This window comes from Heloderma suspectum, chromosome 1, assembly GCF_057233095.1.
Source record: "Heloderma suspectum isolate Gila_16-S chromosome 1, 16-S_ref, whole genome shotgun sequence".
Classification (NCBI taxonomy): domain Eukaryota; kingdom Metazoa; phylum Chordata; class Lepidosauria; order Squamata; family Helodermatidae; genus Heloderma; species Heloderma suspectum.
This window is the reverse complement of record NC_139458.1, coordinates 202,920,773-202,992,861: the sequence shown is the minus strand read 5'-3', so window position 1 is coordinate 202,992,861 and position 72,089 is coordinate 202,920,773. Positions and strand designations below refer to the sequence as shown.

At 46.2% G+C, this 72,089-nt stretch overlaps 1 long non-coding RNA gene across 1 annotated transcript; it reads right to left on the bottom strand.

Annotated features, from left to right (window-relative positions):
- Nucleotides 1-13,256: 13,256 nt before the first annotated feature.
- LOC146358637 (uncharacterized) lies at nucleotides 13,257-25,821 on the bottom strand. Its single transcript, XR_014787114.1, has 3 exons — nucleotides 25,713-25,821; nucleotides 15,402-15,575; nucleotides 13,257-14,245 (listed from the first exon to the last, which is right to left on the bottom strand). It is a non-coding gene; the product is annotated as an uncharacterized LOC146358637 (long non-coding RNA).
- Between the last annotated feature and the right edge of the window lie 46,268 nt (nucleotides 25,822-72,089).

Here is a 72,089-nt window from a genome sequence, read left to right as displayed (position 1 = left end):
AGCATCCCCAACGTGGTTTCTTCTGGATGTTTTGGACTACAACTCTCAGCATCCCTGACCATGAGCCATGCTGGTTGGGGCAGACGGGAGTCCAAAACAACTAGAGCGCATGAGGTTGGGGAAGGCTGTTTTGCACCATGTAACCACAAATTGTTAGATCAGTGAAAAAGCCGGGGTTAATATCCCAAAGTATAATTTCCTTAAACAAAATCTCTATGTGATCAATAGGAACACTTAATTAAACTCTCATTTTTCACAGAGGAGAAAGGGTGAAGGGCAGCAAGAGAACTAAGCTCACACATATTCCCTCACTGCATATTCCTCAAACAAGGGGAAAAAATCTATATGCTAAGGAAACTGACAGAGAAGTAAGACGGTATAGTGGAACACTAGTAATAAACTGTGAACTCTTTTACTTATAAATGCATTTTTTTAAAGTCTAATATTGAAGACTGTAATACCTCGCAGTGCATTCCTATATGTGGCTACTCAGAGGTAAGTCCCACTGAGTTAGGGCTTACTCTCAGGTAAATATGTATAGGACTGCAGCCTGAACTACTTTTCTCAGGCTATATCCTAATATGAACAGTGGGTATAAATAATAACCTTAAGCATATTTTAAACACACAACCAACCTCTTCTGGACTTTTACATTGGGGGGGGGAGTTTTAGAGGGTTTTTTCAAAGACACTGATGAGACATACTCATTTCCCATTATGGACTGAAATTACCTCATAAATGGGGAATGAGAAGTGTTTCTGTGGGGATGCTGTCCATGGACTTTTCATCCCAAACGTTCTTGTTGTTGTTTGTCACTTTGTCCAAATGTGCATCCATGACTCCTTTCAAGTGCTACATACAAAAATGCTTCCTTAACATGATACTTCTATCTGGTTCCACACATCTGTGTGCGTGTGTGTGTGTGTGCGTGTGCGTGTGTGTGTGTGTTTTAAATTAGGCATGTTTATGAGACTTATTATTATGTAGGTTACCTTGGGTTGGATCCCGTATTTGCCCCCTGAGGACAGAAAGGCTCCTTCCATCCACACAGAAGGCTTCTGATCAAGCAGAGAAAGCTTTATAGCAGAATGGGGACATGCTGATTTTTGTCCATTTCTCCTCCTCCTGAGGCCCTCTATCCCCCAACCCTGAAAATCTGCTCTGGAAGGTTGAGAATGGTGGGGGAAGTAGCACTGGAGCTGTAGGGTAAGGGGAATGCAGCAAATATCCCCCATTACCACCACTTTCCATGTTCCACTGATTGGATCATACTGAGTGAAACTCTACTCAGGGGATGCTATGCTATTGCTGATGGAAGGAAAGACTGGATCTAACCCTATGTATATTAACTTGGCTTCAGTTCAAACACGTTACATCATGTCATTATGCATTATACAAAGGGTTTACTTCTGATCGACAAATGCATGGAACTCTCTGACCTAAATTCCTTCCTCCTCTACCTCTTAAACTCAAACAAGCAACAGAAATGTAGATTAATGTTTCCTTTAGTATAATTCTGAAGGTGAGGAAGGCTGGGAGTGGGGGACACTCGCGTTAATTTGCGTAGGGCGTTCGCATGGTGAAGCAGGATCAGAGCAGCACTACTGGCCTCACCCCCAACGCCGTATCCCTGGATTAGCCCCATTCTCCAGTACAGATGGCTGCAAAGGAACCCCTATGCATAAGCAGCTGCTCATGCAGACAGGCTCCACATGATCAGGGCAAGTTATTAGGGCCAGGGCCAAGGAGCACGGCCAGCAGCATGGCCATGATCCTACTTCACAACATGAGTGTCCTACACACCAGTAACATGGGCAATAGGCAAAACACCCCTATCTATGCCTTCTGTCTCTCAGAAGACTTCAGGTATATTTTCCCAAGGTGCTGATCAGCAAGAACCATTTAGTTAAAAATGGTGGTGACAATTGACCTATCAGCATAATGAAAGTCGAACGTTGGATGTGTCCCATTTCACTAGTAGTGCAGAAGACTGAGCCAGGCCCAGGCCCAGGGTTCATTTGAGGGTGAAATATATTGAGTTCTTTGTACCAAGCTGCCCTGATTCCAGTCTGCAAGCCATGATGTGGGGCATAACATTTTCTACAGAACATTTTCCTAGGGATGGCGGAGAATTTCTCCACAAATCTCCGGGAGGCAGAATGCCAATGCATTCGCCTCCCCTAAATTGGTGGTGAAATTCTCCACTGGCCCCCCGCCCCCCCCCCGGGATGGGACTTACCTCGTGCGAATGTCCCTCTCGGCGGCAGGTCCCGGCGGCGGTTCGGCGGCGGTTCGGCGGGGGTGGCGGCAGTGGCCGGTCTTCTGACCAGCTGCCGCCGCCGCCATTGCAAAATAAAAAAGGAATGTAAAAAAAAAAACCCCACACCCGTGATAGGCTACGTAACGATTTACGTAGCCTATCACGGCTGACTTTGGAAATCTAGCCATGATAGGCTACGTAAATCGTCACGTAGCCTATCACGGGTGACTTTGAAAAAAAAAAAGCGCGTACACAAATGGCGGCGCCCATGGGGCGCCGCCATTTGCGTTCCTTATTTTGGCACGTCTAGTGTACGTAAAGATTTATATAGACTACGGCGAAAATAAGGGCAATGCAAATAGTGTTCCCTTATTTTCACTGTAGTCTACGTAAATCTTTATGTAGACTAGACGTGCCAAACTAAGGAACGCAAATGGCGGTGCCCCATGGGCGCCGCCATTTGCGTACGCGCTTTTTTTTTCCAAAGTCACCCATGATAGGCTACGTGACGATTTACACAGCTTATCATGGCTGACTTTGGAAATCTAGCCGTGATAGGCTACGTAAATCGTTACGTAGCCTATCACGGGTGTGGGGTTTTTTTTTTACTTTACTTTTTTTTTCGCGGCCGGGTAGACGGGGCGCTCCTCCCTGGCCTGAATTTCGGCGGCGAGGGATGGGGCGCCTCCCCCCCAGCCTGAATTTCAGCCGGGCGAGGCGGGGCGCCTCCCCCCCTCGCCTGAAATTCGGGGGGAGAACCGAAGCGCCTCCCCCCCACCGCGAAGCAAGCTGCGGGACAAGGTAAGTCCCTTTCGTCCATCCCTACATTTTCCTGAACCTCTTCCGGTGTGTAATTTTTTTGCAGAGTTTTTTCCCCCTATTTCATGAGTTCATTAGTAACAATGAATGGATGCTCCCAATTGCAAATGCAATATTAGGCAAGCTTGGCAGTTTCAGTGTTATACATGAGTGACTGTCAGCATATCATGCACAGTTCTTTGGTTGGCTAAAATTTATTTGTGTCAATAGTTTTCATTTCCTTTGTTTTTTCCTTAAATCTAAATGATGCAAAGGAAGTACATGCTATTGTCTGTTATTGTAAGTATTTCAATAAAAAATTCCACATAATGCAACATTTAAATCATATTAAGGGAGCAATCCTATGGCCCCTAGACAGAGGCTAGACGGCCATAGGATATGCTATTTTCTGGGAATCGACCTCCCTCCATTTCCTCACTGCCTCAGAGGCAGTGTGGAACTGCCCCATCCTCCACACTCGCAAGAGGAGGATGGAGTGCCTGGAAAGGGGCAAGGCTGGGGACATTCCAGAGCAGGGAGGGCGGAACTACCTGTACAACACATTCTATGTGTCGTACAGCAGCCTCCTCCCCCGCTCTCCCCTCCCGCAGCTACACAGCAGCAATCGGCTGTCTAGCTGCAAATGCAGGGCAGGAAAAGTGCAGAGGAAACGATCCCCTCCATGCTTCTCCTGCCCTGCTTTGGATAGGCAGTCGCATCCGCGTTCGGAAGCGGACGCCGATTGCTCCCTAAGTGATTAATGTGATTAATCCCCCCCCCTCAGATATTTCAGGTCAAATACTTGTGATGTCTTGAGACAAATAGATTAACATGTTTTGTTCTTTTAGCTTTGTTGTTTCCTAAATAAATATGCTAAATTAGATCACTGTCTAGAGCATCAGAAAATTTTCCAATGCGAACAGAAACTTTTCTGATGCAAATTACCTAGTGCAAATTAGGATAATTTACATAGGAAAATTTTCCAATTTGACATTTTCAAGAAAACCCACATCTCTACCTACAAATCATCTTCTAGGGATACCCTACTTAATATCAAGTTTGAGGAGGGAAGATGAGCAGCAGTGGACTAAAAATACCTGGATGGAATAATGACATCGTGCATCCTTCACATTTCTTCTTTCTCCAGGGAATGAAATCCACAAAATGTTGTCAGAAGAATCAGCCCTGCTAATAGCTGTTGGGAATTGATCATCTTCCTCCTTTGCAATCAACACCACAGAGAGTCAAAGCTTCAGGCTATTACAACTTTATTTCCTAAAGACTAGGCTTTCTACAAATGCAGATTCAAGGAAGCTCTCAGACGGCCTCAGGCCCTAAACAACTACTCTGCAATCTCTAATCAGAGAAGACAAACTAAGGGTAGTGAAGTTGTGACACTTTTTGCCCCATGGATCTCATGGCAAAACTTACTTCGCAGTGATGCCCCTCCCTTACAGCAGTTCCCCCTGACTTCTATGACTGGCTATCCTGGTGGAGCATCTGAGCCCTGTCCTTAACTTTTCCCACTTTGCTTTGCAACATGCCCTAGCATCTCTCAAGTCACACCCCTCTTCCTCCTCCTCCTCCTCCTCCTCCTCCTCCTCCTCCTCCTCAGAAGCTTAGGTTCTCATGATGAAGGGAGGAGGCAGCAACTCAGCCTGGGCCATCTGTTTGTCAAGGCCTTCAGAGGAACCTCTCCCAGCATCTTGGGGCTCTAGGAAAGGTTCCTTCCCCAGGCGTTGATCTAGCTGTTCCAGCAGTGATTCAGAACTGGAGCTGTCAGACATCTCAAGGGGCTTGGACTCATCCCTGACAATAGCAGCTGTTCTGTGAAATGCTACAAAACCCTGGAAGTGCTATAAAATAATAATGGATGATATCTGAAAACAGATGTGACATTGCCATCATACCCTAAAAGTGTGGATGTGCTTGATACTGGTTGAGATAATAATTATTTATATATATGAAAAATAGGTAGACTAACAACAGAGTAGGGATGGCGGAGAATTTCTCCCCAAAACTTCGGGGGGCCGAGCGCCAACGTGTTCGGCCCCCCGAACAAGTTTCGGGGAGAAATCCTCCGCCCCCCCGCCCCCCGCCCCCCCCCGGGACGGGACTTACCTTCCCTGAATGTCCCTCCCGGCAGATTTCTAGATCTGGAAAGTCAGCCGTGATAGGCTACATGAATAGCGTTGCCCTTATTTTCGCCGTAGTCTATGTAAACATTGACGTAGACTACAGCGACCAAATAAGGAAGGGGAATGGCGGCTCCCTATGGGGGCCGCCATAATCCGTACACACTTTTTTTTTTTTTTTAAAGTCACCCGTGATAGGCTACGTGACGATTCACGTAGCCTATCACGGCTGACTTTGCAAATCTTGCCGTGATAGGCTACGTGAATCGTCACGTAGCCTATCAGGGGACTTTTTCTTTTTTTTCTTTCATTGCAATGGCGGGGGTATTTTCTTTTTTTTCTTTCATTGCTCCTGCCCCGCTCGAACACCGGACGAACCGCCAGCCGGACCCGCCGCCGGGAGGGACATTCAGGGAAGGTAAGTCCCGTCCTGGGGGGGGCGGGGGGCAGGGGGGGTGCGGAGGATTTCTCCCCGAAACTTGTTCGGGGGGCCGAACACGTTGGCGCTCAGCCCCCCGAAGTTTCGGGGAGAAATTCTCCGCCATCCCTAGCTAGCAGTCTCCAATCAGAGAGAGTGTTAGAGGGGGTATTTACTTTGGCGAAAGGCTACGTTCGGTCATTGCACTAGCTGTGTCTTTGGTAGGGATGGCGGAGAATTTCTCCCCGAATCTTCGGGGGGCCGAGCGCCAACGCATTCAGCCCCCCAAAATAGGCAGTGAAATTCTCTGCCACCCCCCCGCCCCACCCCCGGGATGGGACTTACCTTTGGCGAATGTCCCTCCCGGCGGCGGGTCCTGGCGGCGTTTCGGTGGCGTTTCATCGCGGGTGGGGGCGGCGGCCGGTCTCCCGACCGGCTGCCGCCTCCGCCATTGCAAACAAAAAACAAAAAACACCCATTTTACGTAGCTTATCATGGCTAGATTTCCAAAGTCAGCCGTGATAGGCTACGTAAATTGTCACGTAGCCTATCACGGGTGACTTTTTTTGGGGAAAAAAAAGCACGTACACAAATGGCGGCGGCACATGGGCGCCGCCATTTGCGTTCCTTATTTTGGCACGTCTAGTCTACGTAAAGATTTACGTAGACTACAGCAAAAATAAGGGAACGCTATTTGCGTTGCCCTTATTTTCGCCGTAGTCTATGTAAATCTTTACGTAGACTATCGGGACCAAATAAGGAACGCAAATGGTGGCGCCCATAGGCCGCCGCCATTTGCATATGCACTTTTTTTTTTCTTTTTCAAAGTCACCCGTGATAGGCTACGTAACGATTTACGTAGACTATCACAGCTGGCTTTGGAAATCTAGCCGTGATAGGCTACGTTAATTGTTACGTAGGGATGGCGGAGAATTTCTCCCCGAAACTTCGGGGGGCCGAGCGCCAACGTGTTTGGCCCCCCGAACAAGTTTCGGGGAGAAATCCTCCCCGCCCCCCGCCCCCCCGCCGGGACGGGACTTACCTTCCCTGAATGTCCCTCCCGGCGGCGGGTCCGGCTGGCGGTTCGTCCGGTGTTCGAGCGGGGCGGGAGCGGCAGCCGGTCTTTCGACCGGCTGCTGCCCCCGCCATTGCAATGAAAGAAAAAAAAGAAAAAGTCCCCTGATAGGCTACGTGACGATTCACGTAGCCTATCACGGCAAGATTTGCAAAGTCAGCCGTGATAGGCTACGTGAATCGTCACGTAGCCTATCACGGGTGACTTAAAAAAAAAAAAAGTGTGTACGGATAATGGCGTAGTGTACGGATAATGGCGTGTGTACGGATAATGGCTATTTGCGTTGCCCTTATTTTCACCGTAGTCTACGTAAACATTTACGTAGACTACAGCAACTAAATAAGGAACGCGAATGGCGGCTCCCTATGGGGGCCGCCATTCGCGTACGCGCTTTTTTTTTTTTTTTTGAAGTCACCCGTGATAGGCTACGTGACGATTCACGTAGCCTATCATGGCTGACTTTCCAGATCTAGCCGTGATAGGCTACGTGAATCATCACGTAGCCTATCAGGGGACTTTTTTTTTTTTTTTTTTACTTTCGTGTTCGCGGCCGGGCGAGGCGGGAAGCATCCTCCCCGGCCTGAATTTCGGCCGGGCGAGGCGGGAAGCCTCCCCCCCCGGCCTGAATTTCGGCCGGGCGAGGCGGGAAGCCTCCCCCCCCGGCCTGAACTTCGCGGGGGGAGCAGCGAAGCGCTCCCCCCCACCGCGAAAAAGCTGCGAGAAAAGGTAAGTGACTTTCGTTCACCCCTATTGTTACGTAGCCTATCACGGGGGGGGGGTTGTTTTTTACACTTTCACAGCCGGGGAGACGGGGCGCTTCTCCCTGGCCTGAAGTTCAGCCGGGCAAGACGGGAAGCCTCCCCCCCGGCCTGAAGTTCGGCTGGGAGAGGCGGGACGGCTCCCCCCCCTCGCCTGAACTTCAGGGGGAGAAGTGAAGCGCCTCCCCCCCACCGTGAAGCACCCCTGCGAAAAGGTAAGTGACTTTCGTACATCCCTACATTGGTGTGATCCTGGGTTGCAAATATCTTGTTTAAGTGCCGCTTTAACTAGTAATTTATGTACATTGGGTGGTTGTCTGAAAATAGGATATACTGTGTAACTACCTTTCATAATCTGGTGGTAGTTAGGGGGCAACAGGATGGTAGTCCACAACAAATGGAATGTGATTGTCTTTCAAAGAGTTAGCCTTTGCTTCATAAAAGAGTGTATCCCTGGCTATTGCAGATGTTCGATTGATATTGTAGTCAATAATGTGAATAGGGTACCGTAGGCTACATCTTATTCAGCCAAAAATCTTTTTTGGGTGTATTGGACTCCACAACGTCTTTTTAATAAGGGTTTGTCTAATTCAAATAATTATTAGAGATTAATACACCTAATGCTTCTTTCAACCATATGTTTTGACAATGCTCAACAGTTCCCTTCTTTTGGGAGGAGAGCATAATATGGATAAACATTGTATTGGAACACTCTTTAATATTTAACGACATACATGTCCTCCTAAATTATTTACCAGTTTCCTGGAAATTAACATATGGTCAGTGCAAGTGGAGTTTCCAAGCCCTTTTGACAGCCAATACTACAACATTGGAAGAATAAATGCTCACCTCCTATAATGCACAACGCTACCAAGATTTGAACAGGTAGCGTATAGGCACTCACAAATGGATAAATACAAGTATATTTGGTCTGCTTTTGTTGGAGCTTATGCATAATCTCCTGTCTTTTGTAGAAACTTGTACTTAATGAAACATTGATATTTTTATGCATGTCATTTTTGTTTGTTTTTCTTCCTTTTTCCTCAGGAATGGTTTAGTTTGGTTTGATTAAAACCATAATTAAAAAAGGATTTAAAACATGTGACTAAGGTATCCAGATGGTTGAAGAAGTTCTAGTAATGTTTAGCACTAAATATATGTTGAAATTATTCTGTTGTGAGTCTATCTGTCTTTCTTATATATTTTAACATAAGCCTGACTGCATCCATAGTGGATCGAGAGCCTCCTTAAGAAATGTTTTGGAGATAAAAAATAGCAGCAGGTATATTTCAAAAATAATTACAGAAGCTTTCTAGCCTAATTTGTGTGTCAAACAGAAAGAGAATCTGATATTCTGCCCACAACTGATAGGAAAGCATAGGCCTGTGTAGCCCACACCTAGAAGACAGATGCTTGTTGTTCAAAAAGTTGAAGGCAGTGTAAAAGAGAGTTTCTTCTAGGGATGTACGAAAGTCACTTACCTTTTCGCAGCTTGGCTTCGCGGTGGGGGGGAGGCGCTTCGCTTCTCCCCCCGAAGTTCAGGTGAGAGGGGGAGGCGCCCCGCCTCACCTGGCCGAAATTCAGGCCGGGGGGGAGGTGCCCTGCCTCGCCTGGCCGAAATTCAGGCCGGGGAGAAGCGCCCCGTCTCCCCAGCCACGAAACAAAAAGTAAAAAAAAAAAAGAGACCCCATGATAGGCTACGTGACGATTTACGTAGCCTATCACAGCTAGATTTCCAAAGTCAGCCGTGATAGGCTACGTAAATCGTAAAGCGTGCCCTTATTTTCGCCGTAGTCTACGTAAATCTTTATGTAGACTAGACGTGCCAAAATAAGGAACGGAAATGGCGGCGCCCCATGGGCGCCGCCATTTGCGTACGCGCTTTTTTTTTTCCAAAGTCACCCGTGATAGGCTATGTGACGATTTACGTAGCCTATCACGGCTGACTTTGGAAATCTAGCCATGATAGGCTACGTAAATCGTTACATAGCCTATCACGGGTGTTGTTGTTTTTTTTACTTTAGGGTTGTTATTTTTGCAATGGCGGCGGCAGCAGCTGGTCGGGAGACCGGCCGCCACCCCTGCCCACGACGAAACGCCGCCAAACCAGCACCAGGACCTGCCGCCGAGAGGGACATTCGCCAAAGGTAAGTCCCGTCTCAGGGTGGGGCGGGGGGCCGGCGGAGAATTTCCCAACCAACTTCAGGGGGCCGAATGTGTCGGCGCTCGGCCTCCCGAAGATTCAGGGAGAAATTCTCCGCCATCCCTAGTTTCTTCCTCATTGTGTGTACACAGGTTCTTTTTACCTTTAGTAAACAGACTTCCCAGGTTTTTGTATTGTTGTTGCAAGACTGTGCACAATGTGTTCAACTAGGGCTGAAAGTAGGGTAAAAGAAAAATGCATATATATCATGGGAATCAATGCCACTCATGATAACCAAACCACTGCCAGGGCTAATGCAGATGCAGTGGAATGGGGACTGATGATGTATTCCCAGTCAGCAGCAGAATCAATAGCTTAACCATCATTTTAGAAACAGAAGGTAATGCAGTGACACAAAGGGACACTCCCAAAGCATCCCTGACAACGCCATTACCACCCACTGATCACAACATTAAATTTTATGGGATTTATTTGTTTAATGGATTTTTAAATCACTTTTCAGGGTAGATGAGTTTACAGGAGTCAACAAAACATCATTTAAAAAAACATACAAAAACAACATTAAAGTATTAAAACATAATAGGATCACACAGAAAAACACACACCAACATAGCATAAGTGTTGGCAGCCTCTGAAGCCAGGGGCTGCTAAGTATCCAATGCAGGGTGCTCGGAGCATGGAGGTAATCCTCTCCTCCATGTTCCAGCCACCCTGCATTTCTGCCTAGAGGGCTGTTTTTGCCCATTTAGGCACAACTACGGGGAGGGTGAGGGAAGGGGCCTAGACACCCAATAGGAAGCTGCATAAAGCAGCTTCCAAAGTCTCCTCTCCTCCTTGCCCCTGGGACTGCTCCCTTTTCCCCATTTCCACACGCTGTTTCTGAGTGGGAGACAAAGCCAGTGCGGACAGAGCTGCACCAGCTATGAGGGGGAGTGGAAGCACAGTTTCTGGGAACTGAGATCAGAGCCCTGGCTCTAGGGATGTACGAAAGTCCCTTACCTTTCACGAAACTTGATTCGCAGTGGGGGAGAGGCGCTGCGTCCCTCCCCCCGAAATTCTGGCCAGGGGGGAGGTGCCCCATCCCTCCCCCCCAAATTCTGGCCGGGGGGGAGATGCCCCGTCCCTCCCGTCGCGAATCCTTGCCGGCCAGGACGCAAATGGTGGCGGCCGTAGCCGCCACCGTTTGTGTTCCTGCAGTCAGCCGTGATAGACTAGGTAAATGTTTACATAGCCTATCATGGCTGAGTGGGGAAAAAAAACGTGCGTACGCAAATGGCGGCGCCCATGGGTGCCGCCATTTGTGTTCCTTATTTTGGCATGTGTAGTTTACGTAAACATCTATGTAGACTATGGCGAAAAAAGGGGAACGCTATTTGCGTTCCCCTTATTTTCGCCGTAGTCTATGTAAATGTTTACATAGACTACACGTGCCAAAATAAGGAACGCAAATGGCGGCGCCCATGGGCACCGCCATTTGCATACGCGTGGGGTTTTTTTTTTTCATTCAGCCATGATAGGCTACGTAAACATTTACGTAGCCTATCATGGTATTTTTTTAAAATCTAGCCATGATAGGCTACATAAATGTTTACGTAGCTTATCACGTTTTTGTTTTTTTTTACTGGAAATGGCGGCGGCGGCAGCCGGTCGGAAGACCAGCCGCCGCACCGCCGCTGCACTGCCGCTGCACCGCAGCCGGAGCCACCGCCGCCAGGGACATTCGCACAAGGTAAGTCCCATCCCGGGGGGGGCGGAGGGGCAGACCATTTCACCATCAATTTCGGGGGGCCAAATGTGCTGGCATTTGGCCTCCCCGAGATTCGTGGAGAAATTCTCTGACATCCCTACGCTGGCTCCAACTGTGGTTCCCAGAAACTGAAAACTCCTATGGCCCTCTAGACATTGTCTAGGGGCCATAGGATTGCATAGCAGCCGCCACTTGCGTTCCTGCCTTTTGCCATGATAGGCTACATAAATATATACGTAGCCTATCACGGCTACTGCAGAGATGCAAATGGCGCCCACTATTTGTGGCCGCAGCCCAGCAGTGGATGGTAGTCCGGCTGTGGGCGGCCCCAGCCAGTGGCTCCGCAGGCTCCCTGCAGAGCGGAGCTGGCCGGGGAAGATTCCGGGGGAGGCAGGGACGGATCACCTCCCCCCCAGCGGATGGGCCCAGTGGAACGGGGTAAGTAATCCGTACACCCCTAGCTGACGAACACCGACTTTAGTTAGTAATTTTGAATTGAAAATAACAGCAACTTCTGAGTAGGGATGGGGGAGAATTTCTCCCCGAAACTTCGGGGGGCCGAGCGCCAACGCATTCGGTCCTCCGAAGGTTGTTCGGGGAGAAATTCTCCGCCCCCCCGCCCCTCGCCTCCCCCCGGGATGGGACTTACCTTTCACGAATGTCCCTCCCGGCGGCGGATCCCGGCGGTGGTTCAGCAGGTTGTCATGGGCGGGGGCGGCCGCTGCCACCATTACAAAAAAAGTAAAAAAAACAAACTCCCCTGTGATAGGCTATGTAACGATTAACGTAGCCTATCACGGCTAGATTTGCAAAGTCAGCCATGATAGGCTACGTTAATCGTCACGTAGCCTATCACGGGTGACTTAAAAAAAACAAAAACGCGTACGGCTAACGGTGGCCCCCATAGGGAGCCGCCATTCGCGTTCCTTATTTGGTTGCTGTAGTCTACGTAAATCTTTACGTAGGGACCTTATTTGGTCCCTGATTTATTTGATCACGTATCAAAAAAAAAAAAAAAGCCCCGTGATAGGCTACGTAACGATTTACGTAGCCTATCATGGCTAGATCTGCAAAGTCAGCTGTGATAGGCTACATTAATCGTCACGTAGCCTATCACGGGTGACTTTAAAAAAAAAAAACCGCGTACGCGAATGGCGGCCCCCATAGGGAGCCGCCATTCGCGTTCCTTATTTGGTTGCTGTAGTCTACGTAAATACGCGCTTTTTTTTTTTTTTTTAAGTCACCCGTGATAAGCTACATGACGATTGACATAGCCTATCACGGCTGACTTTGCAAATCTAGCCGTGATAGGCTACGTTAATCGTCACGTAGCCTATCACGGGGGCATTTTTTTTTTCTTTTATTGCAATGGCGGCGGCGGCGGTGGCAGCCGGTCGAAAGATCGGCTGCCGCCCCCGCCCAGGACGAACACCCGCCGAACCGCTGGCCGGACCCGCCGCTGGGAGGGACATTCAGCAAAGGTAAGTCCCGTCCCGGGGGGGGGGTGCGGGGTGCGGAGAATTTTTCCCCAAAACTTGTTCGGGGGGCTGAACACATTGGCGCTCGGCCCCCCGAAGTTTCGGGGAGAAATTCTCCGCCATCCCTACCCCATGGACCACAGCACGCCAGGCCTTCCTGTCCTGCACCCTCTCCCGGAGCGTGCTCAAGTTGATATTCATTGCATCGGTGATGCTATCTAGCCATCTCATCCTCTGCCGTCCCCTTCTCCTTTTGCCTTCAATCTTTCCCAGCATCAGGGTCTTTTCCAGTGAGTTTTTTGTGGCAATGATATAGGTATAATATTTTAAATAGAATGATACTTGGAAGTCTTGTGTAATGAAGTTTAAATTTAATCCCTTGAAGTAACTTTTATATTTTTTCTTTTCCCCTTTGGCTTTCTTCCCCCTTTGTCTTTTTTTTTTCTTCCTCCCCTTCTTTTTCTTGTTTTTGCTGTGTCCTCTTAAGAATACTGTATTGTTGGAAACTGTAGATAATGTTTGGGTTGTTGCTATTGTTTATTTCATTTATAAAGATTAAAATAGAATAAAAAGTATTTTCAAAAAATAATATACAAAAGTCAGCGAAAGGAACAAAAGTTCTCAAAAGGGAAGGCCTGCCGGAATAATAGCATCTTTAATGCCCACTTAAAAACCTTCAATGAGGTCAGCAGGTGCATTTCAACCAGCAGGTCATTCCACAACGGAGGGGTGGTAAAGGAGAAGGTCCTCTTGCATGTGGCTGCTAATCACACATTAGGCTGCCACAGTGAATGACCCTCAGAGGACCTTAGGTGGTGTACTGGGACATAGGGGAGAAGGCGCTCCCTAAGGTACCTTGGACCTAGACCATGTAAGGCTTTAAAGGTAAGAACCAGCACTTTACATTTTGCTTGGAAACATACTGGCAGCCAGTGTAAAGATTTTAAAACTGGTGGAATATGGTCTCCATGGGATGTCCCAGAGACCAACCTGGCTGCCACATTTTGTACCAGTTGAAGTTTCCAAACTAAATATAAAGGCAGCCCCAAATGCAGCACATTGCAGAAATCAAGCCTAGAGGTTACCAGCGCATGCACCACCATTACCAGGTCCATATGTTCCAGGAATGGGCGTAGCTGGCCTATCAGCCAAAGTTGATAACAGGCACTTCTCATCGTTGCCTCCACCTGGGATGCCAGGAGCAGGGTTGGGTCAAGAAGCACCCCCAAGCTACAAACTTGCTCCTTCAGGGGGACTGAAACCCCATCCAGAACTGGTTGACATACCTCAATACCTGAATTAGGACCCTTCATGATGAGCACCTCTGTCTTGCCTGGATTCAATTTGAGCTTGTTCGCCCTCATCCAGCCCATTACCAACTTCAGGACGTCATTCGGAGGAGTCATACCTTCCTTGGATAAAGATGTTAAGGAGAAATAGATTTGGGTGTCATCAGCATATCGATAACACTCAGCCCCCAAACTCCTGATAATATCTCCCAGTGGTTTCATGTAGATATTGAACAGCATCGGGGGTAGAATGGAGCCCTGAGGGACTCCACATAACAGTTCCTTTTTCAAGGAACAACTATCCCTGAGCAACACCATCTGGAACTGTGCTAAAAGAAAGGAGCAGAACCACGGTAGAGCAGTGCCCCCAACTCCCTCAGGCAATCCAGAAGGATACCATGGTCGATGGTACTGTAAGCCACTGAGAGATCCAAAAGAATCAACAGGGATGCACTCCCCCTATTGATTCCCATGTTTTGGAATGCACCAATCAATGTATGGTGGTGGCCAAATAAACCCCATGCTATCACCCTACCCAGTACACACACATGCTGGAACGCAAGGCAGCATATGTAGGGAGCCCAGGCAGTCTCCCATCCCAATGACCAGATCCAGGCCTGCTTAGCTTCAGCAAGGTGGTTGCATCATATACCCTCAGGTCATTTCCTGGGAGCTGGACCCACCAGAGGCATCCACCAGGAGGAGAACGTTTGAACTCACACTGTGAAACAATGCCTCCAGGCAGACACATTCCACAACACAATGCATTCCCTGTGAGGGAAACCAGCACCATATGGAGCAGTGGGGTGACATGTACAAGGTAGAACAGAAGCTACAGCAGAATGCACTGGGAGCTGCTGGGTAAAGGGAAACTGGAAACTGGGGTTGGATTTTATGTAGGCCATGCAGCACAGGCTAACCATGATATTGCTGAATGTTGCATACACACACATGCCCTCCAGACCTTTGGGGACTCCTGCTAGCAATTAAGTTCAAAGAGGCCGGGATCAAATGGAGAGGAAGTGGAACCAGACACCAGTCCTGTCCACTCCACAGAAGATAGTTCTAACCACACAGCCACATACGGAGGAAGGAAGACACCGGATGTGGCTTTTGTGGCGTCCCAATAGACAAGCCTATAGCATGCTTCCTCCTTGTTCAGTTTCTTAAACATCCACTATAAGCAAGGTCACAAATGGCTTCCTGAGTCTGGTGTGTGTGCGTGTGAATGAAAATGATTTTTGGAGTTTTTTTAGGCTGCTATTCTACATGGACCTACCTGTAAGCAAGCCCCACTGAACACAATGGGATTTACTACTGAGCAGATATGTATAGGATTACACTGTTAGTTATTCAAATGAGTTTTCAAGATCAGTTAAATTCAGTTTTTAGCCATTTGAAGATGGATGGTCTTGTCTTGTTCTTATTGAGAGCTCCCATTATCTTTCAGAACCTGTGATGACAAGACAAAAAAGCAACAATCTTTATTAAGCAACGAGTCAGCCACTTTTTCTTTTCTAATTAAAAGTCATAATTACATTTTTGATTAACTCGGAATTAACAATAATATAGATTTGTTATCAGTTTGTTGCATTCCTTGGTATAAAATTGGAGCATGACAAATTTAACTCTTACTAATAAAGATATTTTTAGTCATTAAGATAAGAGCAGAAGGTACTAAAAACCAATTTATGCTTAACAATCTATGCAGATTTACATATATCTGACAGCTTCTTTGGAGAAGGCACAAACATGCCATAAACAGTTCCCATAAAAGTCTACAGCAAATGAGGGTTATGCTTTTTAAAGAATTCAGCTCATTAAAAAGGGAAATGAAGTCAACATCATCAGAACCTTTATATCAAGATTGTCATGAGTGATGAATCTTTCCCTACCCCAAATTTGTGGGTGTCCTTCTATTTTGAATAAAGCTGACCTTCAATCAAATACCATTCTTTGGTACACAATACACAAAAACAATATAGCATATTTCTGGAACCAGGAGACTGCTTGGAGTATGTATTCCTCAATTGTTGCTGTTCTTTTTTTACACATTCTACAATTGGAGTTGTTTTACCCCTGCTCTTTGCCAATTCTACTGTGAGGTATAGCATGATCATACATTGTTTCTCCCTATTCACCATAGTTTCCTAACAAGTCCTCCCTGGTTTTACTCCTCAACTTATAGTAATTCCCAAGTTACTTCAAACCTATCAATGGGAGTACACGATGCTAGTGGGCAAGTCACCACATAAATTCTTCAGCAGCCTTCCTTGTGAGGGACAGGTAGCATGCCAACCAAAACATGATCATGTTTTTGTGTGGGGTTGGGGGGGTGGGGGGGTAGTTTCCCTTGAAAATATTAGAGATGTTTTACCAGAGGAAATGGCTTCAAATTTCTCTTCGTATCATGAAATATGGTACCAGCCCTGGGAAGAAAGTAAAAGTGTCGCTACCAGGATGCTGGTGGGTGAAGCCAAGAATAGTTCTGCTTTGCTATTTCAGTTCCCATAACTATGTGGACTGGGAATATTGCACAACCAGTCCAGGACTAGGAATATTGCCCAACCAGTCCAGGACTAAGCAGGCTAAATCTCAATTCATCCTCTGTAAAATGGGAATAAGATTGTCCTACTTCAGTTATGAGGAAGAAAAGGGTTGATGTTACCTGCCCAGATGAAATGGTCCAAGATACTCCTGTGGCTGAGCAGTATGCATCCTCTCCCCTGCCCCTGCCCCCTCAAGCTGATAGCATCACATGTGACTTGGGTGCTTCTTATGGATGCCCAGTCATGTAACTGAGAAGTTTGTGTGGATATCCTTCCCCATTCCCACCAGCACTATTTTTTTTTACAGGAAATAATCATAGAAACATGGGGTTGGAATGGGCCTACAAGACCATCAAGGCCAACCCCCTGCTCAGTGCAGGAAGCCTGATTCCCAAGCGGTCTCCCATCCAAGTACTAACCAGGGCTGACCCTGCCTAGCTTACAAGATCAGAGGAGATCAGGCACATCCAGCCCTTTGCTCGCTCTTCATTGTCTGGTACTTCAAACAGCTTCAGAATGGGGTGGTGGGTGGATCATTGCAAGTCAATTGCTTCCAATGCTTCCTAAGCTTGCTCCACTGTTCCCTGAGTGATTCCCACATTGCTGAAGTGCTATGGGAAGAGTTTAGAGTGATTCCAATGTTGCTGGAGGGCTCTGATGCTCCCAAGCACTTGAGGAAGGTGTCCTTAGGGATGGGGGAGAATTTCTTCCCGAAACTTCGGGGGGCCGAGTGCCAACGTATTCGGCCCCCCGAAGTAGTTTCGGGGAGAAATTCTCCACCACCACCCCCGGGATGGGACTTACCTTTCATGAATGTCCCTCCCGGCGGCGGGTCCCGGCGGCGGTTCGGCAGGTCTTCGACAGGGGCAGGGGCGGCAGCTGGTCTTTTGACCGGCTGCCGCCGCCGCCATTCCAAGAAAAGTAAAAAACAAACAAACGCCCCCATGATAGGCTACATGACGATTAACGTAGATTTGCAAAGTCAGCCATGATAGGCTACATAAATCATCATGTAGCCTATCACGGGTGACTTTGAAAAAAAAAAAAAAGCACGTACGGCTAATGGCAGCCCCCATAGGGAGCCACCATTCACGTTCCTTATTTGGTCGCTGTAGTCTACGTAAAGATTCATGTAGACTACAGCGACCAAATAAGGAACGCGAATGGCGGCTCCCTATGGGGGCCGCCATTTGCGTACGCGCTTTTTTTTTTTAAGTCACCCGTGATAGGCTACGTGACGATTAACGTAGCCTATCATGGCTGACTTTGCAGATCTAGCCGTGATATCGTCACGTACGTAAATCGTCACGTAGCCTATCACGGGGGCGTTTTTTTAAAAAAACTTTTTATTTCGCGGCCGGGCAAGGCGAGGCACCTCTTCCCCGGCCTGAATTTCAGCCGGGCGAGGCGGGAAGCCTCCCCCCTGGCCTGAATTTCAGCCAGGTGAGGAGGGAAGTCTCCCCCCCTGGCCTGAACTTCGGGGGGAGCAGCGAAGCGCCTCCCCCCCACTGCGAAGCAAGCTGTGAGACCAGGTAAGTGACTTTCGTGCACCCCTAGGTGTCCTAGAGGGGCAGGGCAGAACAGGCCAGGTCAGCTTTGGTCCACAGGCTGCTGATTTCCTGCTCTTGGGTACAGAGCTGACCCTGCTTAGCTTCTGACATCAGACGAGATCTGATATGAATCAGCTATTTATGCAATCAAACATCTGTGTCGTGTGTCATCAGCATCACATCCGATATAGTGGATGAAAGGGAAGGCATCTGCTGCTTGTCCATCTTTGGAAGGCCTCATTGGGCTGATAATGAGGCTGAACAAAGTCCCAGAGATACATTACACTGTTACTGTCAATAGGTAATAATGAAAATAATGCTACTGTGAAGTTCAGAGAATGAATACTACTGCTGTAGCTTTGGCAGCAAAATGTAAGCATTTATTCTACACTTCTATTTCCTCAGAATTTCAAAATGTGAACATTGGTCTGGTCCTACAAAAGGATTCTACGGAAATGAAAACTCGCCTAGTGGTTGCCAAGTGTGAAGCCTGAAGACTGTAGCATAACATTATCTGCCCCTAGGGATGTCAGAGATTCCTTGATGGATCTCGGTGAGGCCGAATGCCAGTGCATTCGGCCCCCAGAAATCCATCGTGGAACAAAGCCCCCACCACCCCAACCCACGAAAGGCACGTGGGACGAAGTCCCCACCGCCCCCACCCCATGAAAGGCGCGCGAAACAGAGCACTTGCCTGCTCCCGCCCGCGCTGCTTTGCGAATGGCGGCCGTCCTGCAGCTGCCATTCACTTCCTCCTCTTCATAGCCATGATAGGCTACATAAATACTTACGTAGCCTATCACAGCTAACGCAGGGATGCCATTTGCATCCTACGTAAATTTACCCTACGTAAATAAATATTTATTTACTAAGTATTAAGTATTACTAAGTATTTACTAAGTAATAAGTATTTACGTAGCCTATCATGGCAGGGGGGAGGGAAAACCCAGCGTACACAAATGGCGGCAGCTACCGCCATTTGCGTACGCTTGGTTTTTTTTCCCCCTGCCGTGATAGGCTATGTAAATATTTACATAGCCTATCACAGCTCAATACAGGGACGCAAATGGCGGCTACAACAGCCACCATTTGCATCTCTGCAGGGCTGCCCAGTGGCCGGATGTCTGGCTGCGGGCAGCCGGAGTTGGCCGGTGGCTCTGCAGCTTGGCCGCGGAGCGGAGCCAGCAGAGCAGGATTCCAGGGGGAGGGACAGAGCGCCTCCCCCCCACCGCAGATTGCCTGGCACAGAGCCAGGTAGGTGTTTCGTACATCCCTATCTGACCCATAAAGGAATAATAAAACAATACTGTCAATATAGATGTAGGCAGACAGTACAATGAATGAATGCATGTTATTTGGGGGTGAGGCCTGCTGCCATGATCTCACTCTCCCCCCCCCCACACACACACACATGCATCAGGTGGAACATAAGAAGCTTCTTCTACTCAGTCAGACCATTGGCCCATCTAGCCCAGTATTGTCGACACTGACGGGCAGCAGCTCTCAGGGGTTTCAGGCAGGATTCTTTCCTTGCCCTACCTGGAGAAGCCGGGGATCGAACCTGGGACCTTCCGCATGCCAAGCATGTGCTCTATCACACCGAGCTATTCCTCTCTAGTGTATCCACACTGAATGTTTGAAAGCACTACTGTTCTAGTGTCCCCTATATAGAATTGTAGTAATAGACCAACACAGCTACTTAACCTGCTTGTCTACTTTGTGGCAGGGGTGAAGATGGAGGGAGGCAATTAGCTCCTCCAAGGTAGGGTTGTACAAAAAATCCATTTTGCTTTGTTTATTATTTGCATTTGCCCCATTCATACCTCTGAACATGAATGCAAGTGCATTTTTGGAGGAAAAGCTCACATGTTCCCAAACTTGTGTTCACATTAAAACAAAACATGCACTCTTAAATGTGCATTTTTTATTTTTTTATTTTAAAAAAGAAAAAAGAAACACATCTTCACATGTTATTCTATGGGAGGGGGGAGTGCACAGTTGAGTGTGCACTTTAAAAAAAAGTGTTCTGAAATGCACACTTTCCGCATTTGAACTAAAAGAAAAACAAATCATAAGCAAAAATAGGAGTGAGGTGGATGGATCTTTGGGGTGGAACTGGGAGAGCACTGGCAAGCTCAAGCCCCCCTATTCCAATAGACCAGATTCAGTGTTGATTGTCTTCAGAGAAGATGCCATGACATTTAATACTTTCTCAATTTAAATTTAAGACTCCTCTTAAAGCAGGTGTGGGCAACTTGCAGCCCTCCAGATGTTTTGGCCATACCCAACATAGCCAATAGTGAGGGATGGCAGGAGTTCTGGGCCAAAACATTGGGAGGGCCACAAGTTGCCCACCCCTGCTTTAAAAGTTCTGTATGACATGTTCCCCTGGGAGTGATAGTAGGAATATTTTTTGAGCTCTTTTACACCACATAGAGCAATATATACTCAGACGTTTGTCCTCCCCTGAGGAAAATGTTGTGCCTGTTTCTGGTTTCTCATAAGATACTTAATTTGTAAGTATCTTATGTAATTTTCAGATTTGGTGTGTAATTTTCAGATTTGTTTCACACATTCATATTGTTTGAGGGCCGTGCACCCACTTCATCTTCTGCTTTTTTATTACCTTCCTCCCTCTCTGAAAGCCCATGCTTGATACTTTGGCATATAAGTAATGGAATTCATAAGTGTTAAAATTCATAAGCAGGTTCATACATATAGAATGAATGGTTTCTGTGGCATTAAATGACAACCCTTAGGGGGAAGATAGCATTCTTTCTGGCCCTTCCTTCTTCTCCACTTCCCAGTACAAAGAGCATACTGAACTGTCATCCTAGGGATCAGAAGCTCATTCATTTCTATTACTTCTAGTCCACCAAATCTGACAGACTCTCTGGCCTGCTCCCTTCATCTCCTGGAATACCACTCCATGGAAAATTAAACAGAGGCATTTCTTATTCCTTAATGAATACTGAAATCAGATATCAACTCTGTTTTTTCAGGGATGGGGGGCACCACTAAAGGCCTAGTGTGTATGTTGCAAGTTGATACGCCACTGAAGTGAAACATGAAGGCCATCCCCCTTCATAGCTTCATTATGAGGTGTTAATGAAACTTTCCTAAAGATTTTGGAAGCCTCTTTCTGCCACAAGCCAGGTTGGCTTGGAATCTGCTAGGGCACTATGCAAGTTGTTTCCGTGGAAACAGGTCCATCTCCCACTGTGCGAAGAAACCTGCTGGTGGAGACCTGTGGGGGCGAGTGAAAACCAAGGGAAAAACCAAGAGATGCCTTCCTGTTTCTTGTCAACCTACCCCATACAAATTATTATGGGTCTTTATTGGAATGAATTGTTTAAGCTGGTCTCCTCAGAATCAACCTGTATGAGAATTTAGTTTATTCTGTACAAAATTCTTCTAAGGCCAACTCCAGAGTTTGGAGTCCATACATATGGGCCTGCAATAAAGTGTTTCACATAGTGGGAGATGGACCCGTCCCTGGGAGCCTAGAAATTTGGTACCACACAACTGGCATCTTGTGTTAGCTGCTCAAGTTGCACATATATTATAACCAAGGGTTAACCTCCCCCCTACCCACCACACTAGGGTCCTGATCTGGATCAGGCCCTTTTTCCCACTCTAGAATAAAAATGAAAGTAAGATGTATCTGCTTGCTAAATCTTTACAGTAATGTCTGTTTTGGCTACTTGGAACCTGTTCTTCTCCCTCTCCACTGTCTGGAATAAAGACAACAACTTGGGTGAAGAGTCACAACTTCATGGATATTCACAAGGATACGGAAGAGCAATAAACCCAGGTTAGGTGTGGGCACCCCTAAGCTCCAGGAGACTACCGCTAACATCTCCTATTCTGGGGGTGGGCAATCCCACCCTGACTCTAAGCACTAGATAAGCCAGGAAGAAGTTTGAATTTGTCATCACTTTGCCCACCATGAAAGTCTACTGAGGGGGGCACTGGTGACCCCAGCCCATGGTCAACATAAAATGGTATGGAGGCCTGGAGGGCCCAAGAGCTGCACCCCTCCTCCTTCATCTCAAGATGGCCAACAATAAGAGGTACTCAGGATGGGCCAGCAACCTTTCACCATCCAGGTGCCTCAAGGTGCTTACCAGGATGGCCTATTTACTATGCTGGGTGCCTATGCCAAATCCATGGTGTGGCCAAATAAAATAGGCCAATTAGCAAATCTGAACCAGCCCAGGGGTTGAACAGTGTGGACTAGGCAAAAAATGATGTGTCCTTGGCCAAGGCTACACCAAAAATATCTTATTCACCTACCTAATGGGTGAGTAGCTAATCCCATACCGTTGCCTCTGGGATGGGAGCATCAGGGCCATCCTGGGTGGAGAAAAGGCCAATCAGAATGTGTGTGTGGCCACCTTAGAAAGGCATATACCATACATCATGTGTCACTATTCCCTAATGCAGGGTGGGGTAGGGTTGGCGGAGAATTTCTCCCCGAAACTTCGGGGGGCCGAGCGCCAACGTGTTCGGCCCCCCAAACAAGTTTCGGGGAGAAATCCTCCGAACCCCCCCCGCCCCCCGCACCCCCCCCCGGGATGGGACTTACCTTCACCGAATGTCCCTCCCGGTGGCTGGTCCGGCCGGCGGTTCGGCGGGTGTTCGAGCGAGGTGGGAGCGGCAGCCGGTCTTTCAACCGGCTGCTGCCGGCGCCATTGCAATGAAAGAAAGAAAAAATGCCCCCTGATAGGCTACGTGACGATTCACGTAGCCTATCACGGCTAGATTTGCAAAGTCAGCCGTGATAGGCTACGTCAATCGTCACGTAGCCTATCACGGGTGACTTAAAAAAAAAAAAGCACATACGGATAATGGCGGCCCCCTTATTTTCGCTGTAGTCTACGTAAACATTTACGTAGACTACAGCGACTAAATAAGGAACGAGAATGGCGGCTCCCTATGGGGGCCGCCATTAGCGTACGCGCTTTTTTTTTTAAAGTCACTCGTGATAGGCTACGTGACGATTGACGTAGCCTATCACGGCTGACTTTGCAGATCTAGCCGTGATAGGCTACGTGAATCATCACGTAGCCTATCAGGGGGCGTTTTTTGTTTTTTTTTAACTTTCGCGTTCGCGGCCGGGCGAGGCGGGAAGCCTCCTTCCCGGCCTGAATTTCGGCCGGGGCGAGGCGGGAAGCCTCCCCCCCGGCCTGAATTTCAGCCGGGGCGAGGCGGGAAGCCTCCCCCCCGGCCGGAACTTCGCGGGGGGACCAGCGAAGCGCCTCCCCCCCACCGCGAACGTCCTTCGAGGACAGGTAAGTGACTTTCGTCCACCCCTAGGGTGGGGACAAGATGGTCTTGTAGGCCCCTTCCAACCCTACTATTCTATGATCATGCTGAAAATGTAGGAGAGCACCTTTGTAAACCACTATGTGCATAGATCATTTATTAATTGATTTGATTTATAGACCACCTTTCCACACACACAAAAGGCAACTAAGTTGTTCAAGGCACCTGACAGTATTAAAATCAAGATTACAATAAACTTAGTAAAGAAGAGGAGGAGGAGGGAACGTCTGAATCTTGTCGAAGTTTCATCCATGCTTTGGGGCTTACAAGAGCCCCTACAGTTAGACCAGCGGTCCTTTACCCTTTTGGGTTGGTGGGCACATTTAGAATTTGTAGAGAGTGTCTTGGGTTTTCTCATAAAATGACTGCCATGCTGCATGGCCAGTCACAAAACACCCATTTCACAGAAGGCAAATTGATGAGACTCAAAAACAAGTAAAGTGCCAAGAAACTCAGTACGGGGCGGGGGGGGGGGGAGATGGGCTCTGAACCTCAAACACCAAATCACGTATTTGCCACCACAAAGCACAACAAAACACACATTTCACAGAATGCAAACAGGTCTGTAGAAACAAACAAAAGACTCATCTCACTCATCCCTGCTAAGATGCTTCCTACCACCCCCCAATTATTGTTTTTCTTCTGTATGGCTGAGCTTGTTGGATCACATCCACGTACCATTTTTATTTGCAAACAAGGACTCTGGGGCCCACATGGTGCCCAGAGGAATTCTTGGAAATAAAAATGGTGCTGGAAGACGGCACTTTGCTTTGCAATGTGCCAGCCTCCCAGTTATTTTTTAAAATAAAAATAAAAATCAGGAAGGCCAGGGAGCCTGACCAGTGCCAAGATGAGACCCCAGGGTTAAAATCTCTGTAAGTGAGAATAGATTATGTTTCATCCATGTGATTCCAACAATATTGTGGCAATTGCGTTGTGCTTGCACAGCTGAACTTGTGCATTAGGCATCTAAGACTGAAATCCGACTATATTTAAACTCTTTGTTGTTATAGTTGTTATTCTTGCATGCAAAAATACAAAGCAGTAATACTGTACACAGCATCAGAAGACAGAAAAAGAAACACAGAAAAGCATGACCTAAGCAAATGTAATACTAATTAGTACTACCACTGCTAGAAAAAATATAAACACACATTAAAAATTGAAATCAAGTGGCATTTCTCAATGACAAGATTTCAATAATTTTTAAAAGGAATACATGCATGTGTTGCTTGTCAAATTGGACCCCTTCCACATTATTATTTTTTTAAGGGAAACCATTAATGTTCATCTTTTCTGACTTGCCTTGGCCTTTTGAAAGTCCCAGTTGATGTGTCAGTTTAACAGTACTTCCTTGTCTTTTTTATACCAGTTCTTAAATGATAGTAAATGATCACCTTCCCGATGTTCAGCATCCTCTGTACCAGATAAAAGTCAGACTATATTGAAGCTTAACAAAAAATCCATTCCTCTCTATTCTGTATTCATCAACTTCCTCTTCCTTGCAAGATTTAATGTGCCTCTCTCCAAATCTGGATCCCCGCCGCCCCACCGTCCCATGCTTAAATGTCCATTAACAACTCTGAAAGAAACTGATAGAAATGTGAACTGTTTCCTTTCCATTTTATCTAAATCAGTGGTGGGGAACCTCTGACAGCCCATGGTGGTCCCATGTTCAACCAAAGACCTCCCTTCTTCCCCTATTGCCTGTCCATGTGCACAGCAATTAGGGTTTTTTTAAAGCTTCCTTAGGTGCAAATGGAGGCTTTTAAAAGGACAAATTGCTACATGGGGGCATTTAGGTGTTGCTGCGGGGAGGGAAGCATTAACCTCCCTTCCCTGCATACTATGCCCCACACCGAAATCCCACTGTGCAAAAATTAAGCTTAAGAAAGCTTCCATTCATTTCATTTCCTACATCTCTATACTGCCCAATAGCCAAAGCTCTGTCAGTTAGCGATGTCAGAGAATTCCGCCCAAATTCTAAATGGGATCAAATTCTGACAAATCCAGTCCACGGAATCCTCCTTGGAATGGGGCGGCCCAGTCGGAGCTCATGCAGACCCTTTTTTTTTTGTCCACCGAGCAGCGGATTTTACAAAAATAATTACAAAAAATATCTGTAAATCGGAAATGGAGGAAGAAGAACGTGAACGGCTTTACCTTTTTTACGAGGCATTTTCCCTGTGACCTGAGGCTTTCTTTCAGTGGGGCTGAGTCTTTAAGTCCACAGAAATCCTCCATCTTTTCTCTTTATTGTCTGTGGAGGTGAGGTGAGGTCACGTCCGGTGAGGTCATGTGAGGTGAGGTCAGGACAGGTCTGGTGAGGTCAGGTCCGGTGAGGTCAGGTGAGGTGAGGTCAGGACAGGTCTGGTGAGGTCAGGTGACCAGAAGTTACATGGGGAATCCCTGCAAAGGGCTTTACCCTTTTAACGAAAATAAATAGGCTTACGGAGACTGACAGCAGGCACACGAAAAGGATTTTTTGGTGGTACTTATGGAATTATTTACATAAGTTCGGTGAGCCAGAAAAAAAGGGGGGGAATCAGGGGCATGCAGACGGCGGAACGGGGTGGCCCTCGGCGGCCCTCAGCTCTGTGGAATCCTCGCAGAGTGGAGCCACTCCACGAGGATTCCAGGGGGAGGAACGGATCACCTCCCCCCACTGCGGATCCCCCACTGGAATGGACGGTGGGGAATCCGTACATCCCTTACAAAGATGTAAACCACAAAAATGCAATATTATAAAACATAAAAAATAAATTTGAAACAATAAATGTTAAGAATCCCAGGACTCTTTAAAAAACATTATTGTATTCTGTCAAATGCCTGGGAGTAGAGGAGAAGATGACAATGTTGGGGAGAGCATTCCACAATTGAGGGGCCACCATCAAATAGGGATGTACAAAAGCTAGGGGTGTCAGAGAATTTCTCGCCGAAACTTCGGGGGGCCGAGTGCCAACGTATTCAGCTCCCCGAAGTAGTTTTGGGGAGAAATTCTCCCCCCCGCCCCCCCAGGATGGGACTTACCTTTCCCGAATGTCGCTCCTGGTGGCAGGTCGCAGCGGCGGTTTGGCACGGCTTCGACAGGGGCGGAGGCGGCAGCCGGTCTTTCAACCAGCTGTCACCGCCGCCATTCCAAGAAAAGTTTTAAAAAAAAACGCCCCCGTGATAGGCTACGTGACGATTAACGTAGCCTATCATGGCTGACTTTGCAGATCTAGCCGTGATAGGCTACGTAAATCGTTACATAGCCTATCACGGGGCGTTTTTTGTTTTTTGTTTTTTGTTTTACTTTTCTGTTGAAGTTCGCGGCCAGGGAGACGGGGCGCTTCTCCCCGGCCTGAATTTCAGCTGGGGGTGAGGCGGGAAGCCTCCCCCCGGCCTGAATTTCAGCCGGGCGAGGCGGGAAGACAACCCCCGCTCGCATGAACTTCGGGGAGAGAAGCGAAGCGCCTCCCCCCCACCGCGAAAAAAGCTGTGGGACAAGGTAAGTCCCTTTCGTACATCCCTAACGAAAGTCACTTACCGCTTCGCAGATCTGCTTCGTGGTGGGGGGGAGGCACTCCATCCCTCCCCTCGGAATCCTCGACAGGGGGGGAGGTGCCCTGTCCCTTCCCCCAGAGTCCTGCCCGGCCGGCTCTGCCACAGCCAGACCTCTGGTTGCTGGGCAGCAGGGACGCAAATGGCGACGGCCGTAGCCACCACCATTTGCATCCCTGTAATTAACCATGATAGGCTATGTAAATATTTACGTAGCCTATCATGGCAAAGTAAAAAAAAACACATACGCAAATGGCGGCGGCTACAGCAGCCGCCATTTGCGTTCGCTATTTTTCACCATTCTAGCCTACCTAAATATTTACGTAGGCTAGAACGGCAAAAAATATTGAATGCAAATTCTGTAGAATCCAGCCTCACTGGAATCCGTGGCGGAATTCTCCGCCATCCCTGCCATCAAAAAGGTCCTCTCCCTTATTGCCAACCTCTGAACCTTCCTCAGAAGAGGCACTTGGAGAAGAATGAGAGACAGGGAGAATGGGATGTACACAGAGAAAGAACAGAGTGGGTGCAAGGTGGGTCTTGCCTTACCCCTTGTTTTGTATTGACCCCTCCCACTTTTGACTCCATCCCCACCCGCTGCTGGCACGTGATCTCCAGGGAAGTATCCCATGCAGGAATGAAGCCCTTGGACTGAAAAACCTTCCTCACCCCTGGTCTAAATGCATCTTGCACTGTAATTAGTGGAATTCTTCTATTACTAGAAAACCCAATCAGAAATCTTGAGAAAGAGGAAATAAATATGCAGCACTGAGAAGTGAACTTTGGTGATAACTCTTTTGTAATTTTAATAAATTATAATTACCATAGCTAGGTTAGGGTCTTCACATCAATTCAAGTTCTGATGTGAAAGGACAAAAATGTATAACCAAGCCAAAGCATGGGTGGGGTGGGGGTACTGATATATCTGAATGTCACTGCCTCTTAGGTTAGGTTCAAGCAGCAAAACAATAAAAGATATTTATATATACTCCTGAGGTCTAATTAGGCTTTGAATTTCAAATGTGTGTGTATGTTATGGAGCCAGATATTGCAACGCTCATGGAAACTGACACTTGACTTCAAATTGTTTTCCATTTACATGTGCAGATTAGCTAAGCATTTTACAGACAACAGATTTTAGAGACCCTACAAATATTGTTCAATGGCAGTGCATAAGCAAATTGGGAACCAGTCTTGGAAACTCGAAGAGACAATAGCTCAATCTAAGCAATTAGTGGGAAAGGCTCTGGTAATGATGACAACTTCCTTAGGTGTAAATTAAGGGTGCAATCCTATGCATGGTTAAGCAGAAAAAAAGTGCTACAATTCCCAGCATTCCTCAGCCAGCTGCTGACTGGGGGAAGGTGGGAATTGTAGGACTGCTTTCTGCCTAAACATGCATAGGATTGCACCCTAACCCATCCTATGCAATGCCAGTACTTCGGTCATCCTGTTACATCCAGAATGGTCAGCCTATGGCAAGTGTGCAGTGCCACTGACAATGCCACACCACTTCAGTTCTAAAGTGGCACTAGCTCTGCAAGGTTTTGGATCACTGTGCATGGTTCTGTCATGAAGCTGCATCCCTCTCCCCACCCCCACCCCCAGGAGTGGGGTGTCCCTCTGTCTCAGGTGGCAGGAAGTCTTGGGCCAGCTCTGGGGAGTAGGGATATGCGAACTCACCCCGTCTGGGTTCTCTGGATGCCTGCCCAGTCCCTGCCCTGCTTGCTGGTCCCTGGACCACACTTGAGCTCCTCCCACACTCGGCGAGCAGCCCGCACTCACCGCAGTGGCCTTGTCGAACTCTGCGGTCGCCATTTTTTTCAAAAAGTAAAATGGTGATAGCAAAAATGTGCATGTCTTTGTATGCATGAAAATGTGCATTTTGCGAATGTGCATATTCTCATGTGTGAAAATGTACATTTTTGTGAAGGTACATATTTGTGTGTGCACAAAAATGTGTATTTTGGGGGGAAATGCACATTTTCACACATACGCGAATATGCCCATTCACAAAATATGCATTTTCGCACATGTGCAAATATGTACATTTTTGTGATTGCCATTTTATTTCTCAAAAAATGGCAACTGCGAAGCTTGAAGAGGCCACCAGGTAGGGTTGGCGGAGAATTTCTCCCCGAAACTTAGGGGGGCCGAGCGCCAACGTGTTCAGCCCCCCGAACAAGTTTCGGGGAGAAATCCTCCGAACGCCCCCCGCCCCCCGCCCCCCCCCGGGATGGGACTTACCTTCACCGAATGTCCCTCCCAGTGGCGGGTCCGGCTGGCGGTTCGGCGGGTGTTCAAGCGGGGCGGGAGCGGCAGCCGGTCTTTCGACCAGCTGCCGCCGCCGCCATTGCAATCAAAGAAAAAAAAAAAAGCCCCCTGATAGGCTACGTGACGATTAACGTAGCCTATCAAGGCTAGATTTGCAAAGTCAGCCGTGATAGGCTACATCAATCGTCACGTAGCCTATCATGGGTGACTTAAAAAAAAAAAAGCGCGTACGGATAATGGCGGCCCCCATAGGGAGCCACCATTCCCGTTCCTTATTTGGTCGCTGTAGTCTACGTAAATGTTTACGTAGACTACGGCGAAAATAAGGGCAACGCAAATAGCGTTGCCCTTATTTTCGCCGTAGTCTACGTAAACATTTACGTAGACTACAGCGACTAAATAAGGAACGCGAATGGCGGCTCCCTATGGGGGCCGCCATTAGCGTACGCGCTTTTTTTTTTTTAAGTCACCCGTGATAGGCTACGTGACGATTGACGTAGCCTATCACGGCTGACTTTGCAGATCTAGCCGTGATAGGCTACGTTAATCGTCACGTAGCCTGTCAGGGGGCGTTTGTTTGTTTTTTAAACTTTCGCGTTCGCGGCCGGGCGAGGCGGGAAGCCTCCTCCCCAGCCTGAATTTCGGCCGGGCCGAGGCGGGAAGCCTCCCCCCCGGCCTGAATTTCGGCTGGGCCGAGGCGGGAAGCCTCCCCCCCCGGCCTGAACTTCACGGGGGGAGCAGCGAAGCGCCTCTCCCCCAGTGCGAACGTCCTTCGAGGACAGGTAAGGGACTTTCGTCCACCCCTACCACCAGGGTGAGTGCAGGCCATTCGTCGAGTGCAGGCAAGGAGAGAGCAGGGGCAGGGGCACGGTGAGCAGGGCTTGGGGGTGTGGGCAGGGGCAGTTCCACCAGATTCCCAGACTGAATCAGGGGCCCACGCCATCCCTACTGGGGAGAGACTATAGCTCAGTGGTGGTGCACTATAATGGAATAGAACCTCAGTTGTGACACTTGGAGCTGTGGTGCATGGAGCGGTACACCCCCAGAAGAATTCCAAAGTGTTTGTGTGAGTGTGTATCTATATGTGGGAGTAGAGATGAACAAATCTGTTGATTTCAGTTTTGCTCAGTTTCTCATTTTTTCCAATCTTAAATTCAGCTCTTTGGGAATTTTTCCAATCTTACATTGGGTTCATCCTGAACTTTGAGAATTTTATTTTGAATGTTTGCATGAAAATGTGTATGCATTTTTGTGTGCAATTTTGCTTAATATACACATTTTTGCAAGCAATTCTCCTAATATAATTTGAACATTATTTTCACTAATATACAATTTTTTGTAGGCACTTCCCCCAAATATATGCATTTTGTATGCATTTTTTGTATTGGAGAACTCCACTGCAAAATTTGGAGCAGTGCAAATTTTAAAGGATAACTTCCAGTTCACATGTTGTTTCAAAACTGTAAAATGAAGGAAGTTCACATGAAAATGCAAACCTAATTAATTTCTCATCCATCCCTATGTGGAAGAGCGGAATGTGTGAAAGAAACAATTCCTTCAGGTTTTCTGGACCCAAAACATTTAGGGCTTTAAAGGTCAACACCAGCATTCTGAACTTGGGATGCTGGAGAAATCCTGAATGGGATCAAATGGATCAAATGCCAGTGGATGTTGATCACATTGATGTTTGATCAAATGGAAGTTTGATTTGATTTGATTAAATGGATATTCGATCGAATGGATCAAATGCCAATGGATCAAATGCCAATGGATATTGGCTGAACTTGGGATGTTGGAGAAATCTGGAATGGAATCAAATGAGTTCAGATTTCTATGAATCTGACCCATGGATTCCACAGCAGACCAGCTTTTCCCAAAATGCACAGATTCCACAGACTTGCGGACTGGTTTTTCTTTTTTACTTTCTGGAATTTTATGCAAATTTAGTCACAGAAAAATACTTATTTTTTAAAAAAAAATGCTGGCCAAAAATGTGCATTTTCCCCATAGGGTAAAGCATGAAAATGTGCATGGGGGACTTGCACATTGTGCAAATTTGAACAAATTTGGGAAATTGGAAAAAAATCTGATCTCATCAGTGAGCACAATTATAGTCATTTGACAATCCATGAAACTCAGATGGAACAGATTTTACAAAATCTGTACATACCTATTCTGAACTGGGCCTAGGAACAAACAGATAATCAATGCAAAGTTCTACTCACAGGCATACAGGGAGCATGCCAAGCACTGAGATTGGGATATCTGCAGGTTGTAAATGATAAATGTTCTGCGCACCCATTGCATTCATTTGTCTTGCATCTGGTGGGGTGGCATCACCCTCCCTTTTGGGCATGCAGGCAGAACTTGCCACTTTGAGCAGGAGTAGGGGTGCTTTATTGCCATTTGTCCTACCTTCCTCTCATTGTGCCAGTCCAGCACTGTTTTTTCCACAGGTATTCACAGATGGCATGCAACAGCCAGAAGATGAACATATGGGGGATAAGGAGAGGCAAGAGGAAGAACTCAGAAGAAAACAAAACAGCCTGCAACAGAGGAACTCCAATTCAGGCTTCCCCTTGAAATTATGAGCTAGGAAAAACCCCACGTTCTACACAATTTAAATCTAGGATATGTTATAAAAATTAGGAAGATCTTGGGTTAGATCCTGACTTCCCTTTCCCTGAACAGAAGGGGTAAGTTCCATTCACAGAAGGGCCTGAAGACAGAAAGTGATTCTCATCCATTTCCCCTTTCCCCTGAAGCAGGGGCAGGGAACATGAAGCCCGAGGGCCAAATCTGGCCCAACTGGGGTCTCAATCCAGCCCTACTGGGTTCTCCAGAGGGCCATGCCCCCTTCCTCCCAACCACCCATCATGGGTGTTTTCTGACTTCATTGCAGTCCCCCCCCCTTTCTAAAAGACTGAAATGCCTCTTCTACGACTTAGTTACTGGTATTAAGAGCATTAAGCTACAATATCCTGGTATATTCGGGGGGGGGGTTGTGTTTTTGGCCCAGCTCCTTTTGCCTTTGGCCACACCCACCACTGGAATATGGACCCCGAGAGACCCAGGGCACTTCCTATGCTACTATGGAGAATTCCTATCCCCCACCCCACCCCATATGCCCAACCAGATTCCTCTAACATCCCTGTGCTTAGTTCACTGTTTTCGATTGGTTCAACAACACTCATATCTCATACTGGAACCTGGGCAGCACCTAGAGGTGGCGGAGAATTCCGCCACGGACTCCAATGAGGCTGGATTCTTTAAAATCCACCCCCCCCCCCGGAGTCCATGGTGGAACAGACCATTTCCCCCCCCCCCCGCCACCCTGCGAACATCATCCCAGATGGACCCTACCTGATGCTGGCCAGGTCCAGGTCCATCTGCTGAGTCTTCGCATCCGCTGCCGGTGTGCAGATGCAAATGGCGTCTGGCATAGTGGATTCCATTTGTGTCACTGGTCTTTTCGTGATAGGCTATGTAAATATTTATGTAGCCTATCACGAAAAGACCAGGGATGCAAATGGTGTCTGCTATGCCATTTGCGTCCCTGCTCTTTGCCGTGATAGGCTACATAAATATTTACATAGCCTATCATGAAAGGACCAGGGATGCAAATGACGTCCGCTACGCTGGATGCCATTTGCGTCCGCACACCAGCAGGGCAGCGGATGGAAGTCTGGCTATGGATGGGCTTGGCTGGTGGCTCCACAGACTCGCCGTGGAGTGGAGCTGGGGAGGGAGGATTGCGGGGGGAGGAACAGATTGCCTCCCCCCCACAGACCCCCCAGGTGGATCGGTGAGTGGGGTTCATCTTCATACACCCCTAGCAGCACCACTCAGGATTAAATCCAGGGCCGCCTCCCCTCTGTTAGGTCCCATGAATGACTGCTCTAGGGTACAGCCATTTAGGGCATCAAGAAATTTAGGGCTGGGAATGCTGGGAACTGTAAGACTTTTTTCTGTCTAAACCTGCATAGGGTTGTGCCCTTAACCTCTTTGTCATGACTGGAACATGTATTTATGCAGTCAACATGGGGGTAACTGGAGTCCCTCTTTATTACAACACTTCCTCATTTGGATGCCTCCCTGATTTCATTTTCTGTCTCAAGATCACCCAGAGCATTCTGGTCTGGGGGACAATAACATGTTCCTAGTACTAAATTGTTTTTGGAGCCCAGTATTGTCACCCACAGCAGTTCAGTGGAGGAGTCTCCCTTTTTAAAGTTTTCCAATCTGCTTGACTCCATGCCCTCTTTGATGTACAGAGCAACACCTCCAATATGCCCTCCCCTGTCCTTCCTGTAGAACTCATATCCAGAGATAACTGTATCCCACTGCTTCTCTCCATTCCAGCAGGTTTCCATTATGCCTACTATATGTAGGTTCTCCTTTAAAACCAGGCACTCCAACTAGTCTCCTCATACTCTGAGAGCTACTCCCTCGTAGAGATGGGCAGATTCCCTACCTGCTGGTCCAGGTGGGAATCTGCCTGCGGGGGGAGACGATCCCTCCCTCCCCCCAGAAACCGTCCGAGCTAGCTCCGCTCCATGCAGCAATCCTGCAGAGCTGACCGCCGGCTCTGCATCCCTGGTAGGGGTGGACGAAAGTCACTTACCTGTCCTCAAAGCTTGTTCACAGTGGGGGGGAGGCGCTTCGCTGCTCCCCCTGCAAAGTTCAAGCCAGGGGGGAGGCAACCCGCCTCGCCCAGCCGAAATTCAGGCTGGGGAGGAGGCGCCTCGCCCAGCCGCGAACTCAAAAGTGTTTTTAAAAAAAAAAAAAAAATGCCCCCGTGATAGGCTACGTGACGATTAACGTAGCCTATCACGGCTAGATCTGCAAAGTCAGCCGTGATAGGCTACGTTAATCGTCACGTAGCCTATCACGGCTGATTTTTTTTAAAAAAAGCACGTACGCAAATGGCGGCCCCCATAGGGAGCCGCCATTCGCGTTCCTTATTTGGTCACTGTAGTCTACGTAAAGATTTACGTAGACTACGGCGAAAATAAGGGCAACGCAAATAGCGTTGCCCTTATTTTCGCCGTAGTCTACATAATCTTTACATAGACTACAGCGACCAAATAAGGAATGCGACATAAGGAAACCCTAGCTTTCGTACATCCCTATTTGATGGTGGCCCCTCAGTTGTGGAATGCTCTCCCCAACATTGTCATCTTCTCCTCTATTATCCGTACGCGCTTTTTTTTTTTTTTAAATCACCCGTGATAGGCTACGTGATGATTTACGTAGCCTATCACGGCTGACTTTGCAAATCTAGCCGTGATAGGCTACGTTAATCATCACGTAGCCTATCACGGGGGCGTTTTTTTTTTCTTTAATTGGAATGGCGGCGGCGGCAGCTGGTCGAAAGACCGGCTGCCGCTCCCGCCCCGGACTAACATCCGCCGAACCACCGGCCGGACCCGCCGCCGGGAGGAACATTCGCCAAAGCTAAGTCCCGTCCCGGGGGGCGTGCGGGGGGCGGGGGGGCGGAGAATTTCTCCCCGAAACTTGTTCGGGGGGCTGAACACATTGGCGCTCGGCCCCCCGAAGTTTTGAGGAGAAATTCTCCGCCATCCCTAATCCCTGGCGATACTCACCTCCGCCTCCTTCCGGAATCCATGTGTGGCTGGCTCCGCATCGCTGGTGATACGGCCGGCTGCCATTGCCGTGCTGTATCGCTGGCTGAGTGAGGGCTAGCTAACTCCAGCCGCAAATGGCGTAGTGGACGCCATTTGCAGCCGTAAAGCTGTTAGATTAACCTAAATGCAGCCATCTCACAGTTTTACAGCCGCAAATGGCTGGCCTATTGTGCGAAAAAACAGGGACGCAAATGGCGTAGTGGATGCATTTAGGATAATCTGCATTTAGGTTAATCTAACAGCTTTACGGCCACAAATGGCATCCACTACGCCATTTGCAGCCGGGGTTAGCTAGCCCTCACTCAGCCAGAAATGCAGCATGGCAATGGCAGCCGGCCGTATCACCAGCGATGCGGAGCCAGCCACACACGGATTCCGGAGGGAGGCGGAGGTGAGTGCCCCATTCTGCCATGGACTCTGGAGGCTGGATTCTTTGGAATCCAGCCTCATTGGGGTCCGTGGCAGAACTCTCCGCCATCCCTACTCCCTCATAAGCCTGCCTCTTCACACAGCTCTCACTAACTTGCTCCAGCTGCTGCTACTGATGTAAACAAGTGCCTTGTTCAAAAGCAAGGGAGGGTGTGGTTCAACTACTGGTCTGCAGGAGCTTTCAATGAGTGGAAAACTAGGCTACCTGAGCCCTCTGGAAGTAGAGAGTTTCTGTTCAAGGGAGAGGACAACAGTAAATGTATTGTTGGGGAGGGTGAGGATGTGTAGGTTATTTAGGGAGGGATATGGTTTGCACGAGGCTAAAAGCGCAATCCTATGCATGTTTAGACAGAGAAAAGGCCTACAACTCCCAGCATTCCCCAGCCAGCAAGGCTGGGGAATGCTGGGAGTTGTAGGCCTTATCTCTGTCTAAACATGCATAGGATTGCACCCTAAGCCTGTTTTTATTGGGGTTTTGTAAACTAAATGAAATGAAAAGCTGAACTCTCAAACGTGGGATGACTCTCTTTCTGCACTTTAGTTTATGAGCTGCTCCATCAGCCCGAAAACCTGAACCTACAAACTGAAGCTAGCCTACACCTTTTTGGTTATCAACAAACCCTTCCAGTTCTGCACTTGTCAATACAGAGTGACGTATTGCTTTATTGCCCCTTTCCAAACTTGGATTTAGTTTAAGTGTGTGGTTGCGGTTCTCGTCAACCACTTAGGAACCTTAGTTCAAACAGGGCTGCAAGAACTCTTTTAAGTGCCTGCTGGATTTCCCCCTTGGGATTTAGCTGCCAACTGTAAGGTTGTAAAAGGTTACGGTTCTTGGATTTTGCTCCCTTCGCTGTGCCTTTGTTTTGGTTTCAGCTGATACTTTATGGGTTTGAATGAGTTTTGAATGATTACCTGGGATAATTTAATAAAGTTAATGGCGCTTACCTTCTCCTTGGATGAGTGCGTAACTTGCTTGTGTGCTGACTCTTTTGTCACTGGGGCTCCAATTGTCCACATAAAAATACCATTGTAACTAGAGACTTTTCTTTTTAAAAGAAAAGAAAGTAAGATTACATTATTACATTATTAGCAGCTATTAGACTTTGGGTCAGAGATCATAGAGAATCCAGAGGATGTCAGATGTGTCTAAATCCACAGTTAAATTATTCACATTCTGATCCCCAGCATGTTCACTTAAGAGTGAAAGCCACTGATTTCAAATGGGACTTATTTCCTTGTAAGTGTTTTAGGATTGCGGCCATTGTCACATTGATTTCAGTGGGACTGCTGGGTGAATAACTCTCCTTGGAATGCACTCCATATTTTATTGCTAATAACCATATAATCCAAGGAACTTCCTTTTATTGAGAATGCAATGCAGTTATTGCCAAAGATGACTAGACCCCACAGGTAAAAATTGACACATGGAAATGATATTAGGGGGTATCTTCGGCAGTGCTGTACCGAACTGCAACTGAATTAAATGTGAGCAAATTGATTTGCCGTATGCTTTCTAGACTGCGTAAAACAAGCAATCTCAAGTTCACATTTTCATAAGTTACCATAATGCAGCATAAATCACAATTTGACAAATATGTAGTGAGCAGTGTTCTTTCTTCTTCTTCTTCTTCTTCTTCTTCTTCTTCTTCTTCTTTTTCTTCTTCTTCTTCTTCTTCTTCTTCTTCTTCTTCTTCTTCTTCTTCTTTTTTTGGTCTCCTTTGTGAAATCAGTTAATGAGAATAAACGGCTCTAATTTGTGCCTGTACATTCCATTGCCATTGTTCTCTCTATAACAAAGGAAGAAGAAAAGAAATAAAAGAAGCAGAAATGGCAATGCATAAATTTGAACGTGCTTCGGAGAGAGATTATTTCACTGAGGCAGTAAAATGTTCAAATAGAGATTGTGATAATTATACATGAGTCATGAATGAAGACAAAAGCAACGTTTTCTCCTCTTGGCAACTGGAGTAAATTTAAGAGATGCAATTTCAATGTGAAACATATAAATACTCTATTAGCATAGGTGTGCTTGTGTGCCTGCTTTGAGGATATAAAATTCATCCCTACCTTCCATATGGGATGCAGCTGTAGTGCACTCCTTGAGTTTCTCAGAATGTTCTGCCCCTCTAGTATGAGGGCTGATTCACTTGCACAGCAGGTACATTGCTCCACAAACATTTGCTAATATGTCTTTTGATTTCTCAACCACTATTATCGTTGAGTCAAAGCGACATGGAAACTTGCTGCCGTGTTTGCACTGTGGGGCTAGTTTACGCATATATTGCATTGCTCATCGTTGCAAGCCAAACTATCCCTTTCACCAGGGCTGGGCAACACACGGCCTGTGGGCCTCATGTGATCCTTACCCCACTGTACAGTCCCCACCTTCCCCCACAGCTCCCCTGAATTATTCTTTTTTTTATATAAATTTAGCATTCCTACAGAGCACATAAAAGGCTTAATTTAGCTTGCAAACAAACTAAATGTAGCCCTTTTCGCCCTTCTGAGTACTACAGAGCAGTTTGCCATCAAATGGGGGGGGGATGTGGGGGGCAAAAATGGCCCCTGGATCTCCTTCAGTTGCCCACCCCTAGAGATGCTGGAGAAATCTGAGATGGACTAAAATGAGCTCAGATTTCTAAGAATCCACCCTGCGGAATCCGCTGCGGAGCGACCCCCACAGGCTGCATGGAGTCCGTGGACTTTTGGATGATCTTTTTACTTTCCCAAAATTTATACAAATAAATTCGTAGGAAAATATGTAAGTTTCTTCTGAGGAAATGTTGAATGGAATGGGGGACAATATGCTAAATGTTATGTACTGAGGTAAATTATGTAAATACTTACGTAATTATTTATGTATTTTTCCACATGAGGAAAAAGAAATGTTTTGCATCCATCTGTGGGTGGATGTTGGACTAAAAGGCAACTGATAATCCATGAAACACAGACAGACTGGATTTTACACAGTCCGAACATCCCTACCCACCCCTGCCTTCCACTAAATGCATTACCACTACTGAAAACATCACTCGTGCTGTTAATTCTCTCCACCACCACCCATAATATCTAGGACAACTTATTCCATCATGTCATACCATGTTGCAGATCCCCAACCTTGTCACCAGTAGTAGCCCACAATATGGAGAAGCAGTGAAGAAGTACACAATGCCATGGGATACTTAAGGAATTCCCAATGACTAGGGATACTTAAGGAATTCAGTCTTTGTGAATTCTGATGCGAACTGACCTGATGCACACCTCCTGGATGAATGTCGAGATTGGAATATCAGTATCCTCTGGATTCCATACTTCTTTGAATTTCTGATGCAGTTCTCTGTTCAAAATTCAAACCAAAATGAATTTAAAAGCACACATTTGACTGGGATGAAATATACTTAGAAATGCATTCCTTGAGAAAAAAAATATATGGATAAATGTGTATTCTGTGGAAAAAATGCTTTCAAAACTCTAAATGCATATTTAAATACCTTTTTGGTACAGAGTTGTTTTGTTTTGTTAATTGTGGATTAATGTGGAAACAAGATGGAATGGACTTATGAACGAACACATGAGAAATTGACCCAGGCTGGAAATAGACCGATCCATCCCTTGCCACGACAGCAGGACACTGGGTATCTTGTCCTCAACATTATGGCAGGGGAGGGGAGGAATAAAAATGTGGGTGTTGGCTTGGGTATTGGTCACACATTTAATTAGGGATGTCAGAGAATTCCGCCACGGATCTCGGTGAGGCCGAATGCCTGTGCATTCGGCCCCCCGAACTCCATGGTGAAACGGCCTGCCCCCCCGCCCCCCACGGATCCCTCCCAGGATGAGACTTACCTGGGGTGGATGTTCTGGGTGGCGGTGGCTCCGGCGCCGGCAGCTGGTCTTCCGACCGGCTGCCATCGCTGCCATTTGCAGTCTTGTTGGGTTTTTTTTTTTTTTTAGAAGACGTGATAGGCTACGTAAAGATTTATGTAGCCTATCATGGCTGGGTAAAACAAACAAACAAAAAAAACCACGTACGCAAATGACCGCAGCTATGGCCGCCGCCATTTGCGTTCCTTATTTTTGGCCGTCTTAGACTATGTAAATATTTACGTAGACTATGACGGCAAAAATAAAGGGGAATGCAAATAGTGTAGTGGGCGCTATTTGCATCCCTTTTTGATTTGCCGTTTTAGCCTACGTAAATATTTACGTAGGCTAAAATGGTGAATCAAAAACGGACGCAAATAGCGCCCGGTACGCTATTTGTGTTCCCCTTTATTTTTGCCCTCATAGTCTACATAAATATTTATGTAGACTAAGATGGCCAAAAATAAGGAACGCAAATGGAACACCATTTGCGTACGCATTTGTTTTTTTTTACCCAGATCCCTCCGCAGCCGGAAATCCGGCCGCGGATGGCTCTGGCCTGGGCCTGGCCGGCTGCTCCGTGGAGCTGCCGTGGAGCACAGTCAGCCATGGAGGATTCCGGGGGGGAGGAATGGATCGCCTCCCCCCCCGTCGAGGATTCTGGAGGGAGGGACGGAATGCCTCCCCCCCACCATCAACATAATCAGTGGAAAGGTAAGTGACTTTCGTACATCCCTACGATTAAATATAACATGTAGTGTTGGCTTCCATCATCAAGTGATGAACGCTAAGCCAAGAGATGGGAATACTTGAGGAATTCAACTTTTGTTCCTGATTGTGAGGCTCAATCTCCATGTCAGGTCCCTGTCCTAATGCCTCTGCAATCTCTGTCCAGCCCATTTGACTCAGCTGAGACTTCACTGTCCTTGTCAGTGACCAGGTCACTGCTTCTAATCAGAGTAATGGCACCAAGCACACAACAACAAAATTAAGATTATGTGATCACTTATTTAGATGTGGTGGCTTGTTGGTTTCTTTATGTATTATTATGTATTACATTTCTATACCACCCAATAGCCAAAGCTCTCTGGGCAGTTCACAACAATTATAACCATAAAAATATGACGTAAAACAGTATTAAAAAACTCACATTAAAACTACTGTATAAAACGAAATTAAAATTATCTCAATAGAAGCACAGTGGGGATAATAATCCCTCCCAAATTGTATCTATTCCATGAAACATTTCACTATTTAAATTAAGCTCTAGAGACACCCTATGGTTTCAGGTTTAGACATTTACCACCACCACCCCATCCCAGAGATGAGGGCAGCTCATGATTTGAGAACAGAACCCATTAGAGAAAGAAAAAAAAAAGTTGTTTGGATCCAAGGGGTTTCATGTGTGGGCTGAAAGAATTTCTGCTAATGCATGGGGGGATTATCAATTTTCATCAGTTCCCCCCAATTGCAGTCTGACACACTAAATCACATGCCATTCCAGAGGGACTGCTGACCCCCAGCAACAGAGTCCCAAAGAGGCAAGGGGACAAGAAAACTATGTGTCTGGAACACAGGCGACTTTCTCACTTCATTTCAAGTCAGGAATAGTGGGTTTTACTTTTTCAACCACATTGTAAATGAGCTGCTTTGCTGGTAAACAAACCAGGAATGGATAGCTTAGTGTGATGTCTGATTATGCTCTATTGTCCCTAAACAAGCCAGGATTTCTAAGCCACACTGGTTTAAAGTTGGCTTATGGTCCTGGTTTGTCTGGATGCAGTAAACTATAATCCTGGGTTTGGATGAAACATTAAGCTATCCATGTCTGTTTTGTTTACCTTCTCATGAGAGCAGAAGGAACAAAGCAGGACCTGTGTGCACTAGCTAGGGATGGCACGGGTGCCCGATTGAGACTGGGAGTCCAGCAAATATGCCCCCCTCCAAGCTGTGCCTGCCAAGCCCCTGTCCCCACTTGACACCCCCCCCCCGCTTGCTGAACTGCTGGCATTCACCCAGGACCCATCCTCGAGCACCCCAATCACTATTTTGGGAAGAAGAAGAAGAAGAAGAAGAAAGGTTATTGCGAATATGTGCACAACTAGTTGTACACAAAATGGCACTGTGAATGGCCCATATATGCAATATTAGAGACATAAATGGCCCGTATGTGCACATATTCATGAAAGGTGAGTGCCAGTGCCTTGGTGAGCGGCGGGGAGCTTGAGCATGGGTCTCGGGGCACACGAGTGGGGACAAGGGCTGGGTGGGTGCTTGGAGAACCCAGGTGGGCGGGTGCCCATCCATCCCTAGTACCAGCTTGCACCTCTTTCACATGTGATTTAAGAAGCCAAGATTCCTGGCTTAAAGTGGGCTGCAGACACATCCACAGCTTTTTTGGATCCAAGTTTATATTTCCAGCCTTTTAACAAAATTTCAAAGAAACAAGGCAGAAATTTCTAGGGAAGTACGAAAATCACTTACCTTTCGGGGATTATGCTGATGGTTGGGGGGGAGGCATTCTGTCCCTCCCCCCGGAATCCTCACCGGGGGGGAGGCGCTCTGTTCCTCCCTCCCTGGAATCCTGGCTGGCCGGCTGTGCACCACAGTGATTCTGCAGAACCGCCGGCCGGCTCCGCCAGCAGCCGGACATCCGGCCGCTGGCTAGCAGGGATGCAAATGGTGGCGGCCATAGCCGCCGCGGTTTGCGTCCCTGCAGTCAGCCGTGATAGGCTACATAAATGTTTACATAGCCTTTCACGGCTGATTAAAAAAACAACAACGCGCATACGCAAATGGCGGCGGCCATGGTCTACATTTACGTAGACTAAGACGGCAAAAATAAGGGGAATGCAAATAGCGTAGACACTACGCTATTTGCGTTCCCCTTATTTTTGCCGTCTTAGTCTACATAAATGTTTACGTAGACTAAGACGTGCCAAAATAAGGAATGCAAATGGCGGCGCCCATGGGCGCCGCCATTTGCGTACACGCGTTTTTGTTTTGTTTTTTTATCCGCCGTGATAGGCTATGTAAAGATTTACATAGCCTATCATGGTGTTTTTTAAAATTTAGCCGTGATAGGCTACGTAAATCTTTATGTAGCCTGTCACGTTTTTGTTTTGTTTTTTTACTTGGGAATGGCGGCTGTGGTGGCCAGTCGGAAGACCGGCTGCCGCCGCCAAAGCGCCGCCAAACCGCCACTGAACCGCTGCCAGAGCCACCGCCGGAGCCGCCGCCGCCAGAAAGATCTGCCCCAGGTAAGTCTCATCCCGGGGGGGTGGCGGGGGGGTGGCAGACCGTTCCGCCACCAATTTCGGGGGGGCGAATGCGCTGGCATTCGGTCTCCCCGAGATCCATGGTGGAATTCTCTGACATCCCTAGAAATTTCCAGCAGAATCTATGCATTATTAACTTTCTCTTCAACTGCCTTGCCAGTTATTAAAGCTCATCCTCCCACTGTACATCACACTCATAAGCACAGATGAAAATGGCCCACTTCACCTACAAGTGGAAGCAGACGTTGAATGAGGAACCCTAAAATTTGCATTTTAATTATTCCAATTGTTGTGAGTATCTCACTCTGACTAAGGGGATGGCCATTTCCTTTTTAAAGTGATCTTCAATATGTGCTTTGCTTGAAGTAACCCCCTTCCATGGAAGACAAAAATCTTAGATGCACTGCATTTGCTAGGCATACAAGAATAGCAAAACAAGTATTAGTATTAATGCAACAGTGGGCTACTTTTCCCAACCTCTAAGCATTTCATTCAAAAGTTAGAAACGAACTTAACTAAAGTACATGGGGAGATTATTGGGTGGGTGGGTTACTTATTCTTATTTTTATTTTAAAACATTTATACCTCACCTTTTATCCAAGGAGTTCCAAGCAGGTTGTTGTTGTTGCTGTTGTTATTTATGATGATAATGATTATGATAATAATAATAATAATAATAATAACAATTAAAAACATCCTTTCAGTGTACGACCCAGAAAATAAACATGAAAACAGCCACAGAAAATAACAATGCAACAATATATGTATATAAACAGAGAAAGATTAAAAACAGCAAGATGAAATCATATACCAAATGCCTTCATCGAAAGGAAGTTCTTTGTCAGTTTCTAGAATGTCATCAATGAGGAAGTGAGATGAACCTCCCCTGGAGTTCATCAATACATAAGAAATGAATCTAGATCTCTTCACTCCCCTTAGCAAGACGTTTGTGACTGGTGGTTTGAATGGAGTAAAGCAGTCATGATCCATCTGAGGCTATGCAGCTAAAGAGCAGAGAGAAGCTGTGTATCCAACTCTGCTACTGCAAGGCATTACTTCTGCTCTTTTACTTTAACAAGTGATGATGCAAGCAAGTATGGCATAGTGTCTACAGTATATTGACCCTCCTGGCTTACCATACCAGGAAGTGCCTGAATTCACCTTTCATGCTCTCTGCTTTCAGTTTTAAGTTCAAGTGTTTACAGACAGACAGCTGGATACAAGGGGTTTTTCTGCAACAACATGTTGTCAAATAAATTTGCCAGTTTATTGTCTTTGTTTACTTGATTATTTAGAATACTTACATTCCACGTTGTATCCCCAAAAGGTTCTCAAAGTGACTTGCAAATGATTCTCACAATACCATCTGGGGATGGAAGGATCAATCTCTGTCTGGTTTGTGCTTAATCATAAATCTCTTTTGTCCCATTTTCTGTTATTTTTTTTTAAAGCATGAAAGTTTTCCCCAAAATGCATATTTTTCTACAGTTTTCCTCTCCGATATGTAGTTATGCATCCTCCATATGACTAGGGATGGGCAAATCTGTGAATTTCACTTTCTTCCCGTTGCTTCCCTTTTTTTTTCAACCTTCGGTTCATTCTGAACTTTGGAATTTTTTACAATATTAAGATTTGTTCATTCCAAACTTTGAGGGTTTTTTTTTTTAAAAGCATGAAAATTCGTACATGTTTCTCCTAATACATTTTTGTATGAATTTTTTTTCCTAATATACTCATTTTTGGCAAGCAGTTTTCCTAATATAATGCATTTCTGAACATGATTTCCACTAGTATATGCATTTTGTGTCCACTTTCCCCTAATACATTTTTGTCTGTATTTTTTAATTGCAGAACTCCATTGCAAAAATCAGAGAAATGTGCATTTCAAAGGATAACTGAGTTTTGGTTTGTGTATTTGTTGAAAAACACAAAATTAGTTCGCATTAAGTTATAAATCTAACGAATTTCTCCCTTATCCCTACATATGAATTCCTTTTTGTGATACACAATGGTGTTTATTGCCTGTAGTACAGTGTACCCAGGCATCGGGGAGTAACTAGTATATCATAATATCCCACTCCCACCTTCTGTGGGGGGGGGAATAAAAAATACTTTTAATCAGTTCAGTTGTGGCACATCTCTATGTGTCTAAAGGAGACAGGCCAGATCTGGCCTACACAAAGAAGGTTGGTCATTCATGTGCATTTTGCTGAAAATGTACAGAAGGATCCTCTGCTGAAATAGTGCTGCATTAGCTTCAGCTCTCTCATCCAACAACCCTAATAATAATAATAGTAATCAGAAACATGTTTCGGGGTCATTTTACTACCCCATTTTCCAATGTATCCTGGGGTGGTAAAATGCCCCACAACCACAAAAGTGTCTGTGGTATCTTAAGAAGTGTGCTTTAAGCTCAAAATATTAGAAATATTAGAAAAGTATCATAAATTGTCAAGGTAACATTTAGGCAAAACATTATTATTACCCCAAACTAACCTTTTTGGCCCCTTCATGGATTACTGCCTTGACAGAGAAGTCAAGTGGGCCTTAGGTAGCATTACTAACAACAAAGCTAGCGGATATGACAGTATTCCAGCTGAGCTATTTAAGATCCTAAAAGATGATGCTGTTAAAGTGCTGCACTCAATATGTCATCAAATTTGGAACACTCAGCAATGGCCACAAGACTGGAAAAGGTCAGTTTACATTCCAATTCCAAAGAAGGGCAATGTCAAAGAGTGTTCAAACTACTGTACAATTGCGCTCATTTCACATGCCAGCAAGGTGATGCTCAAAATCCTACAACCTAGGCTTCAGCAGTATGTGAACCGAGAACTACCAGAAGTACAAGCTGGGTTTCGAAGAGGCAGAGGAACTAGAGATCAAATCTAGGGATGGCGGCGAATTTCTCCCTGAATCTTCGGGGGGCCGAGCGCCAACGCATTCGGCCCCCCAAAATCGGCAGTGAAATTCTCCGCCACCCCCCTGCCACCCCAGGGACGGGACTTACCTTTGGCGAATGTCCCTCCTGGCGGCAGGTCCCAGGGGCGGTTCAGCGGCGGTTCGTCACGGGCGGGGGCGGTGGCCGGTCTCCCGACCGGCTGCCACCACCGCCATTGCAAAAAAAAAAAAAAATACAGTAAAAAAAACAAACACACACCCGTGATAGGCTACGTAACGATTTATGTAGCCTATCACGGCTAGATTTCCAAAGACAGCCGTGATAGGCTACGTAAATCGTCACGTAGCCTATCACGGGTGACTTTGAAAAAAAAAAAAGTGCGTACGCAAATGGCAGCGGCCCATGGGCGCCGCCATTTGTGTTCCTTATTTTAGCAAGTGTAGTCTACGTAAAGATTTACATAGACTACGGCGAAAATAAGGGCATGCTATTTGCGTTGCCCTTATTTTCGCCATAGTCTATGTAAATCTTTACGTAGACTAGACATGCCAAAATAAGGAACGCAAATGGCGGCGCCCATGGGCCGCCGCCATTTGTGTACATGCTTTTTTTTTTTTTTTTCAAAGTCACCCGTGATAGGCTACGTGACGATTTACGTAGCCTATCACGGCTGACTTTGGAAATCTAGCCATGATAGGCTACGTAAATCATTACGTACCCTATCACAGGGTCTTTTTTTTTTTTTTACTTTTTGTTTCACGGCCAGGGAGACGGGGCGCTTCTCCCCGGCCTGAATTTCGGCCGGGCGAGGCGGGAAACCTCCCCCCCGGCCTGAATTTCGGCCGGGTGAGGCGGGAAGCCTCTCCCCCTTCGTCTGAACTTCGGGGGGGGAAGCGAAGCGCTTCCCCCCCACCGTGAAGCCAAGCTGGAAAAAGGTAAGTGACTTTCGTACATCTCTAACCAAATCACCAACATTCGCTGGATCATGCAGAAAGCAAGAGAATTCCAGAAAAATGTCTATTTCTGCTTCATTGACTACGGTAAAGTCTTTGATTGTGTAGATCACAACAAACTGTGGCAAATTCTTAAAGCGATGGGAGTACCAGACCACCTTACCTGTCTCCTGAGAAACCTGTACTAGGGTCAAGAAGAACAGTAGGAACTGGACATGGAACAACCGATTGGTTCAAAGGAGTACAACAAGGCTGTATTTTGTCACCCTGCTTATTTAATTTATTTGCAGAGTACATCATGAGAAACGCCGGGTTGGATGAATCATCACAGGTCAGAATTAAGATTGCCGGGAGAATTATCAACAACCTCAGATATGCAGACAATACCACCCTAATGGCAGAAAGCGAAGAGGATCTAAAGAGCCTCTTGTTGAGGATGAAAGTGGAGAGTGCAAAAGCTGGTTTGAAACTCCACATTAAAAAAACTAAGATCATGGCATCTGGCCCCATCACTTCCTGGCATATAGAAGGGGAAGAAATGGAAGCAGTGACAGATTTTATTTTCTTGGGCTCCAAGATCACAGCAGACGGTGACTGTAGCCATGAAATTAAAAGATGTTTGCTCCTTGGGAGGAAAGCCATGGCAAACCTAGACATCATACTAAGAAGCAGAGACATCACCTTGCTGAACAAAGGTTCATATAATCAAACTATGGTTTTCCCAGTAGCAATGTATGGCTGTGAGAGCTGGACTATAAGGAAGGCTGAGCACCGAAGAATCGATGCTTTCGAACTGTGGTGCTGGAGAAGACTCTTACGAGTCCCCTGGACTGCAAGGAGGTCAAATCAGTCAATCCTAAAGGAAATCAACCCTGAGTGCTCATTGGAAGGACAGATACCGAAGCTGAAGCTCAAATATTTTGGCCACCTAATGCGAAGAGAAAAGTCACTGGAAAAGACCCTGATGCTGGGAAAGATTGAAGGCAAAAGGAGAAGGGGACAGCAGAGGATGAGATGGCTAGATAGCATCACCGATGCAATGAATATGGACTTGAGCACACTCCGGGAGAGAGCGCAGGACAGGAAGGCCTGGTGTGCTATGGTCCATGGGGTCATGAAGAGTCAGACATGACTGAACGACTGAACAACAACAGCAACAAACCATTTTGGTCATGGTATTTATTTTTATTTCTATACCGCCCAATAGCCGAAGCTTTCTGGGCGGTTCACAGAAATTAAAACCACAAAGCACAGCATAAAACAATATAAAGTATGAAAGCTTAAAACCACAATATAAGAGTACAACCAGAAAACCTAGCCATCATGTGGGGTGTTTTACTAGCTTTATATGAAATCTGTCTCTGGTGAGGTAGATGTTCCCCCTATGAAATCCTATGGTTTTGTGCCAACCTACTGACATCCAGAGTACATAAGCTTGCTTCCTGAGACCGAATTTCTTTGGAAAAACCAATGGGAGAGGTTTACACCCCAGTATGTGGCTTTTACCTCAGTACATTTGGGTTACTAAAGGCATAAAGGCATAAAGACACCCCAATGGCAAAATAAATAGACTCTTGGGATATTTTATGCCCCCGGTGTGCTTTTTTTCCACAAAGAAAATGGTAAGTGGTAAGAGGCTGATTTGTTGTTGTTGTTGTTGTTGTTGTTGTTATTTCAAAGCATTTATATTATACTCTTCAGTCAAAAGACTCCCAGAGTGACTAACAAGAATCCAAATCGGGCAGACAGTCCCTGCCCTCAGGCTCACAATCTAAAAAGACACAAGATACAAGGTAAGGGATTGGGAGCAGGGAGGGAGAAACATCATGGTGATGCCTTTTTTCAGTTGCACAGCCACAGATAGATGGGAATATATGAATGGAACTCAGGTTTGCACTGCATCTATTCTCGTTCTGTTCTTTGGTGGCCCATTCCTCTTTTCTTCCCTTCTTCCCTTTCTCTTCTTTTGAGTCCCTCCATGGTGAGAAGTTCCTCAGTGGTCCTCTGGTGGCAGTTGAGAGAGGGAGGGGCAGCCACTGGGAGCTAGATGGTGGCAGCTCATCAAGCCATTCCTGCTGCTTCTCCCATCCCCTCAAGGCAAAATGTTCCTCAGAAATTTGGGCATCTTGTGCAAGTGACAGTAGACAACATTGTCATGGGAGGACTAAGTTGTGGATCTATTTCTGTGTAAATTCAGCAATGTAAAGTGCTTTGTGGGCAAGGTTGACACCCTGCCTGGCTGGAGAAGGGTTGAAAAGGTTTTCATGTCCTTATTTTTAAGTTAGCGCCTCGGTTGGATTAGTTCAAAGAGCAGCTTTCTGTCTGCACATCAGTTTAACGTTGGTGATAATGTATTGTTTGGATGGTATAGTTAAGCCATTGTGTATGACGAGGGTGGGACGGGGAGGGTAAGATGGAGTGAATCTGGCTTTTGCAAAAGGAGTTACATAACCGTGCTCTGGTGGCTTTGAGAAACCGGTGATTAAGAGATTAGAAAACACCATTGATAGAAGGGCAGTTATCTGATTAGGAGAGATAAGGACTGTTCAGTGGCTTGGTCTGCAATCAAAATTAGACGTGTATCCAGCATTGCTGCACTGTAGATATATATCTTGGTGGGGTGGCAGTGAGGAGTTAAGGTAATACAGTTAAGAAAATTAAAACCTAGTGTGGCTTTGTTGAGTTCCCTCACCCTTCCCATTTAGTCTAAAATAAAGGACACATTATTTGTTCTGAATCAGGCTTCTACAGATTGACTGTAAGGCCTTATTCACTGAGTCTGTGCAGTAATATTTTATGTTACCTGTTACGTATTCACATATGCTTTACATACAGAAACATTAAAGACAGGGATGTGGTCAGCATTCAACCAAGGCACTCTCGTGAGTGAATGACCCTGTCTGAATGCTCATGAGCAGCATCAAAGCCAGCAGAGGAACCCTTTAGGTGCTTATGTATCCTAATTAAAGACCCTCCTTCTGGGATATGATGATGTAAAACACACCCACACTAGGGTTGGCGGAGAATTTCTCCCTGAAACTTCGGGGGGCCGAGCGCCAACGTGTTCGGCCCCCCGAACAAGTTTCGGGGAGAAATTCTCTGCACCCCCCCGCACCCCGCAACCCCCCCGGGACGGGACTTACCTTTGGCGAATGTCCCTCCCGGCTGCGGGTCCGGCCGGCGGTTCGGCGGGTCTTCGTCCGGCTGCCGCCACCGCCATTCCAATAAAAGAAAAAAAAACGCCCCCGTGATAGGCTACGTGACGATTAACGTAACCTATCACGGCTAGATTTGCAAAGTCAGCCGTGATAGGCTACGTAAATCGTCACGTAGCCTATCACAGGTGACTTAAAAAAAAAAAAAGCACATACGGATAATGGTGGCCCCCATAGGGAGCCGCCATTCCCGTTCCTTATTTGGTCGCTGTAGTCTACGTAAATCTTTACGTAGCCTACGGCGAAAATAAGGGCAACGCTATTTGCGTTGCCCTTATTTTCGCCGTAGTCTATGTAAAGATTTACGTAGACTACAGCGACCAAATAAGGAACGCGAATGGCGGCTCCCTATGGGGGCCGCCATTTGCGTATGCGCTTTTTTTCTTTTTTTTTTAAAGTCATCCGTGATAGGCTACGTGACGATTTACGTAGCCTATCACGGCTGACTTTGCAGATCTAGCCGTGATAGGCTACGTTAATCGTCACGTAGCCTATCACGGTGGTGTTTTTTTAAAAAAAACTTTTTAGTTCGCGGCCGGGCGAGGCGAGGCGCCTCCTCCCCGGCCTGAATTTCGGCCGGGTGAGGCGGGAAGCCTCCCCCCCCTGGCCTGAACTTTGCGGGGGGAGCAGCAAAGCGCCTCCCCCCCACCGCGAAAAGCTTCGAGTACAGGTAAGGGACTTTCATGCACCCCTAACCCACACTCACGTCTGTGGTAGTGCAATGGCTACAAGTGTGAGCTGCAAGTTGAGGAACTGTTGTTTCAAATCTCAGCTCAGTGAGGAGCTCGTTAGATAGGCTTAAGCGATCCACTGTCTTTGAACTGCAGCCCTCTGGCCTACAATATAGGGCTGCAACAATGATGTGGCTCCTTTTATTAACACTTTTAAAAAGGAAAGAAAACTGTAATACTGATTGTTCTCTCTCTTTCTCTTTCTCTCTCTCTTTTCCCTGTCACAACTTATGACTCTGCTCTGATAATACTGATGGACCTTTCAGGACTTGCTGTAAGGATTATGAAGATAATTATGTGAAGCATGTTGAACACTCAAAATGTATTACCCAAGTGCTCAGTTGGTTCTCTTCCTCTTAAAAAAAGCCTTAGGACTCATTTATCTCAACTAGTCTATGTCTAATTGTGTTTAAGGATGCATGATAAAGTTGTTTTAGTTCATTTTTTATCAGGATTTACCCAGTTTGCACTTTTTGGACCGAACTTGGACTTAGACGCAATCTGTGATCAAAGCCTGTACATTTCCAAGATTACAATATGATTTGTGGACCAAAACATTTTTTTGTGGACAGCATGCATACGTTTCAAAAATGCGCATGGAAAATGCATAGTTTTGGAAAACATGCACAAATATGCTTGCATCAATGTGAGAAAAATGTGTACATTTCAAAGATGCACACAATTTATGCATACATTTTGAAAAATACACAAGAAAATACATGCGGATTTTCATGTGAAAGGAAAAAAAACAAAGCTTGCAATTTGATACAGACTTGAGTTGGAACGAGCTTTGAGATGGAATTTGGAGAACTTCAGCAAGCTTGAGTTTGGCTGATTTGCACATCACTAATTTTGTTTCACCTTCTCCTCCCGCATTTTTTTAAAGTTTTTTTTCTAGTACTTTGTTGTCTAAATTAGATTATAAACCATTGGGCACAGCTTTCTTGTTAGGTGTTTTGGACAGCACATTGTTTCTAAGTGTATTGTTTACTCCAAATAGGACCTGCAACAAAATGTTGCAGTGTGGAGTGCTTCTGTTAAGGGTTCCACCCAGCCAGCTATACCCTCGACTGGGATACTCCATTCCATTCCCTTTCTCCTAACCCCATTCCCCATGATGAAGGAAGGAAGGGGAGGGAGGAGAGTTCATCTCCTATTCACTTTTTTAAAATATTAAAATTACACAGAGAGACACACACTTCCTACACGAACAGGGAAGATGTTGCTTCATACATGGTTGCTTTTATCATGCCTAGTCTGTTATTAAATGCAGTGTGGTCTTGCTGCAGATATCGGATGATGCTCCCTCAGTGACCTTTCATTTCAGCAGTCCCACAACACCACATTTCACATGTGTCAACAATGATCACCATCTTTTGCTCGCTAACAGCAAATAGTTGGTAATCCCAGTTAGGCAGGTGTTTCTGTCATAAAAGACCTTCAAATTAGCACTGACAGGCCACTTTCATTAGAAAGCCAATTAGTCCTAAAAAAACAGGGAAAGGAAACTATCCATCTGGAACTTCAAGGCTTCTCCCTAGATGATTAGGAATGGAACACTCTCAGCGCAATGAGGCTGTGCTAACTCCATTCTAAAAAAAATAAATTAAAAAAGGCCAGAAGAGTGTACATTCGATTTACACATGGTAAGACCTGACTTGAATCATTCTAGCTCATCCAGGTAGGTTTGCCAGCTTTTTACTGGCCACTGATCCTGTGCCTTTAATAGCAGCCTCATCTGCAAATATTAGCATTTGCTAATGCTCCTGGAAATGCTGTGATAAACCTCAGCTGTTTATTTCTGTAGCTTAAACAACAGTCACTGTCAGGGTGGACACTGAGCCCATAGAATCCCAGAGTAGTTCTGATTCGGAGGAAGAGCAGTCGCTCCTGGGAGAGGAGCGCGCCCCTTTTTCCCAGGGCCCGCAGCTGACAGAGATTCCTCCCACCAACATTCCTAGATTAGAAAGCAGTCCAGGGAGTGACCCAGCACCGATAGCAGACTGGTTGGATGCACGGCGCAGACGCAGAGAGCAGCGCCAAATGGAGAGCGCGGAAAGGAGGCGTAGTGCCCGGTTGGCGCTCAAAGAATGGTTGCGCCCAGAGGATCCAAGGGAAAAGGGGAGGGCTTCTCCCTAGTCCTTATATTCAGGGGTCTGCCAGTAATTCCCTTTCAAATGGGGACCAACTGTTCCAACTTAGGGCATAGGGATGCTGCTGCTCAGATCTAGTTGCTACCTGTAGAGTTGTAAGTTGTAAAAGAAGAATAAAGCTTTGAAAAGAATCCCTTTGTCTGCATCTGGACTTGGCTACTGGATTAGACTGAGAGAGCCCTCCAAGGAGCCCTTGGCAGTCACAAAACACAGAAGTGGACCAACCAGTTCATTTTTCTGGTCAGTTCCTGACACTGCAGCCATTGATGATTTGCTAGATGAGTTTGGAATTACTTTACGAAAGTAGTTACAACTACTTTCCTGCTTCAATTCCTAACTGGAAAAAAAGTATAATATTGATTCTTTGTTTTGTATTTTTGTACATTTATATAGTTGTTTGTTTCATTTTATCTACCCTGTCTAAGACTCTAAGAGCATCTAACTGAATGTTTTATAAATAAAACCTCCAGGCATCATTCAAAAAGGCATTGTCATTCCAAGCCCCATTGAAATGAAAGGGAAGAACACAAGGGAAATATCGCACTCTTTGGCTGGTCCTCTTAATTTCAGTGGGGCTTGTGGAAATAGATTGTTCTATAACTATGTACACAATAAACACCAATTTCACATTTCAAGCCTTAGGGCACAGTCCTATTGGGATGGCCATAAGTCTCCCAACTTGAAGGCTTACAGCTAGCCAATGTAGAGCTGGAGGAGTGGCAGAGGTGATCCTCGTCTCCATTCTCCTCCCACTCTGCATTTTAGCAAGATGGGCTTTTTGCCCATCTAGCTGGGGCTCTGTGGAAGGGGAAGGAAGGAGGCTGGGGAGGCCTGGGGATATGGCATAGGCCAGCCTTCCTACTCCCTTTCCCCTCCTCTCCAAGGTTGCCTTTGCCAGTGTGGAGAGGCAGCGAGTGTAGTTCTCTCCACGGCAGCTGTGAGGGGAAGGGGGTGGGGAGCTCCGATTCCTGGCTCTGAGGTCAGAGAACTGACAAAGGATGCTGGAGAAATTTGAGATGGACTAAAATGAGCTCAGATTTCTAAGAATCCAACCTGCAGAATCCACTGCAGAGTAGGGATGTAAGAACTCTCCCTAGTTCGGTTCTCTGTGCACTCACCAAAGCAGTGTCCCTGCTCGCTTCCCCCCCCCCGAACCTGTGCTCGAGCCACACACAAGTTTGGTGAATTCCCCAGCACTCACCGCGAACCCGTTGGGTGAGTGCCACCATTTTCACACCTTTGCTTTTTTTTATATATATTTTTTTACTTTCTAGAAATCTACACATATTTATTTGTAGGAAAATATGCACATTTCTGCTGAGGAAAATTTAATGGAATGGGGGGACAATATGCTAAATGTTACGTACTAAGGTAAATTATGTAAATTCTTATGAAACCTCTTACATAATTATTTGTGTATTTTTCTGCATGAAGGGAAAAAATTAACATCCATCTCTGAGCAGATGACAGAACAAAAGGCACCTGAAAATTCGTGAAAAACGGATGGAGAAGATTTTACACAGTCCGTACATCCCTAGTACTGACTCTGACCTTGGATCCAGGAATCTGAACTGTCCTATGCCCCCTTCCCCCGACTCTTTCTAGGGGCATAGGATTGCCCCCTTAGCCTGGAGAAGAGATTAAAAGGAGGCATGGTAATTGTCTTCAAATATCTGAAGAGCTGCCATGCGTAAGATGGAGCAGAGTTGTTCTCTCTGTTCTTCTGGAGGCCAGTGCTAAGTATACAAGGTTGAAATGGCAAGGAAGAAGATTCCAGCTAAATGTAAGAGAATGATCCTAATGGTAAGAGTGGTTTGACAGTGCAACAGACTGCCTCTCTGTCGCTGGAGGCACATTAAGCAGAGGCTGGATGGCCCTCTGTCAAGGATGCTGTAGCTACATCCTGCACTGCAGAGCCTGCATTGAGTGGGGGGGTGGACTAGATGATCTCTGAGGTTCCTTCCAACTCTATGAGGTGGCTCTTATTCCTAATGAATATTGTAATTGAATATCAACTTTTCTGTTGCTTGTTTTGTTTTTTGGGACGCCACTCTAGATGCTTTGTTCAATTTGAACTTGAACACCTTTAAGATAGATCCTATAAATCGTGCTTGGCCTCTTGGCCCACTCCTGAAATTTTTGTGCCCTGGCTCCCAAAATTTGAAACCATGCTCTGGATCTACTTTTGAAAAATGGTTTGCGATTCTAAATAAATTCAAATAAATATTGCAATTTATAGAAGTTGCTCCTTGTAGTTGTAGGTAATTCTGTGGTTATGTTGTTGGGGGGGGGGAGGGGTAGCCCTTGCTCACTAGTTGTTGCATCCCAAGGGATTTGGTGGTGGTGGCAGTGGGAAGTTGCTGAGTGAAGTGGCATAGAATGGAATGGGAGGAGCCTATATCCAGATAGGAACCACTGAGATTACAGCTTCTGGTACAAGAGTCTGCACTGTATAACTCTCGCTGCTCCTTCTCTACTGAGGTAATACAAAACAGAAAGAGGTTGGTCTCAGGAACTCTCGCCAGGATTATGGAATGGTCTTTCTTAAGTGCTGTGCCATCCTTCCATCCTTCCCCAACCTAGTGGCTCCCAGATGTTTGGGAATGCAACTCCCAACAACTGACCACTGGCCGTGCTTCTGTCTCTATGATGGGGAAGACAACTTTTAGTTATACATCTGGCATAACAGTTCATACAAGTAGTCACGCGTACAAGTGAACATAATGATCACCACCCTGGATTTTTTTTTTCAGGTTCTAACCTAGTTACATACTGTGGTTGTGAATGTGCCTCCGTGCATTCATTCATTTGTGATATTTATATACCGCTAAATATAATGAGATCCCTAAGCAGTTTACATTTAAATATTAGAATCACATTTAAAATAGAGCATTAAAAACAATTCCAATTACAACAAGAGCAATACAAGGAGCAGTAAGATGGAGCGGCATGGGAAAGCCTGGTGAACAAGTGTGTTTTCAGGAGGCATCTGAAAGATGCCACATTTTCTGTCTCCCAAACTGCACAGGGGAGGGTTTTCCAGAGGGCGGGCATTTCTTCTTAGGGATGTATGAGAAATGCATTTCAGTTTGTTTTTGGTCAGGATTAACCCAGTTTGCACCTCCTGGACTGAACACGGACTCAGTCTTCAGTCAAAGTCTGTACATGTCCAAGCTTTCAATGTGATTTGCAGACCCTGAAATGTGTTGGGCAGCATGCATGCATTTGAAACATGGGCATGAAAAAATGTGTACTTTTACAAAATTCTCACAAGCACACTTTAATCAATGGGAGAAGAATACATAGATATCCAAGTTGTGCATAGTTGATGCATACATTTGGGAAAATACGCATGGAAATATGCATACATGTTCATATGCCATATGAAAGGAACCAAAATCATCTCCCCTCGTACAACTCATCTTTGTGCATCAACTACCCATGAGTTCATGCGGAACTGTGTCTGTGATTCAATTGATCAAAGCAGAGCTCTCTTAGAGGTGTATTTGCTCTAGGGATGTATGAAAGTGACTTACCTTTCGCGGATTATGTTGATGGTGGGGGGAGGCATTCCATCCCTCCCACCGGAATCCTCGACGGGGGGGGGAGGCGATCCATTCCTCCCCCCCGGAATCCTCGATGGCCGGCTGTGCTCCACAGCAGCTGCGCGGAGCAGCCGGCCAGGCCCAGCCCAGCCCAGAGCCGTCCGCAGCTGGATTTCCGGCCACAGAGGGCTCTGGGGGGGAAAAAATGCGTACGCAAATGGCGGCGGCTACGGCCGCCACCATTTGCGTTCCTTATTTTTGGCCATCTGAATCTACGTAAATATTTACGTAGACTATGACGGCGAAAATAAAGGGGAACGCAAATAGCGTAGCGGGCGCTATTTGCGTCCCTTTTTGATTCACCGTTTTAGCCTACATAAATCTTTATTTAGGCTAAAACAGCATATCAAAAAGGGACGCAAATAGCACCTGCTATGCTATTTGCATTCCCCTTTATTTTCGCCATCATAGTCTACGTAAATATTTACGTAGATTAAGAGGGCAAAAATAAGGAATGCAAATGGCGGCGGCCGTAGCCGCCGCCATTTGCGTACGCAGTTTTTTGTTTTTTTAAACCCACCCAGCCATGATAGGCTACGTAAAGATTTACGTAGCCTATCATGTTGTGTTTTTTTAAAAAAACCTAGCCATGATAGGCTACATAAATCTTTACATAGCCTATCACGTCTCTCTCTCTTTTTTTTTTTTTAACAAGAGTGGAAATGGCGGCGGTGGCAGCCAGTCGGAAGACCAGCCACTCCAGCCGCCGCCGCCGCAGCCCGGAAGATCCGCCCCAGGTAAGTCTCGTCCTGGGGGGGATCCACGGGGGGGCGGGGGGCAGGCCGTTCCGCCACAGAGTTCAGGGGGCCGAATGCACTGGCATTCGGCCTCACCGAGATCCGTGGTGGAATTCTCTGACATCCCTAATTTGCTCCCCTGCAGACGATAATGAGGGGAGTGTTACTAGCACTCAATCAAGTCTTCAGTCTCAGTTGTCCTTAAGGTAGCTGTGGCACTGCCTCATTCCTATTTCTGAATATTTTTCCTCTCTGCAGCAAAAGTATGTAATTTCAAACATGGCTCTCTATATTAGCCTTTTCAAAGCAGCCTATATTGCCAGAATTTAACACCGACCAGATGTTTCACCAGCAGATGATTTATCCCCCCCCCCACTTAACTTAATATATTGGCATTTGGATATGTATGAGTGAAGTCAGAAATGGATTTTTATCAATCTTCCTGGTTCAATCCGCAGCACTTTCTGGGTGTCACAATGCCCAAGAAGTATATTCTGAAGTTTGGCTTGATGGAAAACAGATTCAAATGCTAATTTTATTGTAATCCCCAGGAATTGCGCAGACCTAATTAATTAATTAGCAAACTTCAGGGCTTAATGAACTCTGTGTGGGAAGTATTTAATTCTGCACTGCACACCATAGAGCACTTTAATGTTGTGATTGCATAATCCCCAATTAGAGCAACAGTAACAGAAGAGTTGCGGGGGCCGGGGGGGCACACAAAGAACCACCTCTGCAAACACAAAGATTTGATCATGGGGGATAAAACCACATGAGACTGTTGATTTCTGCAGAAAGTGTTGCACTTTCTCCCACCTCCATACTTGTTCCACCTCCAAACATGTTGCCTAGAGAACAGTCACTGGCCACCCACATCGATATCTGGAATAGATTCCTTTCCACAGAAAAGCTTTCCTTTTTATAAACATCTAAACAGAATTAATAATTCACCGTTCTCTTTTACATTGAGATATTGAGATGCATTAGTATATAATCAGCTTTCCCCAACCTGGTGCCCTTGACCTGAGGTTCCCCACCCCTGATCTACATGAAGGTTTTGAAGGAGTTCAGAAGTTCATTTGATGCTTTCTCAAGCCTTTGAAAGACATGGGCATAGAGGTATTTATTTATTTAATTTATTTATTTCATTTCTATACCGCCCAATAGCCAAAGCTCTCTGGGCGGTTCACGAAGCTCTCTGGGTGGTATCACTCTGTTTCCTGACAGTCTACACCACAGTGAGGTGAAGAGCCATGTATCAGCACTGAGCATACAGTCTGCCTGAGTAGCTTTCTGATTTTCAAGGGGAGAAAAACATCTGAAATGATGGGACCCTTTGAGAAACTTCAGAAGTTTCATGATAGAACTCACTCTGCCCCGGTTCAGACATTTACCTGGTTTTTGCATGGTGAAGAATAGTGAAGGACAAATTTTCCTGAGTTCAGCTGGGCTTGGTGGATTAGAGCTATTACAAAATGAAAAGAAAAAGAAAATCAGAAAACAGCTTTTCTAGCCCACCAACCAAATTCAAATGAAGAGCCTTTGAGTGGTGAACATAGATGTGTGTAGTGCAGTACAAGCCTATGCATGATTACTTAGAAGTAATTCCCACTGTGATCAATGGGCCTCAGTCCCTAGTAGTAGGTGTGTTTGGGGCCTCAGCTTTAACTCCCAATCTTCCCATTTGCACCTTATTATATGATAGAACCATACTAGGCCTCAGCTAGAGAAAGGAATTGTCCTATTGCAGCACTTCTATCTTTCTCCCCACCCCCTTTTCAGTATCCTGACCTCCAAATACAGATTTGATTAATGTCCTAGCTTGAGCAATTGAACAAGGTAGCTATGGTACAAGATGCTTTGATTTCTCAGTTATGTTATTCTTGAAAACATGCCAAGTTGTATCCAAGAGCACACATCTGTATCTGAATTCTCCCTTCTGAACAACATACCTGGGCTCTTCTTGGGAAACAAGAAGATTGTTTCATGGGAGTTTTTCTTAAGAACATTCACATCCCAGTTAAAGAAGCTAAGTGAACTCCTAGTTATCAGCCTTCCTATTAGGTGATCTACTGTGGTCACCGACAGGAGTAGTTGGAAGGGACTTTGTAGCCCACATGTTTCTTCTGTAATAGAAAGGGATGAAGGAAGAAAGCTTCCTCGTGCCCTGATGATGTAGAAAAAGCCAATTGTGGGGTCCAGTGGTTAGGAGCAGGAGGGCCAGTGGCAGATGTCAGGGTGCACAAAATGGTGGAGGAGGTGGGGCAAGCATGGGGTGAAGGGAGGCAGGTAAAACAGTGGAGGCAGCAGCAGGGAAATGGTGAAGGAGGCAGCAGAGGATGGGAAGGCACAGAGTGGAACTGAGCACCATCTTGGCTCCCATTCAAGGGTGCTACTGTCCACCCAGTGGGGAAACCTTTCACAAGGGTGAAGGGGTGAGTGGCCACCATCTAAGCAGTTGAGCTGATCAGGGATGGGCCCTTCAAAACTCACATGCCCTTGTCAGCTGCCCTGTTGTCCTGATCCCTGATGCTGGACCTGACAAGCAGGTAGGGTTGGCGGAGAATTTCTCCCCGAAACTTCGGGGGGCCAAGCACCAACGTGTTCGGCCCCCCGAACAAGTTTCGGGGAGAAATTCTCCGCCCCCCCACCCCCCGCACCCCCCCCGGGACGGGACTTACCTTTGGCGAATGTCCCTCCTGGCGGTGGGTCCAGCCGGCGGTTCGGCGGGTCTTCGTCCGGGGCGGGAGTGGCAGCCAGTCTTTTGACCAGCTGCCGCCGCCGCCATTCCAATAAAAGAAAAAAAAAAACGCCCCCGTGATAGGCTACGTGACGATTAACATAGCCTATCACGGCTAGATTTGCAAAGTCAGCCATGATAGGCTACGTAAATCGTCACGTAGCCTATCACGGGTGACTTTAAAAAAAAACAAAAAACAGCGCGTACGGATAATGGCGGCCCCCATAGGGAGCCGCCATTCCCGTTCCTTATTTGGTTGCTGTAGTCTACGTAAATCTTTATGTAGACTACTTCGAAAATAAGGGCAACGCAAATAGCGTTGCCCTTATTTTCGCCGTAGTCTATGTAAATCTTTACGTAGACTACCCATACCCAAATAAGGAACGCAAATGGCGGCGCCCATGGGCGCTGCCATTTGCGTACGCGCTTTTTTTTTCAAAGTCACCCGTACTAGGCTACGTAACGATTTACGTAGCCTATCATGGCTGACTTTGAAAATCTAGCTGTGATAGGCTACGTAAATCGTTATGTAGCCTATCACATTTTTATTTTACTTTACTGGGAAACGGTGGCGGTGGCAGCCGGTCGGAAGACCGGCCGCCGCCACTGCTGCCGAAACACCGCTGAAACGCCACTGGGACCTGCCGCCCAGAGGGACATTCGCATGAGGTAAGTCCCATCCGGGGGGGGGCGGGGGGTGTCAGAGAATTTCCCCACCAATTTCGGGGGGCCAAATGCATTGGCATTTGGCCTCCCGGAGATTCGTGGAGAAATTCTCCAACATCCCTAGCATGAATCAACACTTACTTTGCTGCCTCCCTCTGCAAAACCCAATAAAAACCCTATAGTCCTATATATGCTGGTATATTTCTGAAGGAATGGAAATCCGTGTTCAGACTGGCCCTTTGAATTTTTCCACAGACAAAGCAAAAACTCCAGTTTGCAAATTGCAGTTGCATTTTCTTCACCTTTTGAGAGCTCTTTGAATATTTGTCCTTGAGAAAACTTTATTTCATTTTTTCCCCATTGAACTCAACTCACTTCATGAGAAATTCTGGCATGACAACACATGTCCTGGCCGCATGCTTCTTCCGCCAGCAAATCAGATATTGTGCATTTCTTCTTGATGGAGAGATTGGATTCTGCAGCCATTTTGTACAGTTCATTCAATCATTTTGTGTGGTCTGTCCCCATAACTACACCTGCAAAGTTAACTCAGAAAGCCAGAGAAGGCTGATACACATTTTGCTCTGAATATTTTCCTTAAACTTATTATCCATGTCATTATGACTCTGTCCAATTATTCTGTAAGCAAAACAGGTTTGCCCTTCCATTGTGTTTTTGTTTTTTTACTGCTCAGGTTTTTGCACCACAGAGATATGCATGTCTTAAGTTATCTTCTGCTGATTCAGAAGAAATATGCTGATGTTTGAAATAGTGTCCAAAAATCAAAATCTTTCAAAATGTACCACAGAACACTGTCTGGGGACTCTGAGATTTTTTTATCTCATAAAAGTTTTCCATGCCTCATTTTATAAATTATCAGCAAAACACAAATGTGCTCTTTCAAATCCCTGCACAAGAGCCAATCATCTCCCCAACCAGATGCTATCTTTTCATTCCCAAAGGTACATTTCCTCTTTAATATTAAAACCAAAAAACCTATTACACACCCTTTTAATTTCAGTGCAACTGGCCCAGAAATTCATCAGCATCTCACTCTGCCTCTTGAATCCCCAGCTAGTATGGGAGAGCAGAGCAGAAGGCCAATGCACTAAACTAAGCACTGTCAGATTGTTAAGTCACCATGCCACAGTAGCTCTTGCCATTCTTCCTTAATGAGAAAGGAATAGCTGACCTCGCTGGACCATTGGCCACCACCCAGACAACAATAAACTATTACAAACAAATGTGCCAAGAGCAATGTTAGGGAACCCAACACTTCAGATTCCACTCATTCCCATGTAATCATCAATAAATCCTCTTTGCCCAAAGAGAATTTTTTAATAAGAGAGCAGAGTGTCTGACCTTGGGTGAAATTGTCACTTCTGGATCACTGGAGGGTGAAAGTTCTTGAGGACTGGCTATCATCCACTGAAAACACAAGAGCCTTCATAATTCATAAATTGTGCCCCTTTTATGCTGACTTATGGCATCTCTCTTAGTGGAGAGGTGCCATTTTAGGTGTCTAAGGATTAGGGATGTATGAGACATTCATTACATTTCAGTTTGTTTATCACCAGAATTTACCCCATTGGCACCTCTCAAATGCAAGCACAATCTGCAGTAAAAGCTTGTACATTTCTGAGCTCGGGATACTGTTCACAGGGGAAAATGTGGTCAAAATGTGTTTGAAAAATGTCTACATTAGAAAAATGCGCACACAAAAAACCACATACTCCTTCAACAGTGCATACACCCTTTGAGAAATGGGGAAAGATTGAGTACTTTTGAATGTGCACTGCAGTACGTACCCAAGTATGCATTCAAGTACTTCGCTCACAATCTAATACAGGCATGAGCCACAGGTTAAACCAAGCTTCAAGATGGAACTCAGATAATCTTGATGAGCTCAAATTTTGCTGATTTCCACATCCCTATGTTCATCTGTTGTTCAACAGTGTAACACCCAGTGTACTCCCAAAAACACAATTGGTGCATGAAGGGTTGGATTCATATCCTTTGTTCCTCCAGAGAAAGGACACAGTTGTGGTACAGGATTTCCTTCCACATCCTATCCTCCCCACTGCAGCCCTCCACACCATCCAGATCTGCTCTGGAGGGTTGTGGGATGTTTCAGAGCAGATTTGGAGGGTGCAGGGCTGCAGGGGAGGAAAGAGGACATGGAAGTCCCATTCTGCAAGCAAGGTCCTTCTCCTGGTAGAACACAGGATCTAGATCCAACCTAACATGTGGAGCATCCCAACATCAGGCACATTTGGGGGATTTTAATCTCCACCCGTTACCATGTTGCTGCCCAGTGACACTCCATAGGTTGTGGTAAAATCAACAGGGCCCCCTCTGAAGATCCTAAAACTCTAACAGATCTATACAAGGGAAGGCAGCCCTTCAAGTTACCTGACTGTTAACACTTTCTACAGGGTCTCTAAAGGGACTCACAGCAAAGGCCTTATACAGAGACAATTAACATATATCATTTAATTCCTTAATTATCAGCAATAATAATACACATGTAAGAGTTTTACATAACTAACAATCCACATATCATCACAAAACAATAAAACAGAGCACAGCCCTCCCAAAGTTCTGTCTTCCAGATTGGGCCCACAACAAATATATAAATAAAACTTCTGCCTGAAACTTGATTTTTCTGCTGGCCAAAGAGGGAAAACAGTCTCTTCTCATTTCACCTCAGCTCTGCCTCCACAGCAGTCTTCTCAAAGTGGATCAGAGTCCAGGAACACAGGAACAAACTTGACAGACAGCCCTTTATATAATATCAAAGAACATAAACAGATAAGGAACTCGTAGTGTTCGTGAAAATCAGGATTCCTTAAAATATTTTACAGGAAACTCCTCTGCTAAGCTGTCTCAAGGGTTCAGGGCCTTACAGAGAGGAGAAATTCATTCATTCATTCATTCACTGTATTTCTTTTCTATACTGCCCTGTAGCTGAAACTCTCTGGGCAGTTCACAAAAATTAAAAACCATTAAAATGCATTATATAAAGTATAAAAACCCATTCCTGTAAGGACATAAAACAGATAGCACATGCAACAACAACAACTTATATCTAAAACAATGTAAAACAATCAGCCAAAGACAAAGTTGCTTCCACACTGCATTGGGTAACTGCCCATAATGGTGGCCTCTCCTTGTGTCACTCCCTTACTGAGCATGTGCAGAAATATCGCCCCTCCAGAATTCTAAAAGGGAAATATACCGGTGGGTCACCTGGGGTCTGGTTGTTCAGGGCTTGATATGTAAATAACAAAACCTTGAATGTGTCTAGTAGGGAGCCAGTGCAGCTCTTTCAGGTCAGTGCGGCTGGGCACGCCGCTCTGTACACTGGCTACTGCCTTCTGCACCACCTGCAGCATCTGAGCCCCTCTCAAACATGCCTGGGATCATTTGACTGCACAGGAAATAAGCATCTGACAACCTCCCTTATGCCGGCTAAGACACTGGCAAAGAATATGATGATCATATTTCACATGTTCATATTTCACATGTACTGCATTCTCACAGAGATTCACATGAACTCTCCCTAGGATCCTGACAACAACCTTTCTTGCTTCCAAAGTCTTTTAGGTATGTTGGCAGATTTAATTGAATTCTGTCTTGCTTTGTTGGTGGTGTGTTTTTTGTGTGATTGTAAACCACCCTAAAACCCAATTATATAGGGTGGTATAACATTTAAAAATAGATAGATAGATAGATAGATAGATAGATAGATAGATAGATAGATAGATAGATAACCCACTGAGGTAGGTCAGTATTATTATCCCCATATTACAGATGGAAAGATGAGGCTTACAAAGAGTGACCACATGGCAGAGACAACTTTCAAACTAGGGACTTTCTTGTCAGTCTCTTAGGGTGCAATGCCATGGCTGCTGGACAGTGGCTAGATGGCCAAAGGATTTTTCATTTTTCAGGAACCAACCTCAGAGCCAGCAGTCTGAGGACGGTTTCCAGAAAACTGCCTCCCCCCCCCTCCACATAGGTGGTACGGTTTGTCCCCAGCTCCACACTTGGAACAGGAACATGGAGAAGGGGGAAAGGGGGTATTCCTGGGGGTGGGGAGGGGCAGGGGCAGCAGAAGCACTGGTGGAATGCTTCCTATGCATCATTAGCCCCCCCCCTCCACACTGCTCCGAGCCACTCCACTAGACAGCCAAAATCATCCATCTAGCTGCAAATACAGGGTAGCCAGAGCATAGAGAAGATCCCCTCTGTGCTCTGCCCACCCTGCATTGGATAGTCGGTTGTCTCCGAGTTCAGAGGCAGCCGACTATCCCCACTGGATTGCACCCTCGGCCATTACAGTAACTACAAACGGTGTGTTTGTACTACATTGGTTAAGAATTTTTTTCCCAAAAATCATTACTATAAAGCAGATTTACATCACTGCCATCCCTTCCTAATAATTCACTTCCTAAAAAATATTACTCTTGTCTGGCATAAATCCATTACTCCTGTCTGGGCTGATATAACTATGAGACAGAATCCATTTCATTGAAAGAAAAAAATAAATAAAGAATCACCTCTAGCACTCACCGTACCTTTCTTCCCTGCAAAATGGGGGCGGGGGGGAGGGAAAGGCAAATATATTGCCAGGTATTTATTTGAACGATGTACATCCCCCAGACATCTGCCAAATGAAAGTCTACCCACAATTCTGCCAATCAAGATGACAATACAGTCAGTAAAAGTGAATTGTTTCTAAAGTGAGAAAAAGAAACCAGAGACCTCAAAGTGAACTATGAAATATAAGTCTCTTCTCCCCCTTCCCCAACATTATTATTTCAGAAATCAATTTACAGCATAAGGATTAAGCAACATTGTACTGAGGCCAGTATGAGTTAGGTGAGATATTGATTAATTTTTATCCCAAATCATTTATTCTGTAGGCGTGTCATTATTTGGCAGCCAAGGGGTTGAAAATCTGTTCTATGTATTTTGGATGACACATATACAACAGGAACTCTGGGAAATTCATTGACGGAAAAACTGGCATCTCTGTCACCATCAGAGGTGTTTACGTACATCTGTGCAGAGATAGTCAAAATTTAAACCATGTTCACATGCACTGTTATTTTCATGCTTTAAGGGCACAATCCTATGGCCGCTAGTCAGCAGCTAGACAGCCATAGGACAGGTTGGTTCGCAGGAACTGACCTCAGAGCCCACGCTCTGAGGTTGTTTCCTTGAGAACTGACCTCCACTCCCTCCTGCTCATGGATTGGCCCCACGCTCTACACTCATAAGAGCAGCGCTGAGCATCAAAAACGGGGGGGGGGGCAGGGAGAGGAGAAGTGCCTTTCCAACACTTCCTACGCGTTGTCTGGCCTTTGCACCCCCCACTCCAACTTCCTGCAGCTAGACAGCCGAAATTGGCTGTCTAGCCATGAATGCAGGTCGGCTGAAGCACAGAGGAGAAGATACCCTCCGCACTGCTCCTGCCCTGCATTGGATAGGTGGTTGTTTCCAAGTTCGGAGGTGGCTTTCTCTCCTGATAGGATTACTCCCTTTATCTTCTTCTAAGAGTTCCTAGGAAGAATCTCTCAAGGGGCAGCATTTATGGAGGGACCTTTCCCAGTATGTTTTCTTGGCTGACATTAGAATGATGTGGGCTGAATTTTGTTGAGTATAATTGTCTGCCAGGAGGAGGAAGGGGAAGCCAACACCCATATGACATTCCTACCATACTTAGGGATGGCAGAGAATTCCACCATGGATCTCAGGGAGGCCGAATGCTAGTGCATTCGGCCCCCTGAAATCTGTAGTGGAATGGCCTGCCCCCCCCCCCCGTGGATCCCCATGGGATGAGACTTACCTGGGGCAGATCTTCCGGGTGGCGGTGGCGGCGGCAGCGGAGGCTGGTCTTCTGACCAACTGCCACCGCCGCCATTTGCAATTTGTTTGTTTGTTTTTTACACAGATGTGATAGGCTACATAAGTTTTTACATAGCCTAAAACATCTGGGTAAAAAAAAAAGGCATACACAAATGGCGGCGGCTACGGCCAGCTGCCGCCGTTTGTGTACGCCTTTTTTTTTTTTTTACCCAGACGTTTTAGGCTATGTAAAAACTTACGTAGCCTAAAACGACTGGGTAAAAAAAAAAAGGCGTACACAAATGACAGCGGCTATGGCTGCCGCCATTTGCGTTCCTTATTTTGGGCCGTCTTAGTCTACATAAATAATTACGTAGACTAAGACAGTGAAAATAAGGGGAAAGCAAATAGCATCCGCTACGCTATTTGCGTTCCCCTTATTTTTGCCATCATTGTCTACGTAAATATTTACATAGATTAAGACGGTCAAAAAGAAGGAATGCAAATGGTGGCAGCCACAGCTGCCGCCATTTGCGTACACAGGTTTGTTTGTGTTTTTTTACCCAGAGCCCTCCACAGCCGGAAATTCGGCTGCGGACGGCTCTGACCTGGCTGGGCCTGGCCAGCTGCTCTGTGGAGCTGCCACGGAGCACAGCCAGCTGCGGAGGATTCCAGGGGGGAGGAACGGAGCGCCTCCCCCCCCGTCCAGGATTCCGGGGGGAGGGACGGAACGCCTCCCCGCACCACCATCAGCATAATCCACGAAAGGTAAGTGATTTTCTTACATCCCTAACCATACTACACATGTCGTATGTGTATGTTATATGCTAATATCAGGGAACATAACCCTCACGCTGCATTAGGGATGGCGGAGAATTCCGCCATGGACTCCAAAGAGGCCGGAGTCCATGGCGGAATGAAAGACTCACCTCTACCACCCGGGGGAATCTGCGCTGACTGGATCCTACCTGACTCCGGCCATCCACTGCCGTCCACTGCTGACCACTGCTGCCTGTCTTCGGATGCAAATGGCGTACGGCGTAGCGGACGCCATTTGTGTCCCTGCCTTTTGCCGTGATAGGCTATGTAAATCTTTAGGTAGCCTATCACGGCAAAGAGCAGGGATGCAAATAATGTCTCCTATGTCATTTGCGTCCCTGCTCTTTGCCATGATAGGCTACGTAAAGATTTAGGCAGGGACGCAAATGGCGTCCGCTACACCGTATGCCATTTGCGTCTTCTGAGCGGCTGTGGCTGGAAGTCCGGCAGCAGCCAGAGCCGGCTGGGGAAGATTCTGGGTGGAGGACTGGATTGCCTCCCCCCCCCCCGCGGACCCATGGGTGGACGAGGGTGAGTACAATCCATACACCCCTACACTACATAGGCAAACATTTTCAGTACCTTTTGATAAGGGATGTATCAGAAATTCATTTTGGTTTGTTTTTGATCTGAATTTGCCCAGTTTGCATCTTCTGGACTGAACACAGACTTGACTGCAATCTCCAGTCGAAGTCCAAGCTTGCAATGGGATTCACAGACCAAAACATTGTGTTTGACAGAAGGCGTACATTTGAAAAATGTGCATGAAAAAATGTGTACTTTTGACAAATGCACAGAGATGCTTTAATCAATGGGAGAGGAATGTGTACATTTCAAAGATGTGCACAATTGATGCATACATCTGGAAAAATATGCACAGATTTTCATGTGAAAGGAAAAAAACTAAGGTCATGATCTGATACGGACTCGAGTTGAAATGAGCTTCAGGATGGAATTTGGAGCACTTCAGTGAGCTCAAATTTTGCTGATTTGCACATCGCTAATGTTGATGCGATCACCCCAAAATCAGCAAAAAGGAGGCTTTCTTTTTAGTGGTGTCAAAAATGTTCATGAGAAATGCCCCCTTCCACTCAGCTCTGTTTATCAGCACTGCTATACACCTGTCAGGTCTGCATGTTGGATTGCGACACAAACATCAGGAGAATTCTCCAGTTTTATCCTTCCAGTTCACCAGTAATGATTGGGAGTTTGTTGCAATTAATTGCATGAAATGATTCAATTAAATGATTTGATTGTGTTGATTTATTTGATTAAGAAGGCAAAAGTAGAATGCAGTGCAGCATAGTGATAACTGCAAGCCATTATTTTATTGAACTGCATTTGATTTCCACACACACATCCCTCAAAAGGGCAGAACTATACATTACAGCAGCTGCCTCCAAAAAGAGCTCCCTGCCTGACTTTCCTCCTTGTTTGACTCCTTGGTGTGTTAAAAAGAAGAAGTGTGACGTGACATTATCATGCTTCAAGTGATCATCAGCATCCAATAAAGCTGAGGGGGGATGGAGAAACTCAGAAGTCTATGATACCACATACTAGGGAGAAAAGATGAAGACGTGCAGCACTGCTGTTTTCAGTAGCAGCCATGCATCCCCTGTGGTGTGAAGTTCTACTCTTAGAACGCAGAACACACCTAAACATAGTTCAACCTTTAAACATTAGCTTGAAGAAATACAAAAGGCCATAGCTGAGCAGTGGGAGAGCTCACATGCTTTGCGTGCAAAAGATCCCCAGTTCAATTTCTGACATCTCGAGCTACACATGGCAAAGACCCGAGTCTAGAGATGGACAACGATGTCAACTTTGGTTTCTCTCAGTGTCTCAGTTTCCAGTAGGAACATTAGGAAGTGGTCCTTGAAGTAACTTGGCCCTAAACCATTGAAGGCTTTAAAGCAGGAGTGGGCAGCATGCGTCCCACATACAGCATGCACACACACACACACACACACACACACGTCATCCTCCAGTGTGGCCCCTCCCAAACCACCAAATGTGGTGACAGAAAATAATACTACTAGTAATAATAATAATAGAAACAACAACAACAACATCTGGTCCTCCATAGTGGTTACAGAACACCTAAAGGATTGATTTTAGTTTGAGAACAAGCTAAATTCGACTGCTTGGGTGCTCCATTATAGACTGCTGCTGAATTTCAGCAGCAAACCAGCAGCAGCAGCAGCAGCAGCAGCAGCAGTAGTATCGACAGGCATCCTGCAGAATGTATGGTACCCCCACAGAGTGCAGCACGTGGAGAGGTCCAAGCAGATGAAAATGCCCCCCCCGAAGTTGCCCAGCCCTGCTTTAAAGGTTAAAACTAGGGATGTATGAAAGTCACTTACCTGAACCCGAAAGTTGATTCGCGGTGGGGGGAGGCACTCCGTCCCTCCCCCTGAAATTCTGGCCGGGGAGGAGGCGCCCCGTCCCTCTCCCCCTGAAATTCTGGCCGGGGGGAGGCGCCCCATCCCTCCCCCCCAAAATTCTGGCCGGGGGGGAGGCACCCCGTCCCTCCCACCGCGAATCCTGTCCTGCCGGGACGCAAATGGTGGCGGCCGTAGCCACCGTCATTTGCGTCCCTGCAGTCAGTCGTGATAGGCTATGTAAATGTTTATGTAGCCTATCACGGCTGAGTAGAAAAAAAAAACCATGCATATGCAAATGGCGGCGCCCATGGGCGCCGCCATTTGCGTTCCTTATTTTGGCATGTGTAGTCTATGTAAACATTTACGTAGACTACGGCGAAAATAAGGGGAACGCAAATAGCGTTCCCCTTATTTTCGCTATAGTCTGCGTAAATGTTTACGTAGACTATACGTGCCAAAATAAGGAATGCAAATGGCGGCGCCCATGGGCGCCGCCATTTGCGTACGTGCGGTTTGTTTGTTTGTTTTTCACTCAGCCATGATAGGCTACATAAACATTTACGTAGCCTATCACGGTGTTTTTTAAAAATCTAGCCGTGATAGGCTACATCAATCTTTACGTAGCCTATCACGTTTTGTTTTGTTTTTTAACTTGGAAGTGGCGGTGGCGGCAGCTGGTCGGAAGACCAGCCGCCGCAGCCGCTGCCGCCGAACCGCCGCCGAACTGCTGCCGCAGCCACCGCCGCCAGGGACATTTGCACAAGGTAAGTCCCGTCCCGGGGGGGCGGGGGGCAGACCGTATCTCCACCAATTTCGGGGGGCTGAATGCGCTGGCATTCGGCCTCCCTGAGATTCGTGGAGAAATTCTCTGTCATCCCTAGTTAAAACCAACATTTTAAATTGGACTCAGAAATGCGCCAGCAACCAGCGCAGCTGGCACAGTGTCATATCAGCAGGCTGCCCGGCCCCCGCCAACATCAGGGTGGCTGAATTTCATACCCGCTGAAGTTTCCAACCCATCTTTAAAGGCAGCCCCACATAGAGTGCACTGCTGCAGTCATCCAAGCTACAGAGCACATTTTAAGCTTTGAAAAACCTCTCTTTTCAGTCACTCTGCACTTGTCTTCTGAGAGCGGAGGATGGGGCTTCTCTGCTCTGCCTCCGAGGCAGCATGGACAAGGGGGGAGGTCAGTTCCCGGAAATGAACATATCCTATGGTCCTCTAGACAGTGTCTAGTGGCAATAGGATTGCTCCCTAAATATTCTAATTCCCATGCCCCTATTTACAGCCAATAGTTGTGCATTCTTTGCACTCTGCTATCTTCTCATTCACACACACACCTCTACCTATTTTCCATTTTGGATGCCACATTTTTAAAGTTCAGTATGTCTTGAACTATTCTAAGAGCATGCAGCCTGACTTATTTCCAAATTGATGCACTTATAACAAAAATATTAAAGCACTTGAAACCATTTTAAATGGCTCTCTACTGTGCAAAATGATTTGAAATTATTGGAGTGCTTCAAACCTTTTATGAGTGCTTTATGCTGAACCCTCTTACAGAGATTCAGGAACTGTAAACTACAAATCACCATAAAACGGCTTCAGCATCTCATTCTCCTTAGGTAGTTTCAGTTTTCCCAACAGAGTAACAAGCATGTACAAAAAGTTAAGATTTGTTCAACAGCTGGGACTGAGCAAAAGGATCGGCGGTGGTGCAGGGTGGGGGGTGTTTATCCAAAGATCTATGAGGCAGTAACATGGAGAGATGTAATTCGCCCTTGATCTATGCACACAAGTTGCAGAGAGCTTGAGCTTCCCATCACTAACCATAGTTCTGAAGCCTTCTGAATTAAGCCAGGTTCAACGTTTGGATAGCTATGGAGAGCAGTTCATTAAATGCCCAAGAGACAGCCCATATCAACCTGCAAAAGAAATGTAGATTTGTTTGTTTGTTTGGTCTCTATACCACCCAATAGCTGAAGCTCTTTGGAAGGTTCACAACAATTAAAACCATTAAATACTATCATTAAAAGGTTTAAATGTTTAGAACTACAGCATAAAATTAAAACGAAAACCAAAATAAAACCTATCAGTAATAAGGATGTGGGAACTCACCCCCATCCAGGTTCTTTGGATGCTCACCCAGCCCCTGCCCCCACTCACCAGTCCCCACCCAGATGTTGCTTGAGCCCCCCATGTTCGGCGAGTAGCCCACACTCACCCCAGCAGCCTTGTTGCGCTCCACAGTCACCATTCTTTTGAAAAAATAAAATGATGATCACAAAAATGTGCATGCATGTATGAGTGAAAATGTGCAAATGCACACATTTGTGTGTGCAAAAATGAGCATTTTTTGAAAAATACACATTTTTGTGCATACGTGGATATGCTCATTTGCAAAAAAATTTACAGTCCCCATTTTATTTCTCAAAAAATGGTGACCACAAGGCTTGACAAGACTGCCGGGGTGAGTGCAGGCCATTTGCTGAGCACAGGCAGAGGGCGAGTGGGGCAGGGGTTTGATGAGCGGGGCTCGGGGGTGCGGGCAGGGGGTGTTCCACTGGACTCCTGGACTGATTCGGGCGCCCATGCCATCCCTAATCAGCAATGCAAAGATTTAAAATATAGTCACAGATTTAAAACAACAGAAACTGAAAGACTAAAATGCCTGGGAAAATAAGGTCTTCATCTGGCATTGAAAATGCTACAACGTAGGTGCCAGGCAAACCTCTCTGAGGAGCT